Source organism: Gymnodraco acuticeps, unplaced genomic scaffold (assembly GCF_902827175.1).
Source record: "Gymnodraco acuticeps unplaced genomic scaffold, fGymAcu1.1, whole genome shotgun sequence".
Classification (NCBI taxonomy): domain Eukaryota; kingdom Metazoa; phylum Chordata; class Actinopteri; order Perciformes; family Bathydraconidae; genus Gymnodraco; species Gymnodraco acuticeps.
The window spans coordinates 209,771-281,859 of NW_022990028.1; the positions used below are offsets into that span (position 1 = coordinate 209,771).

At 44.8% G+C, this 72,089-nt stretch overlaps 4 protein-coding genes across 4 annotated transcripts; 1 reads left to right on the forward strand and 3 right to left on the reverse strand.

Moving 5' to 3' along the window:
• Nucleotides 1-1,099: 1,099 nt before the first annotated feature.
• LOC117545259 lies at nucleotides 1,100-3,910 on the reverse strand. The gene is made up of 4 exons (XM_034214990.1): nucleotides 3,875-3,910; nucleotides 3,349-3,504; nucleotides 1,693-1,785; nucleotides 1,100-1,417 (listed from the first exon to the last, which is right to left on the reverse strand). The coding sequence occupies exons 1-4, from the start codon at nucleotides 3,908-3,910 to the stop codon at nucleotides 1,100-1,102; spliced, it is 603 nt and encodes a 200-aa protein (XP_034070881.1).
• Nucleotides 3,911-35,855: 31,945 nt separating this feature from the next.
• On the forward strand, nucleotides 35,856-37,628 carry LOC117545260 (protein ANTAGONIST OF LIKE HETEROCHROMATIN PROTEIN 1-like). The gene is made up of 2 exons (XM_034214991.1): nucleotides 35,856-36,205; nucleotides 36,749-37,628. Exons 1-2 carry the CDS (start codon nucleotides 35,880-35,882, stop codon nucleotides 37,626-37,628), a joined length of 1,206 nt encoding a protein of 401 aa, XP_034070882.1. The 5' UTR covers nucleotides 35,856-35,879.
• Nucleotides 37,629-38,041: 413 nt separating this feature from the next.
• LOC117545261 (transcription factor Adf-1-like) lies at nucleotides 38,042-39,655 on the reverse strand. The gene is made up of 2 exons (XM_034214992.1): nucleotides 39,204-39,655; nucleotides 38,042-38,667 (listed from the first exon to the last, which is right to left on the reverse strand). Exons 1-2 carry the CDS (start codon nucleotides 39,331-39,333, stop codon nucleotides 38,042-38,044), a joined length of 756 nt encoding a protein of 251 aa, XP_034070883.1. The 5' UTR covers nucleotides 39,334-39,655.
• Nucleotides 39,656-58,082: 18,427 nt separating this feature from the next.
• On the reverse strand, nucleotides 58,083-60,881 carry LOC117545255. The gene is made up of 2 exons (XM_034214987.1): nucleotides 58,971-60,881; nucleotides 58,083-58,872 (listed from the first exon to the last, which is right to left on the reverse strand). The coding sequence occupies exons 1-2, from the start codon at nucleotides 60,417-60,419 to the stop codon at nucleotides 58,135-58,137; spliced, it is 2,187 nt and encodes a 728-aa protein (XP_034070878.1). The 5' UTR covers nucleotides 60,420-60,881; the 3' UTR covers nucleotides 58,083-58,134.
• Nucleotides 60,882-72,089: the final 11,208 nt, after the last annotated feature.

Here is a 72,089-nt window from a genome sequence, read left to right on the forward strand (position 1 = left end):
TGATACTACTTATTTATAAGGTGTGTTACCAACTTAATTTACTTGGGTTGGGTCAACGTAATCTATTAGGATTAATACTACTTATTTATAAGGTGTGTTTCCAACTTAATTTACCTGGGTTGGGTCAACGTAATCTATTAGGATTGATACTACTTATTTATAAGGTGTGTTACCAATTTAATTTACTTGGGTTGGGTCAACGTAATCTATTAGGATTGATACTACTTATTTATAAGGTGTGTTACCAACTTAATTGACCTGGGTTGGGTCAACGTAATTGCTTAAAGCTGAAAGAAAGCCATTTCATCATGTGGAAATACTGTCCATGATTTAATCAAGTTCATTCAAAGAATAACTTTTGAGTGTTTACATATTTAAAACGTTTAGAGTGAACAGTAACAGAAACAGAATTTCAACAGTCTACAGTCTAGTGAGCTTCAAGGGTGGAAACATAACACAAACGCAAGATGTTGAAATAAAATTGTATTTCACAAAATAGGCAAAGAGAAACAATGCTTCAGATGCTTGAAAAAATTTAATTTCTTCCCAAATATTATATGAAATATAATACGAGGATGCATTCGCGTCTCACGTCATTGCTGTCAGTCTAAGTATGCAGATTAGAGAACATGCAAAAAAAAAGCCCATTAAGAACACCATCTCAGCCAACGAGCAGACTGGCTTTCACTGTTATTAAATATAACAGTGAATATATATTTCACAAAATAGGCAAAGATAAACAATGCTTTACACTGACAGACATTAAATATAACAGTGAATATATATTTCACAAAATAGCTTTACACTGACAGATGCTTGAAAAAACACAGTTTCTTCCCAAATATTAAAATGTTTCAACTTTAGGGTGAACAATATAACAAACTTGAGTTTCAACAGTAGACCAAATAAGGCAACATGGTAACATCTGCCTCCTCGCACAGCCCTCTGCTCAGTGAGGTCCACGTAACCATGCTACAGCCAACTTTGAATGCTTACTTTGATACTTCTTGCATACAATCAACATTTCTGTCAAAGAGGTGAGTCACCGAATCTCTGATGGCTGCGTGTTTGGAAGATGAGGCGATCCCAAACAGTGACATTAGGCACGGGAAAGCAATGTTTTGAGAACTTGTCCTTTTGTGGATAGTCTGTTTCCATCTAGCTCCATCATTATTTTCTGCAGTGCTTCAAATGTAAACTTCAGCTCTGAAGGGTAGCTCAAATTTATAGCATACACGAGAGCAAACATCATCGCCACCGCAAAAGATACGTTTCCCAACTCATCCAACACTTCGAGCCCCTCCAGAATGATCCCAACGTTCTCGGGGTCATCCCCAGGCTCTGCACCTTCGTGTCGAATGACAAATATTCCGAAGACCGTCTCTGCCATTGCCGTTTGACTGCTGTTGTCGATGCTCTGTGAAAAACAAATAAGAAGGAGAGTGATTTTCACTGATGTGCATTACATCCCATTTCTATAATCGGTCATATTGAGCTTTATGTAGTTTGGGTTTTCCAAATTGAAAAAAAAGAAAGAACAAAAAACACTGTTTCCAAAAAGCATTAACACATCCAACATCATCAACATGTAAAGGCAACATTTCCCTAAGGGTTAGTTTTAGAGGAAACACAATCCATTCCAACTATGATCATCCTCCTCTTTGTGAAGATAAAAAAGGTACATCAACATACCATGTATTCCTTCACCAGCTTCTCTGGATCTTCATTGAAGTAGACACAAAGACCTTTGAGGATGCATTCGCGTCTCACGTCAATGCTGTTAGTCTAAGTATGCAGGTCAGAGAACATGCAATAAAAAAGCCCATTAAGAACAACAAGCAGACTAGGTTTCACCGTTTCACAAATGTTTTCTTTAAAACCCTGAATGTAATATTGCACTTTAATTAAATGGGTTTAGTCAGATAATATGCTATGCAATTTAAGCAATACATTTTTCTAAAAAAGGAAAATAATTAGAAGACCTGTCTTATTTTGAATATTTAAAATGGCTTTTTATTGAAGAAATACTTTTGCTTTAAAAATCTGTTTCCAATTACTCGATTAATCAATGGAATAATTGATAGAATACTCGATTACTAAAATAATTGATAGCTGCAGTCATAGGCGGCGCGTGAGGCTCAGGTTTGGGAAGGCTAAATAACTTGTTTTACCTGACGCTGCCCGCCACCGGCGTGTATAGAAAATAGATCAACTCAGTGACCAATCAGAGCTCAGTGTGCGGAGTTTAAATCTATCACGTCATATTACAGGATAAAGGAAATACAGTTTAAACTGCCGTATGCAGAGAAGACGCCGACGTCTCACACTTATCGTTCATATCACATCATCAATCAGATCATCGATCAGATAATATATATTTCCTTATCTGAGTCAGCTGAGCCGTATCCGGCCGTGCAACACTTACAGTGTCACATACTGTATGCAGAAGTATTATTTTAAGCAACACATTGGGTTGACGAAACACTCAACTCAAATGTATTTAAAGTCAGATCCACTCGTGTCTATGGGGCAGCATCATAAAACTGTTGTACGCTTTCAAACGCTCTGTAGTTTATTTATTTTTTAACCAGTTGTTCTATAATCACCTTGCAGGTACAACTATGTGGCTTGTATCCTGGATTATATGTTTAAGTCATCATGGATGTTTAAAGCTCATATTTGTCTAATATTAGTTTACTTTTCATTAATGAAGTATGACGCTGCGCAGTACACTTGTCCCTGTGTGTGATTGGTCAAATGTAGCTAACCCCGCCCCTTTCACATGAATGTGCTCTCAGCTGGAGAGAGAATCCCTGGCTTGATTTACAGAGTTGATAACCAGCGCCGTAGGACCACTTAGCGAGATCTCGTTTGTTAGGGTTAGTTAAGATAACTCAAATATATCCAGGGTATGTTGAACTGGCTTCGTAGTACAGTTTACTGGTGGCTGCATAGCAGCGCTAATGTCAAAGACACAAACATTTTATTTTTATTTTACCAGGATGCAGTGACAAAAATATTTGCGAAGGCTTAGCCTTCCCTAGCCTACAGTACCCGCCGCCCCTGGCTGCAGCCCTACAGTACACTCAGTGACCATTGGGGTAGGAACATCTGCCATTTCCATGAAAGACTGCTGTCAGGGACAGCGTTGTAGTGCGTTATTTTAGGCCTTCATAATAGTATGCCGCTCACTCTGATACAATGACCCCCACTGGGGGAATGGATGTGGTGCTAAGTGTCAAAATAATATCGAAAACATAATGCTCCGGATGCTATGCTATTCCCGGAACATCGTAGACTTTGTACAGCTCCTACAGTTTCTTTGTCACCTTTACATTGTTTTCATACCTGGGTTATGGGAAGCATGATGCTTTTGATCTTCTTCCCTTGAACTCCACCTTTCTTGGTATACACGTCGATCAGGCTTGTAGAGTGAATATCCAGAGAAGAGAAGAACTTGGATTGCAAATTAATTGCTGTGATTCTCTTAAATTCTGCATTCACCTACAACAAAAAAACAAAACCCACAAAACTCAGATTGGCTATTTTGATGTCACTGTTCACAGGTTTGATTTAGCAGTTCAGTCCGTTTAAGACATGCAATTGCATAAATCATGTATTTACATTAGCAGATAAAAAGGCATAAAATACTTGAATGAATGGTAAATAAAGAATGCTGGAAATAACTGCATCTCCATTAGCCTATATGCGCTATGCAGAGACTGCCTTCTTCATGTTGTGAATTGCAGCTGATGTTTTAATATGGCAATTGGCAAAAGTTTGACATTTTACTCATACAATAACCCATCTTCGAGTGATGCTCAGCCTGCATGATCGGCCTGTAGGGAGGTACGGCCCTGCGTGTGTGTCTCACCTGATTGAGGGTCTTCTGCAGGTGTGGTGTGCCCATGCGTTCTGCAATGTGTCTGTACCCCGGGTGGGACTGGAAGAACTTCCTCTCAGCAGCCAAAGCAGCGCGGATGTCTTTCTTTCCATCAATGTCCTTCTGACTGCGGTTCACCACCCCGATGTAACCTAAAGAAAGACAAATATCAGTTGTTCAATGTGAGTTATGGAATAAAGACAAACGTTGATTCCAAAGCACTTGCGACCAAATATTAAATTATTATAACTTCTACAATTGGAGAACTGTTCACATGTGGAACAATACAAATAAAGCTGTTAGTCAATTTAACACCATAGTAATTGTTTAATTTCAAGGTCAGGAATTACAGGGAAAATAATGCAGATTGATGATTTGCTGACCCCTAAAGAAAAGACACCCTGTTTTGGGTAGTATATAAAGTCTGTAAATATTGTAATGTAATAGCTGGATTCCAATCAAGGATTTAATAAAATGTGTGCGTGTGGGGGGGTTCTCACCTCTGTGGAGCGGCAGTAGTTTGTTTTCCAGGATGTCTCGTGCGTCTGTCCCTTCATCCATCAGGTCCAGTTTGGTGATCACACCAATGGTCCGTAGACCTAAAGACAGAAGCATCAATGCTAATACTGAATCTCTCGCTCTTATATATTCACACATGGGATTTTAGGATTCAAACAGATAATTGGAGGTGTGTGTGTGTGCTGCATGTAGCAGTCGCGTGTGTAAACTGCCCCGCCCCCTCGCACAGAGACGCTGGATTGGAAAGATTGTGAAAATACTCAAAATAATCAGATGCATTTTGCAGTCTTTTTGCATATTAAAAACGGAGTTGGCAAAACTAAAACTGCAATATAATGTTTGTGTAGCATAATACATATAACATGTTTTAAATATCTCCAGTACCGATACAAAGACTGATAACATTGGAGCTTAATGGCACCAGAGTCTTTAAATGATGAAATCATGTGAAGAAGTGAAAAAAAAAATGCTAAAATGGAGTGATTCCATTTCAATTTACTTATGCTATTCCAAGATAGTGTATGTTTATTTTATTCATTATTATACTATACTATTCCAAGATAGTGTATTTTCATTTTTTATTATTACATTACACTGGTACAAGATATTTTATTCTTTATTATTCTATACTGTTCTAATATGATGGATCCCATGTTTTATAAATCATTGCTATTCTAAAATGGGTCGTTTCTTTTCACTTTGTAAAAACAAGTGCCTTAACACTGAGCGTGGTATGAGAACGGTTTCTGTGAAAGGAGGGAGGAAGAAATGTTCTAATACCAAGCCATTGCTGCTATTTTGAAGAGCCATATTGAATGTTAACACTAGAAGTTATGCACAAGGGAAAACTTTTATGTTTGAACACAGTCAAAGTATTTTTGTATTTTTGTAAAGTTGAGGCTATTCGAACCATTCCATTTGTATTGTATGTTTTTGATATGAGTTATGTACTATGCAGAGTTCAGATGAAGAACTCATTGATTTACACCTTTTAGGTGTGTAAGGAGGGACTGTTAGAAATTAAAATCAATGTTTTGATGGCATAATGTACCTTAAATGTACCTTCAGTTTAAATGCTGTTTTATACTGAAAAACCAGAAGTTCTTGTGCACAACCAGTTGTTAAGCTTTTATTCTGAAAATCCTTCATCTCTGGTTAGCATTTAGCATGAGGCTAATATACCATTTCCTATAGAGGTGAATTTAGCAGCGATATGATATGATGTTGCACACCGAAACCTACTGATTTCAACACTACAACTATAGACGTCGAGATATTATTATTGTTGGATATTAAATGAAGGTACAGTTTATTTGAGTACGTTATTGTTTACAGATGTGGGTAGCATGTCACAACATTCGGAACGCCGGGAACCAAATTGCTGTGAAGTACTTCCTGTATTTTTTGGAGTATTGATTACAGCGTTTAGAATGTGTTAAATGAAAAGTCATGAAAGAGTTAAGGAGGAGAAAAGGCGTGTTTCGATATATATTGAATGTACAATGTCTGTATCCTCTGATATGGGTAACAACGAACATTAAATACGTGGAGAGCCGGCCCGCAGGGAGGAGCCAGTAGAGGATATATAAACAATGAGACCTGAGGGGTCGGCCTCTTTTCTCTGCTAACGAGAGCCAGATGCACAGCTGTATTTCTGTCGGACCAATCCTGTTTGTGACTTTACCACGCTTTTTATTAATTAAAGTACCAATTTTGAAACAATCTCAGAGACTCCATTTAGTCTCCTTTTTAAGCTTCTCTTTCCTGGACGCGAGAATAAGAACACAGTTAACACAATCAATTTCTCAAATACCTTGGATACTATGGGTAAGATACTGATGGGCCTATAGTTGGATGTCATGAGAGGGTCCCCACCTTTGAATAACGGGACCAGGCTTCCATTGATTGGGAAAACTACCTTGATTGATTCCAATATTAATGATATGCGTTAGTGGCTTAACAATTGAGGAGTTAATGTCTTTCAGCATGAATGTGTCCATACCGTAGATATCCTTAGCCCTTGAGGATTTCAGATTGGCAATTACTTCCGCAACCTCTGTCTCAGACACTGACTTTAGAACAGCTGCTGGTTCGCTAGTGTTGACAGTCGGGAGTGCATTAACTTCCTGAGCTATGAAGCTACTGGATATGGTAGCCACTGACTCAACAAAATAATAATTGAGTGTAGTTGCCACATCAGCTGGGCATTGCAGAGTTGTGCCCTCAACCCTCAATTCAATTGGCTTGGCTGTCGTAGTGTTTTGACCAGTTAAATGTTTTATTTGGCTCCATATAGCTTTTGAGTTGCCCTGAGCATTTTCAATAATTGTGATAAAGAAATCCGCTTTTGCTTTTCTCAGTTCCCTTGTTGCCTTGTTTCTTAGCCCGGCAAATATATGTCTATCATGGGACATCTTTGATTTTATGTCAGTTTTTAAGGCACTGTCCCGTTGCTTCATTACATTTCTGACATGTCCGTTCATCCAGGGGAGAGTCTGTTTCTTATTTTTATGTTTTATCATGATTGAAAATTCATTGATTGTGGCCTGTAGTTTTCCCGTAAAGTTTTGACTGGTTACTTCTAAATCATTTTCAAGTACTAGATCTTCCCAATCTAAGTTTTGTATAGTAGATCTGAAGTCTTCTTGCTTGGTTTTTGGGATGCCAAAGGATTATTTATTACCTGCATACGCAGTGAACCGTTTTCCAGTTAGTTTTCTAGATACCAGCACCATATTGTGGTCTGACAGCCCTGTTACCATATTGTATGATTTTGTAATCCTTTCAGGTCTATTTGTTAAAATTAGGTCAAGCTGGGTACTGGTGCTGTTTGTTATTCGCGTTGGGCCTTTATCGATTTGAGTCAAATTAAAACTATCAGTAATTTGCTTAAGCTTTTTCCTTGATGACTTATCTTCCCAATTCAAATTTAAGTCACCCATTACAATTACCTCTTTCTTAAATCACATTAACATAAAACCTTCTTGAATTGATCATAGAAGCTAACATTTGAGGAAGGTGGTCGATAAATTACTATTAAAATAAAGGACATCTGAGGCGACAGGATCATGTTTAGGCCTACACATTCTAGTTCGATTGGGTCTTGCCATAAAATCTCATTGCAACGGATGGTGTCTCTCACGAAAATTAGAACACCGCCCCCTTTAGTGTGCATTCGGTCCCTCCTGTAGCTATTGTAACCCGGAAGTTGTACGGCAGCCGATGGAGAGTTGTCCGTAAGCCAAGTTTCTGTTAAACCGAGGTAATCTAAATTAGACTCTAGTAACATATTCTTTATCTGGTCAATTTTTAGACAAGATTTTAAGCTTCGTATATTTACACTAAAAAAAAAGGACTTTGGCTGGCTGTTACATCAAATAAAATGTAACATGCATTTTCAACATAATCATTTCATGTTTCCAAGATGAACGTGATGAAAACATGTATGGTTTGCATGAATCGCAACAACTTCACATTTATTAGATTCATTCATGTTGAGATAAACTGACACAAAGGGATTAGGGTACATATGATTCCCACTCCAGAGCAGAAGGTGGCGGTATAACCACCAATAAACTGGATACCAACTAATGTAATCAGAGACAAAAATCAATCTACTTTTAAATGTTCACGGTTGTAAAGATGTGAAACGACAAACAATAAGACATGCTACATTCTTGACTGCTCTTGGACACTTCCATGGATGTATTAAGAGAACTCTGCTAGACTCTGCCATTGTTTTATTTTGTCCGCGATCTGGCGGGAAAGGTTTTTCCCTTCATCCTGTGTGCACTCGCGATATTTGGGCTTAACCGTAAACTTAACCATCATCATCGCGAGAGAGGATCATTCAGACAAGAAAGACCGTTGGCGAAAGTTGGAGGAGGTAAGCAGAAAACATTGTCATCTAACTGTGAAGCTGTTAATAAATGTCATCAACTGCTAGTGCATGAGCGATATTGTGGTAACGTTGATAGTTAATTTGTTATTTAGTGTTATTTTTTATCTCACTTAAAAAGCCGAATGAGCCGACGAACATGCTAAAGCTAACGTCGTTAACTAGCTAGTCTGTGTAACTGCCAGTTAGGGAGATGGTTCAAATATAGAATATCAGGATTGAAAACTAAATGACGGAAGCATTACCCTGAGAAAGTTACACGAAAAGTGTGCTACCCCAGGCGCTTAAATGTCAGTAATATCAGCCCCTTTTACAAAGGAATGTTGCGCCGTTATTCGGCTGCGTCATGTAAATTAGCTGCCAAGTGAAGGATAAAGATAAGGCAAATGTGGCAGTGAATATAAGATATAGTGGGCCTATCATGGAAAAGCTAAGACATTGAGCTGTCTGAGTGGAAAAGTACAGTACTGTGTTAAAGTCCAACTGCTGAGAAGCCTCAGTGGAAATATACTATGTGAATACTGTGTGCAAAAAAAACGTGGGGTCAACCAGATTAAGAACAGAGGCATCCTGTTATGTCCAAACTGATAGGCCACAAGGTTGCAGAACTCATTATTCTCACACTAAATCACCCACCAAGCAGGCGCAACAGTTCACAAGGGCAGTCTTGTGAGTGAAACCAGATAAGGAAGTGAGTGAAAGCAAATAAGGAAGTAACAAAAGCGCGCCGAAGGCTAACCTAAGAGTTGCTAGGGTAGCAACGGCAGATTACACCACAAGAAAGCAGCGAAGGTGGGGGCTCTGCTAGGAACAGTATATAAGCAGGATGTATTCAGTACTCGAGGCTCTCTTCAACTGGGATCTTACACTGACGAGCTTGTCACGGTGAGAACTCAAGAAGGAGTCCAAGGCGCTTTGTGGTATAGTATCAGATTGATGTATCTTTGTTGAACTGTGTAATAAAGTGCTTATTTGAAGAAACAATCCATTGGAGTGCAAAGTCTAGTTTTGTACAGCTAACAGAGAATAGTGTCTAGGACACAATTCCTTTTCCCTCAGAACTAAGAAACGGTCATCGGCAGATCCGGACAGCGACCCCGCTCTAGCCATATCCAAACGATCTGCGCGGAGGACGGACCTGGTCCGGTAGACTCCAACAGCTTGGTGACCCTGACGTGATGGTCTAGAGCAGGTAGTCTGGACACCGATGACCTTCTGAGAGGACACCAAAAAACATTGAGTTTACGGCTTTTACAAGAAACCATCTCACACAATCAAAAACCCGGGTAACTCAGAATCAAGGTAAGCATCTGCATGTTACAACAAATAGATGTGTTTGAAATACCACTACATTTTAGGATTGTGTGAAAATGGCAGAAATAATTGTCTCAGCTAAAAAGTAAATAAAATTGTGTGCACTAAATAGATCAACAAGGGCATAAACAAATCTGTGGTGAGAAGCGGGTGAAACCCGTAATTTATGAGGATCCGCCGCGGTCCAAAGGGAAGGTGTAAAACTGGTCGCCGTACCAGTAGCCATAGCACAGTGTAAAACTAGGCGAGGCCCTAGTATCTAAGGGAAGGTGTAAAACTGGTCGCCGTACCAGTAGCCATAGCACAGTGTAAAACTAGGCAAGGCCCTAGTATCTAAGGAAGGTGTAAACCTGGTCGCCGTACCAGTAGCCATAGTACAGTGTAAAACTAGGCAAGGCCCTAGTATCTAAGGAAGGTGTAAAACTGGTCGCCGTACCAGTAGCCATAGCACAGTGTAAAACTAGGCGAGGCCCTAGTATCTAAGAAAAGGTAGAAGACTAGCAAAAGACGCTAGCAACCAGAGAATCTAATAAAGAAAGATAAGGAAAAGTAGAAAATGGAAGGCGAATTTGCGAGAGAAGAAGCACTAGGCTTCAAAATCCCAGATGTACGTCGCGAGGTTTGGAAAGAATGGGTGGAAGAAGGACAAAAGGAAGTTGAGAAAAAGGATCACAAAAAATGGGAAAAAGGGGTAGCAAAATTGTACCGAAAATTGACAGATAATGGCATACTGACAGCACACAGACAAAGAACTAAGGATAAAAAAGGAGAGTTGTTAGGAGGGAAAGATACGAAAGGAATGTTCAAAAAAGCCACCAAAGGGCTAGAAGAAGAGCTCTGTCGTCACAAGAGCATAGGCCCAGGGCGATGGTCACTCAAAAAGAAAGCACACCAAAACCAACAAGAAAAACTAGAACAACTAATTAGGACCTCATATGCCATGGTCTCAGCCGCTGGCCGCCTGGAAGAAACAAATAAAACCACCCCGGCCACACAAGCCCCCCTAGTAGCCGCGCCAGTAGCAGCACCGGCAGTTCAGGGCGGCTGTCACTATTGTGGAAAACCAGGGCATTACATAGCAGCTTGCCGAGCCCTAACAGCAGATAAGAACGCAGGTACGGTAAAGACCTATGCACATCCCAGACCTCAACAAGCAGGGGGATTCAGAGGAAGGGGAGGACCTGGCCGAGGGGGACAACAGTCAAGAGGGGGCTACCAACCGGAGCAGGTGGCCCAAGGCGTTTATTATCCAGCAGGACCTCCACAAGCACCCCCACCGGCATTTCCTCAAACCCAACCCCCTCCACAACAGTGTCCCGTATTCGGAGATTATGAGTACGACCAGGACCAGTACATGACATAGGGAGTCCTAGGAACCCCCACTATGAGAGGCCTAGCGGAGCCACTCATACCTATCACAGTGTTAGACAAACAACTGCCTTTCTTGGTGGATTCAGGGGCCAGGTATTCTACCCTAAAAGACCCTAAGTACCAGTCACAGGCGTCACACAACACAGTGGCAGTAGTAGGGTTTTCAGGACAAATAGAACAACTTCCGCTTACCCATAAACTCCCATCTAGCATCGCTGGGCAGACATTCCAACACCCATACCTCCTCTCACCCCAGTGCCCAGCTAACCTGTTAGGAAGAGACATCCTCATAAAAGCAAATGCCTCCATCTTGTGCTCCCCAGACGGATTGAAAGTCACATTCCCCAATGGTGCATTCTATAACTGTTCTGCAACCATATCATCGCATTCCCAGATGTTGTTAGCACAATCCTGTAGTCCAGCGGCCTTCCAAGAAACAACCATATATTGGGGTCTGCTGACCCGCCCTCTGGAAGAGGCTAAGGCCAGAGATTCGTTATATGGGAAGTTCTCCCTTTGGAAACCTTGGATACAGGCCATACATCCCTACAGCCCCCCAAAAGACCCTCCCCAATCACCTTCTTCTACTCTCGCTCACCATTTGACGAAACGTTTGCTGAAGAATGGGATGACAAAAAGTATGACCAAACTGATGGGGTATGCACAGGGAGAATTTTCATATCAGAAGTAGGGGTGGCAGCGGAAGTATTCCTCGACCTTGATCAAGACTACTGGTACAGAATGGGACCAGAGTCGGTTCCCCACATAACCCTATTGTTAGGCCCCGCCTCAGAAGCAAGATCATTGGGCCCCTTTGTAAAAAAGGCCCAAACAGCCACAGACTGGATACCTACAGACATCCCACAGGTCGAATACTCACCCTCACTCAAAGCACATGCTATCTCACACTCATCAGAGGAAGGCATTAACTATGAGGAAGTCCCGGTGGTCAGAGACCACCACATGGATAAACAGGACCATCCCGACACACAGAGCATGTTTGATAAACTACCAGGACATCTTTGGTCAAAAGATCCATACGACGTAGGACATTGCATCCTGGCCGAACCAGTGCGATTCCAATACACAGCTGACCCACCAGTTTACGCCCCCCAATACCCTATGGCCCAAGCGGCGAAAGAGGGTATTGATGAAACCATAGACGGACTAATAAGATCAGGGGTATTGGAAGACTCAACAGACTTACAGTGGAACACTCCCATACTCCCAGTAAAGAAGGCAGGGGGTAAGACATACCGAATGGCCCATGACCTAAGACGCATAAACTCTAGAATCACGACACCTCCCATTCCGGTACCAAACCCACATGTGGCAATAGCCCAGATTGGTCCAGGACACCGACATTTCACAGTCATAGATTTAGCTAATGCATTTTTCTGCATTCCCCTGGCAACAGACCTAAGACACATCTTCTCATTCGTTCACAAAGGGCACAGGTTTCAGTACACAAGACTACCACAAGGATTCAACCTGTCCCCAGGAATATTTAACAAAGTGTTAAGGGAACAGCTACAAGACTTAGACCTACCCAAAGACACCATCCTGGTACAGTATGTAGACGACCTACTCTTAGCCAGCCCTGACGCAGACTCCTGCCTAAAAGCCACACAAGCCGTTCTAACACGACTGGCCGAGAGAGGGTTCAAAGCATCCAAAGCAAAGATCCAATGTGCCAGAAAGGAGGTTACCTTTTTAGGGAGAGTGCTGTCTGAAGACGGCACCGCAATGTCCACCACCCACCAGGACTCAATACTGGCCCACCCAAAACCAATACTGGTCAAAGACATGCTCTCTTTTTTGGGCCTGTGTGGGTACTCCAGTATGTATTTAGCGGACTACAAACTACGCACAGCACCACTCAGAGCACTGATAAACGAGAAAGGGCATAGGAACATGACTGCCAAACTAGAATGGGACTCAGACTCAGAACACGCTTTCATAACTCTCAAGCAAGATATGTCTACAGTATGCGCACTGGCCTCAGCAGACTATCAACACCCCTTCTTCTTGGATGTTTCTGAAAAAGAAAACACCGTAAACGGCATACTTTTCCAGAAAAAGGGGGATCAGAGTCCAGGCAGATTTTTTTTGCTGTATGCTAGCGTAGCACTAGATGCAGCAGAGGCAAAAGAACCCCCATGCATCAGACATGCAGCTGGAGTGGCTAGAGTACTAAGGAAAATCCAACACATAGTGATGAGACACCCACTCACAGTGCTCACAAGCCATAGCATTGTAGCCCTAGTCAACTCAGCGGCCTTCACCATGACATCAGCAAGACAGACCAGGTTAGAAAAGTCTCTGACACAGCCACACATAACCTACACACATGAAGGCACCAACATGGCAGACTACTTACCAGGAGAAGGAGTCCCACACAGGTGTGAGGAAAAAGTAGTACAGGATGTAAAAATACGCCCAGACATGCAGGAAACGCCAGTAACAGGGTTCAAGAGACATGTTCACTGACGGATGTTGTTACAGACACCCACAGGACGGCCTAAAAGGGGCCTACGCTGTGGTAGGACGAAGTAATGAGACAGGACTTTTTGAAAACATTGACTGCTCCCCCATCAAAGGAAAAGTGTCAGCTCAACTAGCTGAACTAAAGGGCGTAATCGCCGCTTTGAACCAAGGAATAGATCAAGACATCAATGTGTACACAGACTCAGCATACGTACACGGGGTAGTGCACCACGACCTAAAAAGATGGCTCAGGGCAGGATTCGTAACTAGTACAGGAACACCAGTGAAACACTATCACGAAATCAAGGCGTTAGAGGAGGCTATCATGAAACCCAACAGAGTAGCTGTAATCAAATGCAAAGGACACTCCAAAACCACAGGGTACCTAACCGATGGAAACACTGCCGCCGATCTGGCCGCCAAGCAGGCAGCCGGATACGAAGCCACATTCTCACAAATGGTTGTACGGGCTCCCCAAGAAGGAATACTAGAAGCCAGAACAGATGAGGAGTTGGCTAAAGAACAATCTAAAGCTTCCCCGCAAGAACTAACGGCCTGGAGAAACAAAGGGGCAAGAAAGGGAGCAAATGACATTTGGTACTCCCCAGACGGGAGGCCAGTGATCCCACCAGGGTGGGTAAGAGCTATGATGAAGGAAGCACACTCAATGGCACACGTAGGAAAGAACCAAATGGTTAGGGCCCTGACCCATTGGTGGCACCCTTACCTACCAGATTTAATAGCTAATCATCTTGAAGAATGCAGTATTTGTGGACGCTACAATGTGAGAGCCACCATCAAACCACATGAGGGAACGTTTCCTGCAGTAACAATGGCAGGGGAGGAGATAGTCATAGACTATACAGACATGATAGACAGACACAGGGGAAAGAGGTACATACTCATGGTTGTGGATGCCTACACAGGGTGGCCAGAAGCCATCCCCTGTGCAAAAGAAGACAGCCAGTCTGTAATCAACTTCCTGGTACAAACCTACATTCCAAGACACGGGTTCCCCAAAAAGATTCGCAGTGACAATGGAAGCCACTTCAAAAATCACGATTTAGCGGTGGTGGAAGCCTCTCTTGGGCTAACCCACAGATTTGGAGCAGTGTATCATCCACAATCACAGGGAAAGGTTGAGAGAATTAACTTAAATCTAAAACAGAAACTAGCTAAGGCGATGGAAGAAACAGGAATGACATGGTTGGAGGCACTACCTCTCGCCCTATTGGCTATCAGGAGTTCCATTTGCAGAACCACTGGGTTCACTCCATATGAAATGACTCATGGGCACCAGTTTCCAGGCCCAGGGGCGGGAGCCACGGTTTCAAAGGAACTGTATGACAAAGTGGGGCACCAGGCCTACTATAAACAACTAAAATGCCTCGTTGCAGAGTTCGCGGACGAATCCACAGCAGCCAGAGCCAAAGGACACACAGAGGAAGCTGAGGGCAGCAGGGACGCTGAATACGTCCGCCTGAAGACGATCAAACCCAAGTGGTGTGCTCCAAGGTTCTCTGAACCACTCAAGGTAACCCAGCGAACAGATCATGCAGTCAGAGTAGACGGAAAAGGAGACACGTGGTACCACTGGAGCAGGTGTGTGGAAGCACCAGCACCAGCACCTACCAGGACCCTCGCTGACAACATCCAGGACCTAGGCCAACTGAACATCAGGCAAACAACCGAAGCCCCCCAACCCCCAAGTGTGGACATCGACTCCACTTCCGAGGAGGAGGAGACAACAGGGGAACCAACGGCAGCCCAGGAGATAACAGCCGGCGAGGAGGCACAACAAGGGACCGCTCCCCCAAAGTAGGCGGTACACCACACGCATCACATACACACACCACATAAGAGACACTCACCTACACTGATACACCAAATAACTTTTACAAGAAAAACAAAGATGAAGAAGAACTCAGGACCTAACCAACACCTCTATTGCTTGGCCTTAACACTGTGTTTTTTCATTATTGTTGGAATAATCATTATCATAGTGGGTGAAAGGGGGAGGCAAATCATTGACCAAAGTAATGATCCAAATTCCCCACAAAATAAAACTACACAAGATACCTTTTCTCCTCCAAAAAACAGCCTAACTAGACACGTCCGCAATGTGGCCGGCACAGTAGATACGGCAAATTTCACCCAATGTAACCAGAAAGATGCATTGAGACACATCTCGCTGACACTTTGCCTACCCTCGGACTCAAGCACCACTACCCTCATCCCGTACACCAGTTTGTCAAACGAACTCAACCAAAAAGGAGGGTCTTGGGTTAACAAATACCAATGGTACATGACGCTAGACTTTTGGTTCGGAAAAGGCGATCCCAATGAAAGATATAGCTATGGTCGAGCGTGGACCGACTTGGTGGGAGAGACAGGGGCGGATTGGAGTTCATCGTCAACAGGAACAGCGAAAAAAGTAAGGCAAAGAGTACACCTGGCAAAATCCTCATCTGGCCTCGTAGTACAGTTAGACTTAACGGGGGTACCCCAACCCAAGAAAGATGAACCCCCTTGCGCATCCTTTTATCTATGGCCCAAGACATCGCCAAGCCCCCAATTCTCTATATACGTATGCATGTCCAGTCGCATTAAAAGACCACAATCTGACATAGTATCCGTCCAAAAGGGGGTGGTGATCCACTCCACTAAGGAGTGGACAACTGATCAAGAGTTCCAAGCAGCAACTGGAATCTCGGGACACTCAGCAAACAGCAACAACTGGTTACTGATGGCACAACAAGCCGCGCTAGACACAGGCGATGACTGCCTCGTTTGTATGGGAGCCAGACCCCTGCTCCACATAATTCCTGCCCCGGTAGAACCAAGGTGTATCACTGAAATAATGGGGACAGACAACCCTCAACACAATTGCTCTAAATACGACGTTTACTTCCCTTTAGCCAACGCGGAATTAAAAAAGCCCTTATTCTTTGCAAAAGTTCCGAGGTTGAATTACACCTGTTTCCACACCACAATCAGAAACACCGGGGGGTTCAACAAAACTCTCTGCGACCACATAGTGACACCAACTACACCTGGACGTGGTGTAATCCGAGCAGACATATGGTTCCACTGCGGTGGCAACCAACTCCACGATCGTGTCCCATATAATGCCAGTGGTCTATGTGCACTGGTCACTTTGCTTCTACCAGTGAAAACCTACAAATTAAAAGTTGGGGACATAACAAACCTGGCAGAACAATACCCCTATCATACTACGAACAGAGTCAAACGCGAAGCCATGATTGACCCAGATCCAACATACATAGACGCAATAGGGGTACCACGGGGCGTACCAAGTGACTACAAAATAGCCGATCAAGTAGCGGACGGCTTCACATCCATCATCTGCCCCTGGTGTGTCATCAATAAAAACTCAGACCGCATCAATTACATTCATTATAATATCCAACGCCTAGGAAACCTCACACATGCCGGACTCAAGGCAGTTAGTGAGCAATTGAAAGCCACATCACTCATGGCCTATCAAAACAGAATGGCCCTAGACATGCTCCTAGCAGAAAAAGGCGGAGTATGTGCAATGTTCGGAGAGCAATGCTGCACCTTCATTCCCAACAACACCGCTGCAGATGGCACTCTACAAATAGCACTGGACGGTCTGAAAACCCTCAACTCCCGCATGAAAGATCAATCTGGTATCGACGGTAAATGGGACGAATGGATGTCAGTGTTCGGTAAATACAAAACCCTGGTCACCTCAGTATTGGTATCAATGGCCGTGTTTGCAGCAATTTTGACCTTGTGCGAGTGCTGCTGCATCCCATGTATCCGCTCAATGGTGGACAAAATAATTAGTATCGCCATAGCACCTTCTACTCCCCTGGGCCAACAACTCGCCTTGCTATCCTTAGAAAACAACCCAGACATTGAAGAAGGCGAAGAAGAAGCGGCAGCAATGGACACTTTCCCGACAGCACCACCAGTACCACCGTATGGCAGAATGTGGGAAAGAGAGACAGAAGCCTAAAACAGCTGACATAAATGTACATAAACAATAGCGTTGTTTTGTTGCCCCAATCATTAGAATGGGGCAAAAGGGGGATTGAAGGATAAAGATAAGGCAAATGTGGCAGTGAATATAAGATATAGTGGGCCTATCATGGAAAAGCTAAGACATTGAGCTGTCTGAGTGGAAAAGTACAGTACTGTGTTAAAGTCCAACTGCTGAGAAGCCTCAGTGGAAATATACTATGTGAATACTGTGTGCAACAAAAACGCGGGGTCAACCAGATTAAGAACAGAGGCATCCTGTTATGTCCAAACTGATAAGCCACAAGGTTGCAGAACTCATTATTCTCACACTAAATCACCCACCAAGCAGGCGCAACAGTTCACAAGGGCAGTCTTGTGAGTGAAAGCAAATAAGGAAGTAACAAAAGCGCGCCGAAGGCTAACCTAAGAGTTGCTAGGGTAGCAACGGCAGATTACACCACAAGAAAGCAGCGAAGGTGGGGGCTCCGCTAGGAACAGTATATAAGCAGGATGTATTCAGTACTCGAGGCTCTCTTCAACTGGGATCTTACACTGACGAGCTTGTCACGGTGAGAACTCAAGAAGGAGTCCAAGGCGCTTTGTGGTATAGTATCAGATTGATGTATCTTTGTTGAACTGTGTAATAAAGTGCTTATTTGAAGAAACAATCCATTGGAGTGCAAAGTCTAGTTTTGTACAGCTAACAGAGAATAGTGTCTAGGACACAATTCCTTTTCCCTCAGAACTAAGAAACGGTCATCGGCAGATCCGGACTAGCCATATCCAAACGATCTGCGCGGAGGACGGACCTGGTCCTGTAGACTCCAACACAAGTCTGCAGACAGACGGCAGGCTTTTAGAATGCTTGTTTTCTGAATGGAGCTTGGCTAAGCTAACGTTATATATGCTCCGACCGTCCACACTCACAACAACGGCCTATACAGACATAAATAAACCAGCGACTGTATTCTTCATGACACAGACAGTCTGTGGTTTGTACTTGTTTAACTTTTGTCTAGTTTCTGAACAGATCTGCCTGTCCCCGGCTGTTTGAAGAGCAAGCATGGGAAACAAAAGATAGCATTTACCTGTTTGCATCCAGCTAGCCTCGTTGATACGTTTTGTCTTTTTCACGAGCTTGCTGTGATATATACAAATCGGGTTGGTCCGGTCCAAGGTCTTTAAGTATCAATGTATCTCCCAAACTTCTCCTTTGGAAAGGATTGGAGAGTAGCTCTTGCACGGAATTGGGTGCGGACCGAGGTCCGGCGACTCCACCTGCACACCATTCTAAATACTGCGTCACCTTGGTCACTCACGAGTCTAAAAAACAACTCACGTCACGTAAGCAACGTGGGCGCCAACGTGAGCGCCCTCGTGACCAAAATATTTGACGGCGCTGATTGGCTGAAATTATGTTTCGGCGGCACAATTTACTATTGAGACTTTTGCAACGTGCTGGTTGCTGCTGTTTGTCTCGGGGGCTCCGCCCGGTAATGATAAACTAATGCCATGGGCAAGGCCAGGCAGGAAACATGTGACTTATCAGTACTTTAGACATCGTAACACAATTTTAAACGAGATTTTATTGTAGATTATACATTTTACTGATACCAATTGTATGATATTTACCTTGTTCATTAAAAATAAAAATATAAAATATATATATTTTTTTAATATATATTTTTTTATTTAATATTTTTTTTAATATTTTTTTTTGAATGTGGGAAGAGGTGGGGCGGCGCCCCTATGGGCCGGCCGCCACTGGCATCATGTTTGATGGCGCATTTTTTGATGTTGCACATTCAAAGGTGGTAAACTTAATTAGAACGGGGATACTACCAGAGTTGTTGGGTAAATGGTTTACTGTGCCACGCTTCTCCCCCACTGCAACCTCTGACAAAACATCTGAGGGATATTAAGAAGCTGACAATAAATAAGCTCTTCTTGTCAGACACTTTTTCTTTTGTCTTAATGGTCAGGTTTTTGTGTACCCATTAAGCTTACATATTCATACATGTATTGTGCAATAAATAACTGTATCTAATACTTGCAGATGCATTGTAGTATAAGTAGGAGTATTTAAAAAACCTCAAGGAACAAATACTTGGAAAAAGTTATGTTTATTAGTTAAAAACTGGACATTTTAATGTATTAATTGTAAAGATAATAGAGAGAAGATCCAACATACATAGAAAAGGGAATACACAATAAGCATTTTGTTTCATTTAGCTGACTCTTTTACCAAAAGCGACTTACAAATAGTATCTATCTATTCTGTGGGTACCACAGATGGGCAGACATTACAAAGAGCACAGCAAACTGTGGCTTCATCCACATTTTCACCTAAACTGTTGATATATATGGAGAATAAAAGTGGACCTAAAACAGAAACTTGAGGAACACCATTAGCAATGTTTAACCACTCAGAAGACAACCCATCAAAGTGAACACATTGGGACCTTTCAGAGAGGTAGTTCACAAACTAACCCACTGCATGGCTGGATATGCCGATACTGAGTAGCCTCTGCTTTAAGATGCGATGATCGACGGTATCAAACCCTTTGGAAAGGTCAATAAATAGAGCTGCACAACTCTGCTTATTGTCTAAAATACTCGTAATGTCATTCACCACTTTCATTGTGGCAGTGATGGTGCTATGTTGTTTTCTGAAGCCTGACTGATGTTTAGACAGGATATAATTTTTACATAAAAACTCCTTTACCTGTTCACTAACTAGGCGTTCGAGCACCTTCGCCAGAACTGACAATTTAGAGATTGGCCTATAGTTATTTAAAATAGTTGCCTCCCCTCCTTTTAGTAAAGATAAGACATAAGCTGACTTCCATACTTTTGGAATTGCATTTGTGCTGAGGGAGAGGTTAAAAAGAGTAGTAAGAGGAAGAGCAATACAATCTGCAGCTATCTTTAAAAAGAAAGGTTCTACGTTGTCCGGGCCAGCCGGTTTCTTAGGATCTAGCTTAGATAAGGCTTCATGAACAACATTGACAGTAAAAGGAGTCAAACTGAAAGGGTTTTCCAGACCACATTGTTCAGAGTCACGGATTGGGGTGTTCACAGAAGCAGAGTTAGTCACAGAATCAAACATAGAACCGCAGGACACAAAATGCTCATTAAAGCAATTTAACATAGTGGCCCTGTCCGATATAGTGCCAGATGCTGTGGTAAGGCACGGAGGTAGCTCATTACGGATCTCACCGGTGGATATCGATTTTATTGCTTTCCAAAATTTCCTAGGATTATTTAGGTTTTCTGTGGTAACTGACAAATAGTACTTCGACTTTGCAATTTTGACATTTGAAGTGAAGCTATTCCTTAGCTGCCTAAAACGCAGCCACTCTACCTCTGAGCCTGATTGCCTAGCCTTTGCCCAGGCCTTGTTTCTCTCATGAAGGAGACTAGACAGCTCAGCAGAAAACCAAGGATTGTCTCGTCCCTTTACTCTAAATGTACGCAGGGGTGCATGTCTATCAATGATCTTCATAAAACCAAGATAAAAATAAGACCATGCGGTTTCCACATCAGCAAACAGATCGATTTTACCCCAATCAAAATCAAACAGATCATGCACAAAACCCTGCTCAACAAAATGTTTTTTGTCTCTCTTAATGACAATGCGAGGTTTAACCTTTTGGACCTTAGTGTCCCTAATTGTGGCTACAACACAGTGATCGCTCAGATCATTTGCAAATACTCCCACAGATGAATATTTATGGGGAACATTAGTTCAAATGAGATCAATTAGGGAGGATTTATTAGGGGACTTAATATTTGGGCGAGTAGGACTGTCAACAATCTGAGTAACATTCAAAGAGATACAAAGGTTTTTAAAATCCTCTGACACTGCAGTTAACCAGTCCCAGTTAAAATCTCCAAGTAGCACTATTTCCTTGTAGTCTAGTTGTGATAAAAGATTTGCTAGTGAAGACAAGGAGTCTTTGACAGCTGAGGGTGGTCTGTAACAACTCACTACCATGACCTGTTGACCCTTTGCCACTTCTATATTTATGGCTAAAAATTCAAATTGCTTACTGATCGATTTGGAAACTAATGTGGTTACACTGAACTTATTCTTAACATAAATGGCAACGCCACCACCTTTATTAGGCCGGTCGGTACGATACACATTAAAACCATTTAAGGCAATGTCAGAGGCCAAAATAGATTTGTTTAGCCATGTTTCTGATAAGACAATGACGTCAGCGTCAGTCGATTTTGCCCAGATACGGACAAAATCTAGTTTACCTAACAGACTGCGCACATTCAAGTGGATGAAACCCAACCCAGACCTAGCTTTAAAATCAGCAGGAGTAGCGATCTGACTACTACTACTGGGCGGACCAGGGTTAGGTTGTACATTTCCTGACAGTAATAACAACAAAAAAAACAGGCATCTTTTCCTCTTAAACGACACAAATATATTGTCATCTAATTTAGAAACACCGGGAAAGTCTGCGAGTGTGTGATTAGAGCTTAAGAAGCAGTCCTAAAGAACCATCATCGCAGGAAAATAAAAAAGACAAACATATTTTGTCGAGCAGATTGACTGTGACAAGGCAACCGGTAATTGTTTGAGCAACACATCCGAACCTTTGCAGGGGATGCCCACTGCGGGTGGCAGAACAGACCTGAATCCAGTAGTCTTCTCAGAATGACTAGAGATCTTCTCACAGTCCAAAACAGTTAACAGGCACAGCAGAATCCCGATATGGGCCATTTTCCCAGACCAGCACACAGTATCCGCGATGTTCCTGGAGCAAAATCAGCACAGCAGCAAAGGACAGGCGAAAACAGGAGCGTGGAAGCGCTCCGGTCCCTCCGTGGTATCCCCGGGGTGAAAGCAGGCCTCTGCAACAGCAGAACCAGGACAGGTGGAAAGCAGGCCCCAGCGGTGGTAAAATCCTCCTCCGCACAGCAGCACACGCCCGGTGGAAGCAGGCCAAGCCCGAAGCGTGGATCCACTCCGTCTCTCTGCGACAACTCCGGGGTAAAAACCTCTCCAGTACAGCCGTATTCTACAGGTGGGAGCAGGCCTCCGTAGATCGCAGATCGCAGGCAGCAAACAGGTGGAGCCGCTCCGTCTCTTCGCGACGAGCAGGCCTCCGTAAATCGCAGATCGCATGCAGCAACAGGTGGAGCCGCTCCGTCTCTTCGCGACGTCTCCGGAGGAAAAACACCTCAGTACAGCCGCACTCGACAGGTGGGAGTAGGCCTCCACAGTTCGCAGACAACTAAAACTACTACTTGTATAAGCAGGGATGGCTAAACGTTTGTAAGCAGGAGAGCTAGATGCTGCTAGATGCTAACAGATGCCAGATGCTAACAGGTAAGTGCGAGCCTGTAGAAATTGCGACTGCCTCCAATGACAGCGTAGGTGTCATGCAGACTACAGTATTACCGCATTACCGCCCGCGTTTATTCTCCCGTTAGCTCCGGGTTAGCTCACATGGCAGCGGCCGCTGTAAAGTACTCACTGTCTGACTGTCACACAAGCAGCTGATAAATATTCCCCATCCCCATCAGTGAATGTGTTTCAGTATGAATTGATGCTGTTCGGCATCACAACGCTGTTATGAGAGGTTCTCTGGCATTCTACAGGTGATGTTAGCATAGCAACCGAAGCTAATCAGACTATCTTGACTACTTGTTGCTATCATATTGTGGCATAAGCCGTTTTCTACACGCATATTTTACCGGCGTAGTTTTCGTTATGATTTTACTTGTGATGGCCACATGGAGCTGTTGGGTTCAGAATTCCAGAAAAGACAGACAACTTCTAAGTTTAACTATTTATTGTAAAGAGAGCAAAATATATATATTACTTAGCCAAGGACTCATCACGTCTTTGGGAATCACAGGCAGCAATGCTGTAATCTGTAACCACCAAATCCGTCAAGAGCCTCGAACCTCGTGCGACAATACATTTTATTACACAGGGCGTTGCCCGTAAATGTTTTGATTGGTCAAGACTAGCTGAAGAGATACCATGGTTTAGACTTGGTTCTCTTTGGTTGGTGTGCAGACTCAGATAGAGTCTCTTCGCAACACGATCCTCCAATCAGCATTCGGCCGGCCTGTGGAAGTCCCTCCCTACTCTGGCACTGTCACAGCTGCTGCCTTCTTGGTCCTCTTAACTGTGCTAATCTGTGTTGTATGTAAATGAGCTGTGCGGTTGCCCTGACGTGATTGGCTGCCATCTCCTGGTCCGCCTCCTGAAGATTGTGATTGGAGCACGCCGGGCCCGACGCACTCCAATCGCAGCGCACAGCCGGCACACACCTGCTGGAGATCACTACAAAGCCTGGGGACAATTATTACAAATTCAAAATGGCAGCAAACAAGGGATAATTCAAGTGGCAGCTCCAAATACAAACCTCAACAAGGTAAGAAGTCCCATCATATTTCAAGGTTTTTTCTGATTTAGATATCTTCAAATTTCATATAAACGTCCACTCAGATTCAACTACGTTATGCACCAATACACCTCAGTGAATTGCTTGCATGGGTAAAAATTAGGGCTGTCAGTCGATTAAAATATTTAATCGCGATTAATCGCATGATTGTCCATAGTTAATCGCGATTAATCGCAAATTAATCACACATTTTTTATCTGTTCTAAATGTACCTTAGAGGAATATTTTTCAAGTTTGTAATACTCTTATCAACATATGAGTGGACAAATATGCTTTATGCTAATGTTTATTATCATTTGAACAATGACAAATATACTCATGAATATTAAACACAACAACCTCTGAACTATACAAATATTCGCCTCAATTCAACCTGGAACCTCTCTCATACAATACAAATTGTGTGTGTGTGTGTGTGTGTGTGTGTGTGTGTGTGTGTGTGTGTGTGTGTGTGTGTGTGTGTGTGTGTGTGTGTGTGTGTGTGTGTGTGTGTGTGTATGTGTGTGGGTTTGCCTTCCTATTCTTGTGTGGACCAACCCCTGGACATCCAACCTTACTTGTGAGGACATTTCTTTTTGTGAGGACCTTTTGGCCGGTCCACACAAGCAAAATGCTTGAAAATTCTAGGTTGAGCTTATTTGGTTTAATTGAATGCTCTGTGTGAATTTCAGAAACTGTCCTCATAGACATAGAAAACTCAGAAAAGTGTGTGACGGAAACTGTCCTCATAGACATAGAAAACTCAGAAAAGTGTGTGTCGGCCAGCGCTCTTGGGCTCCCCCTACAGGTGGACTGGCAGGCGGAATTTTCTGATTGGCTAAGGCAGCTGAATTGTATGATTGGCTAATTTCAGTCATGTGAGACCATGACAGTAAGGCTGCAGAGGAACAAACTATAAACTAGACATGCAGTACATTTAAACTAGAACAAAACAGAAAATATATCTTTTAAGAAAATATTAAGTTTATTTTTTCTACAAATTAAATTATAAGGTATTATTAAAATGAAACAGTGAACAAAAAATTCCAGTGCAACTGTATAATTAGAACTACAATAACAATTACTAATACTAAAAACACTGATATAATTGCTTGAATAGTTGGAATATAACTAAGTACATTTAAAAAAAGAAAGAAAGTCTATTAGTTTAAATTTAAATAAAATGACCTACATTCTAAACAATTGATTGGAGTAAGTCATTTGCTGAAATAATTAAAAATTCTCTAGTTGCAGTCCTATACAAAACAGTTAAAATAAGCTTTGCCTCATAATCATTTTTTTGGAACCTGGATACTGATTGCTCCCAATATAACAATATTAGAGTTTTTTTAATTGGATTGGAATAAGAATTAGATTTATTATCAAATTGAGGTATTTAAAAAAAAAAAAAAGAAGTCCCGACCAGGATTTCAACCAGTCATCTACTGTATCAAAGTCAGCTTCTTTATCCACTGTACTAAGCAGTTATTGATGCATATATTTACATTTATATTATTATATACATACATATAGGCTTTATTTGTCATGTGCACATAAACTACTAACTACAATGTAGAAATGAAAATTAAATGATTATGTCCCCGACTCCTCCAACAATGCAACATGAATATATATATATATGATTTTGGTAACACTTTATATTAAGGTACACAAATTAACCATCAACTAGTTGTTAATTAGCATGCATATTAGCAGTATAATGGCTCTCTATTAGTCATTATACAACACTTATTAATGCCGTATTCTACATGACCATATTCTACAAGTAATAAGCCATTAGTTGAGAGTTTTTCCTCAATAACACTCTAATTAGTGCTTATTTATTGCAAGTAAGGAAGTTGTTGTACATGAGTTTTGGTCTTAATATGCGCTGCTTAATATGGGCGTAATAAGGCAGTAGTAGCACAAGAATAGTAATTCTCCCATAATAACACTTAACAAATATGATCTATTCTTATGGAACAAGACATGAAACTATAAGTGTTAATTGTGTCTAAATAACTCAAAATTAGGTATTTATAATATGTTTTGGGGTATTGACAGTTCAGCTACCAATAGCAAGGTGATATTGACCTGTATGTTTCATATTTGCACATTTATATTTTTGTAAAATGTGTACTGAAGGTTAGACCCGGGTACAGGAAGTAGGAGAACGTGAACGGAATATAATGGCAGTAGACATCCATGAGTACACTGCCACTAATTTTCCCTATGCAACCTGAAGAGTAAAAGGGTCAAGTCCGTCAGAAAGCAATGACTGTAAGTGTGGCTGAGGAAGCAGATCGTTTTTTCCTGGCTACACAACAGCCCGGTGCAGAGACGTAAGCCGTGACGCTCAGCGGCCCATCTGCAGTCAAGAAAGCGTGGCGGAGGCAGGACACGGCTGTATCGAGCCGGCGTGGAGACACCGGAGAGTGCTTTTACCACGCACGTTTCGGGACAATGGCGAAGAAATGCATCGCCCCGTGCAGCTACAAACCCCCGGGAAACGGAGGGGCCGGCGGTCAGTAGTGGCCCTGAGCGTCGGCGGCACGTGCAGGCTCCTCTTCGTCAGCGACAGCGTTTCGGGGAGCCTGTTTCTGTGTGACACAGGCACTCAACGGAGCGTAGTTCCAGCGTCGAGTGAAGACGTCACCCGGGGTGGGCACGGACCGCGATTGACGACGGCTAACGGTGGTCCCATTCGCACGTACGGCGTGAGGCCTATGTGTTTGTGCATCGGAGGACAGCGTTTCAGCTGGGATTTTGTGACAGCGGACATTTCTTTTCCCCTCCTCGGAGCGGATTTTTTGTGTGCTCATGGACTCTTAGTGGACGTTAAGAATAGGCGTTTGGTTGATGCCTTAACGTTTTCTTCCCTCGTGTGCACACTTGGCAGCGCAGCGCAGCGCAGCGCAGCTGTCGGGCTCGCTGTCGGGGGCAGACACGTTTCTCAGACTGTTGGCCGAGTTTCCAGACCTGTCGCTGCCCACCTTCTCTGCGCTTACCACTAAGCATGGCGTGGAGCACCACGTCACTACCGAGGGGCCTCCTGTCTACGCCAGGGCCCGGCGGTTGAACCCTTCTAAGCTGGCTGTAGCGAGGGCGGAGTTCGCAACCATGGAGCGCCTGGGCATTGTCCGCCGCTCCGACAGTCCTTGGGCTTCTCCCCTGCACGTCGTCCCCAAACCGAACGGCCGGTTCCGCCCGTGCGGGGATTACCGCCGACTCAACGACGCCACTACGCCTGACCGCTATCCGGTGCCGCACATTCAGGACTTTTCGGCACATCTGGCCGGTACGGGGGTGTTTTCCAAGGTGGACCTGGTGCGTGGATACCACCAGGTGCCCATGCACCCTCTGGACATTCCCAAGACAGCAGTGATAACGCCTTTTGGACTTTTTGAGTTCCTGCGGATGCCTTTTGGACTCAAGAATGCTGCTCAGACGTTCCAGCGCCTGATGGATTCGGTGCTGCGGGACCTGCCGTTTGTGTTTGTCTACCTCGACGACATACTCGTCGCCAGCGCTTCAGTGCAGGAGCACCTGTCCCACCTCCGAGCCCTTTTCACGTGGCTCAACGAACACGGATTAATCATCAATCCTGCAAAGTGCCAGTTCGGGGTGTCTGACATTGATTTTTTGGGGCACCGCGTCACGGCACCTCTGCCGGCGAAGGTGGAGGCTGTTGCGGCTTTTCCTTGCCCGCTCACAGCCCGGTCGCTCCGTGAGTTTCTGGGGATGGTGACCTTCTACCACCGTTTCATCGCCCGAGCCGCACACATCATGCGGCCGCTGTATGAACCATTGAAGGGCAAGACCGCCGTCCAGGCGATCGACTGGACGGCAGAGGCGGACGTTGCTTTTGCTGAGGTCAAGACCGCGTTGGCTCAGGCGGCTTTGCTGGCACACCCATCATCTACGGCTCCCATCTCCATCACCACGGACGCGTCGGACTACGCGGTCGGCGCAGTGCACGAGCAGTGGGTGGAGGGCGCTTGGCAGCCGCTCGCCTTTTTCAGCCGCCAGCTGACGCCCAGAGAACGCAGGTACAGCGCTTTTGACCGTGAGCTCCTGGGTCTTTATTTGGCCGTGCGGCACTTCCGTTTCATGCTGGAAGGCCGGGAGTTTACGGCGTTTGTCGACCACAAGCCACTTTCGCCATGTCTAAAGTGGGGGAGCCTTGGTCGGCACGTCAGCAGCGGCAGCTTTCCTACATCTCTGAGTTCACCACAGACATTAAGCACGTGGCTGGCAAGTCGAACATGGTTGCAGATTGCCTCTCCAGAGTCGTCATCGGAGCCGTCCAGTTGGGCCTGGACTATACCTGCATGGCGGCGGACCAGGTCACAGACCCCGGTGTCCAGGCTCTGAAGGTGGAGGGCGCGGGGCTGCGCTTGGAGGACATGGTGTTCGGCGACGCGGGCGTTACCCTCCTGTGTGACGTCTCCACAGGCCTGTCGCGGCCAGTCGTTCCCGCCAGCTGGAGGCGCTCTGTGTTCGAGGCAGTGCACGGACTGTCACACCCCGGCGTTAAGCCTTCGGTGCGCTTGGTGGCCGCGAAGTTCGTCTGGCATGGGCTGAAAAAGGACGTGAGGACTTGGGCTGGTGAGTGCGTGGCTTGTCAGCGCGCTAAGGTGCACCGCCACACGAAGGCCCCTTTGGAGCGTTTTCTGGTGCCTGAGAGGAGGTTTGACCACGTCAACATCGACCTGGTTGGTCCATTGCCCTCCTCTCAGGGCTTTTCCTACCTCCTCACCATGGTGGACAGGACGTCCCGTTGGCCGGAGGCGGTCCCGCTCGTTTCGACGTCGGCCGTGGACGTTGCCCGGGCCTTCATTGCAACGTGGGTGTGTCGTTTTGGCACCCCGTCGGACATTTCCTCAGACAGGGGCTCTCAGTTCACGTCCGAACTCTGGAACGCCGTGGCAGGCGGTTTGGGGGTTAAGCTGCACAGGACTACCGCTTACCAACCTCAGGCTAACGGCCTCTGCGAGCGCTTCCATCGCTCCATGAAGGCGGCCCTCAAAGCCGGCCTTAAGGACGGGAATTGGGAGTGCCCTGGGTGATGCTGGGCCTGAGGACTGCGCCTAAAGAAGACCTGCAGTGCTCTACGGCTGAGATGGTCTACGGGCAGCCGTTGAGAGTTCCAGGGGATTTCCTCCCTAACGCATCGGCTCCCTGGTCGGCGTCGGCCGAGCGGGCTTTCCTGCAGGACGCCGCTGAGGCCTTTGCTCCGATCCCTACTACTCAGCACGGTACTCAGGTGTCCCAGGTTCCCGCAGAGCTCCGCTCGGCGGAGCACGTGTTAATCTGGCACGATGCGCACAGAGGCCCCCTGCAGCCCCCTTATGATGGGCCTTTCCGGGTCTTGGAGCACGGGGACAAGCACCTGGTGGTCGACCTTGGTGGCAAGGCCGAGCACGTCTCGGTGGACCGGGTGAAGGCTGCTCACATGGACTTGGACCAGCCTGTGGTGCTGGCTCGACCTCCTCGACGGGGCCGCCCCCCGGCCTCGTCCCCTGTCACGGATTTAAGACCTGTTGTTCCGGTCCCTCCCCTTCCGGGGGCCGCACAGGCGGAAGTCACTTTTCCGACTCCCGTGCTCAGGAGTCGTGGGAGTCGGCGTGTCGTTCCTCCCCGCCATGCTGATTTTGTTTATGTGTGAATTCTGGGGGGGCTTGTGTGGTGACACGTTATTGGACATAATTCACCTCGCTTATTGTGTTGCCACACGGACCCTTTAGTGGGGAACACCTGTAGCTTTAGCTGCCATTCCTGCTAGCTCATCAGGCAGAGCAGTGCATGTGTTAACCTCTCTGATAGTAATGGATAATAAAGATTGGAACTCCCTTCTTAATACACCGCCTCCGACTCTCTTTTCACGGCACTACAATACACAAAATAACCATTTCTCTCAAATATTGTTCACAAATCTGAAAAGATCTGTGATAGTGAGCACTTCTCCTTTGCAGAGATAATCCATCCCACCTCACAGGTGTGGCATATCAAGATGCTGATTAGACAGCATGGTTATTGCACAGGTGTGCCTTAGGCTGGCCACAATAAAAGGCCACTCTGAAAACCAGTCAGTATTTGGTGTGACCACCATTTGCCTCACGCAGTGCAACACATCTCCTTCGCATAGAGTTGATCAGGTTCTTGATTGTGGCCTGTTAACCCTAACATGTCAGTGGGTGACATGTTAGGGTTAAGCAGGCGGTAACTGCGGCGCTGTGCATGTAACTCTGAATTTAACAATGGGGTCTAACGATCACATATGATCTTCGGGTGGTATATCCTTACAATATTATAACAAGAAAAACAGTTTTAACAACTTATTTTGGTACTTACAAGTTAAACCATGTGTGGAATCCCTTCGCTTGCAAGAGCCGCCATGTTGGATGGATTTTTCTCGATTCGTCGCAACATCATGAAGTAATGACGTCAGACGCTGCGTGACTGTTCATTCAGAAGCATAGCTCAGAAGTTATAATTCAAATTTGAATATTCACTCATAAACTATGATCCACATCAAATTAAACAGCACTTTTCGTTAAAAGTTTATTGTTCGGTTGACTTGATATTTGGTTTTGATTGCAGTACCCATAATACTTATGAGTTAGTAGCAGCGATGTGCAGTCAGGGGAGGCAGAGCCTCACCTATCATACTCCAATGTAACGGAAAAACAACTAAAGAAAAACTAAATAATAATAAAATGTCTCCACTGATCTGTGTTGTAAATGTGATTTATGTATGATTCCAATCGCTTTTTATAGTCAAAATTAGCAAATTTGCCGAGCTCCGCTACAACTACGGGGCGCGATGAGAAGAGAGGCAGGGACGAGCTCTGCCTCTCGTAAGCCCAAAGTAACTGGCTGGAGCGCGGGCACTAATTTAGCGCGGGCACTTATTTTGTGAGCGCGCTCAAGCCAGTTACTGTGTGGTGAGGTGAGGCACAGATGAGATCTGCCTCACCTCAGAATGCGTCACCCCACAGAAACTGGCTGGAAAGCGGGCCCTAAGCGCATGCCTGCACCATCTCACTGTATGTCACCAATGTAATGTTTGTAGATCCCTTTATTACATTTATCCTCGCCATCCATAGTCTCTAAATAACTTATTTCACGTATATATGATATTTAGGCTCGCTGGTCTCATCATACAACGGCAATGAAAAAAGCACCAGGGGAGGCAGCCATAACCTCTGCCGCACTGAAGGGGGCGCAAGTGAGCCCAAAGGTTCTTGTTGCTACTGTTATTCAACGCAGAGACGGAACGCAAACAACAAACTAGACTTTTGAAACTAGAGGAAGATAAGGAGGACTTTTACAAAAAAGTAATAGAGATTGTTGTCCAGAAGGATAGCATGGGCTTCATCTTCAAGTCAAGGTAAGACCACAATTGTAATGCAAATGGAATCTTACTAAGAAAGAACAATCCAATATTTAAATTGTGGGTAGGCCTATCCTTTTTTTGAACGGTCTGTTTAAAATGAATTGAAGCATCAGACTAAAAAAGCTTTTGAAAATAACCGAATATTTCGATTAAGGTCAAAATATAATATTTGTAAATCTGACTCTGAAAGAGTCAGTGCCTCACCATCCATGAACCTCACCGCACGTCACTGGTTAGTAGTACTGTTGGGGTTTACAGTGTGGACGTAGAGTCTGGGCCGCTTCAAGTATTCTACAAAAAATGTATTAAAAAATACAACATTAATAGTTCTTCAACATCTTCTTAACAAGAACGGTTCTTCACAACATAACTATTTACAGTTGCTCTTGCCTACTCCTTGCTGGTAGACCTGGGTTGCTGTCGGATAATCCAAAAATCAGCTCCTAACGTCTAACCCTATCGTCTATTCCTTGACCTCTGAGTGAAACGTCACGGGGTTAAGGGATAGTGGATAGGAGAATTCAAAAGGACTTAGGAGAAGAGACTGCGGTACTTTAGAGAATCGACTGCACTTTCACTATCCGACGTGTTTATGATGCGCCAGCGGATGTCATGAATGTGCGTCTGCTGCTGTGGGGAAACTATGGAAACTACAGTTTTCTATACAGCAGACTACAACATGGATGTTCAATAAGGAGGGACTACTGTAAACTCATCTAGAGACTCTGCACCGTGCTCTGATGCTGTTGCTTTATGCTTTATGAACGTGGACAACAGAGAAACATATTCTTCATGACCAAAGTTGGAATTGAAATAAAAAAGGAAAGTGAAACTTCTGCTCGTCACCCTCTCCCTCCGGTCTACATTAATACAAATGATCCCAATACGTATGATTGATGAAAAGATAAATCAATACAGATGTATTTATTATAAACGTTAGTCCTTAACATCTATCACTGTGTATATCACCATTCAAACATCTTTTAAAAGTTGAACAAACCCCACACAGCTCAGTAAACACTGTGAGATGTTGACTTTATTTGATAATTTCAGTAAAAACTAACGTTCATATTTCTCTTTTTGATTATAATACTGATGAACGTTCAGAACAAAGCACTTTGGCAACTTACCACATACGTTTTAAAAAGCTTAATAAGCACCGTAACGTTCATGATATCATTTCTCCGTCATAATCGGTTGTTTCCGTGAACGGCCGACTGTTGAGTGACGGCAAATGCTGCGGCTGCAATGCATTGTGGGGCAGCATTTTCTCCTCTCCTTTCAGTGAGGGAGGTCCAGTGGTTCCTAAGCTAAAGGAGGTTATAAAGGAAGCTTTAAACCTCCATTCCTTTCATTTAGAGAATTGGAACGGAACTTATCATGGCTGCCACTGAGGGACTTCCGGGTCATTTCACTCCGTTAGGAAGGTTCCTAAGCTAAATGGACTATTGGAACGCAACCCTGCTGTTAGTCAGGACAAAGAAATCACTCTGATTGGCTGTTCAGCTTAGCGAGTCAGTGCATGAGAAGCGAAGCGGAAGTGAGCGACCAAAACAAACGACAGACGGTTAATCTTTTTCATTTTCATCTCACCTGGACGCAAGAGTTTATTTTTTATGTTTACATGTTTTCGATCAACGAGAGAGAGTGAAAATGGAACCCAGACGCTATTTGCTGTTTGTTTATATCACGCAGCCTGTTCTTCTTCTCTCGGTGTATAGTCTGTCTTCCGGTTGTTGCCTCTTTTGAATGACGAATACACACTAGCGCTGCCTGCTGGTAAGGACAGTTATTGCCACTCGTCAACTGAAGTCTTTGCGGAGCGTTCGTAGGCGGGCGGCGTAGCCGACGTAAAAGTCGGGACGCCTTCGGTAGCTCCTAAGTTCTAACCCTATCTCCTATTCCTTGACCTCTGAGTGAAAGGTCACGGGGTTAAGGGATAGTGGATAGGAGAATTAAAAAGGACTTAGGAGAAGAGACTGCGGTACTTTAGAGAATCGACTGCACTTTCACTATCCGACGTGTTTATGATAATAATAATAATTCCTTACATTTATTATAGCCCTTTTCAATGACTCAAAGCGCTTTACATATACACACATTACACATATATCATACATGCAATGGTCAGATACTGTGGACAATACCCACAGGAGCAAGTTCAGGTGAAGTGTCTTGCCCAAGGACACACCGGCTTTACAGACGCAGCAGCGGCGGGTTTCATTGCACAGCGCACTGCGCCACACCGTCCATCTTCACGCCTCGAGGTCATCGAGGCGCTTTTACAAGTACACATTGGTATTATATGTACTGTGGACAATACCCACAGGAGCAAATCCGGGTGAAGTGTCTTGCCCAAGGACACAACGGCCTGACGCAGTGGCGGCAGGAGTGGGTTTCGAACTGGAGTTCCCCAGCACCCCCCTTGATCTGAAGATCGGATGCACAGACCACTGTGCCACCCGTCCCAAATGCGCCAGTGGACGTCATGAATGTGCGTCTGCTGCTGTGGGGAAACTATGGAAACTACAGTTTTCTATACAGCGGACTACAACATGGATGTTCAATAAGAACGAGGGACTACTGTAAACTCATCTAGAGACTTTGCACCGTGCTCTGATGCTGTTGCCCTAGGGTAACCCTAACCCTATTTAGAGAGAATGGACGTCCATTCTCGGGAGACGTCTGACAGTGGTGCGGTTACCCAAAGTGACAGACCTAATTGTACCTCTATTTAGAGGCAATGGACTTCCACTCTCGGGAGAGCCCCAAACGACGGACTGTAAGCAGGGTGCCACACTCAAAGGCAAGCAGAGATCCAGGGTGATGCACATGGCTTTCTTACCCAGGAATGAGTGTGTGAAACCTGGGGAACATGTACAGGAATCTGTCCATTTCATCCACATTTGACTCATGAAATGTACAGGAACATAGGTACGGCAGAGTCACTGCTCACAGGCAGAGATCCAGGGTGATGCACATGGCTTTCTTACCCGGGAATGAGTGTGTGAAAGCTGGGGAAAAGTTATGTGAATACAAGGGCGGAGAGAGCAGCAGCAGCAGGCTGTGACCCAGACAGCTCCTTCCAGCACCTCGCTCTCTCCCACCCAGAGGACAGGCTGCTTCGCAGCACTATGTAACCCAGGTATGTAACAGCTTGAAACCTGTCCATTTCATCCACATTTGACTCATGTAATGTACGGCGGAGTCACTGCTGTAAGCAGGGTCCCACACTCACAGGCAGAGATCCAGGGTGATGCACATGGCTTTCTTACCCGGGAATGAGTGTGTGAAAGCTGGGGAAAAGTTATGTGAATACAGGGGCGGAGAGAGCAGCAGCAGCAGGCTGTGACCCAGACAGCTCCTTCCAGCACCTCGCTCTCTCCCACCCAGAGGACAGGCTGCTTACAGAGTCACTGGTCCCACACTCACAGGCAGAGATCCAGGGTGATGTACATGGGTCAGAAAAAGTCTAAGTTAACTTTTGGAAGAACCATAAAAAAGGGTGAAAATGGATAAAATGTACCCCAAAATAGTGTCTCTTAAGGCGGATATAGTCCCCTGACAACTCCCGTTACATTCCTCCAGAGTCAGAAAAAGTCTAAGTTAACTTTTGGAAGAACCAGAAAAAAGGGGTGAAAATGGATAAATTGTACCCCAAAATAGTGTCTCTTAAGGCGGGTAAAAGTGATGTGAATATGGGGTGACGTATATGGACACTTGAGCACCAGCAAGACCCCCACCTCCATAACCTTGTGCACCAGGCGAACCTGTGTACCCACACTTAAGCACTCCCCCACGGACTAAACCAAGAGGGAACACCGGTCAGAAGTTGGTAACACTGAATAACAAAAATGCCATTAAAACTGCTATGCACGAAGGATTTTAGTCCGAGATGAGTGCTTATCTGTGGGTATCTTGTGTCAGCTTCGTGGACCCCAATTTAAAAGGAAATGTCCATGATATTGACAAACATATTAATATACAGAATGATGATTATTTTACCCTCAGACACATGCATAGAGCACCCCCAAGTGTTGGTTTACAGTTGGTAAAATGTGTCCTGCCGGTGACAGGGACTTTGCATTGGAAGTTGACATCACATTTCCATTGTGCGGACATGTGTACATTTGAAGGACAAGTCCCATGTTAACTCTGTCCATAAGGCAGACCTTTTCCTTACATGAGCAAACAGGCTATGTCAGACTTCCATGAAATACACCGGGAAAATCACCTCTCTGTGGCCGCTCCAAGACCCCCAAATCACGGACTAAGCAGCTCCAGCATCTGTCCCTGACATGCGTACTTCCATAACATCGCGCACCTTGGGTCCCCGGGCTCCCGAACTTAAGCACTCCCCCACGGATTAAACCCAGATGATCACACCCTCAAGAACCTCGTGCCCCTGGGAACCTTACGGGCCGGCCACACTACAAGCGTAAAATTCGCTTCCAACGCCCCAAGATTTACGCTTGGGGCGTTTCTTCGAGCCCCGCGACCAACAACCAATCAGAATCTCCATGTGAATCTCCCGCCCCGGAAATACAAAGTGAAAAACCCCGGTTCTTCTCCACTATTGCTAAAATGGATGCCGGTGTTGTAGCAAGGGTAAGCAGGGTAACTCGTGTGTGTGCAAGGTTGCATTTAGTGTATACATTGTCTCGCATGAGGCCGTGTAGTGTGCGTCGCTTCTGGGTACACCCGATACTCCGAAAGCGTCTACAAAGGGGGGAATACCACCTTCTCGTCCAGGAGCTCCGTCTCGATGACCGCCTTTTTCAGAGGTACTTCAGGATGAGCAAGGAGGTGTTCGACGAGTTGCTCGGAAAGGTGGGCCCACTGATTACAAAGGTGGACACCCATCTGCGTATGTCAATCGGCCCCGCCGAGCGACTCGCCATCTGCCTACGGTACGTTTTGTGTATTTCTACTTCTTTAATCTGACTCTGTATAGAAGGAGAGAGAATGCACGAATGATGACTGAAGTCTGTGATTTAGTTCAGATGGGTAACATTAATTAAGATATCTAGGTAAACACAGTATTGCTCCCCTGTGTACATGGCGTGTGTGTCTGTGTCTGTGATCAATGTGTGTGTGGGGATCTGTGTGTCTGTCTGTGTTCAATGTGTGTGTCTGTGTGTCTGTGTTCAATGTGTGTGTCTGTGTTCAATGTGTGTGTCTGTTCAATGTGTGTGTGTTCAATGTGTGTGTCTGTGTTCAATGTGTGTGTGTCTGTGTTCAATGTGTGTGTCTGTTCAATGTGTGTGTGTCTGTGTTCAATGTGTGTGTCTGTTCAATGTGTGTGTGTCTGTGTTCAATGTGTGTTCAATCTGTGTCTGTGTTCAATGTGTGTGTCTGTGTTCAATGTGTGGAGGGGGGGGATCTGTGGTCTGTGTGTGTGTGGGGTCTGAATAAATATATTTTGTAATCATGTATATATCTTTTTTTCTCAGGTACCTGGCAACTGGTGACTCGTACGCGACGATAGCCTTCAGCTATCGGGTCGGGCGTTCTACAGTGGCAGTCATTGTCAAGGAGGTTGCGGGGGCCATCTGGACCGCCCTGGTCGAGGAGTGCATGCCGGTACCACAGGTGGAGGATTGGAGAGCCATCGCTGCTGGGTTCCAGGAGCGCTGGGAGTTTCCCAACTGTGTTGGTGCCATAGATGGGAAGCACGTCGTTATCCAGGCTCCAGCAAATGCAGGTTCCCTCTACTTTAATTATAAGTCCACCCACTCCTTGGTACTGCTGGCTGTGGTGGATGTTGGAGGCTTTGGGAGGAGCAGCGACATTGGGAGCCTGCGGAATTCTGCATTTGGAGAGAGCCTCCGAGACGGCAGTCTGCAGCTACCACCTGACACCGTCATCGCAGGATCAGAGCGGCGGGGCCCTCTCCCCCATGTCTTCGTTGGAGATGAGGCATTTCCGCTGCTGGACAACCTTCTGCGTCCATTCCCTGGACGTCACCTCAACCGTGAAAGGAGGTTATTTAACTACCGCCTCAGCCGTGCCAGGTTGGTGGTTGAATGTGCGTTTGGCATCCTCTCAACCCAGTGGAGAATGCTCAGGCGTGTCATCACCACCAGCCCCGAGGTGACGGAGTTGTGTGTGAAGGCTGCCTGTGTGTTGCATAACTTCCTCCTCAGGAAGACCATTGATATGCCATCACGCACACCTATCGCAAGGTCCACGGATGAAGTTACTCCAACCCTGTGTGATGCACCGAGGATGGGCTCCAACAATGCCACACGGCGATCCATCCAACAGCGGGAGACCTTCTGCTCCTACTTCAACGAGGAGGGGGCAGTGCGATGGCAGGCAAATGTGGTGTAGGCCCATATTTGTCTCCAAACCAAAAAGCTCTTTTAAGAGCTACCCATTTTCTTTAAAAAGCAAATATTCCAAATGAGCCATTTTAAAATCAACCATTCCTAATAAACATGTTTCTTGAATTGATATGATATAACTAACAACCTTTTTCCTTCAGCCCTGTTTTTAGTGATAAACCACTCATAATTTTCATCAGGGTTTCACCTGAATAATTACAGAAGACAGCACATTATATATCGACATACAAGAAGCTCCTGGTATGTTGTAACTGACAAACCACATGAACAAGTCAAGACACAGTATAGCCATAACATACTTTTAAATAACTTTTATTTATGTGATGTTGTGTGTGATGAGTGATGAGTGTAAAAAGATGTAATGTGGATCAGTATCAGTATCAGTATCTAATTAATTAATTAATTATTAATGTCCATTTCTGTGGCCTCCAGGACCGCCTCTTGTAGCTTCATTTTCAGTCTCATGCTGCTCGTCCTGCTCAGCTTTTGCATTGCAGGCCAGAGACTCCTTAAAAAAAGGAGGTCCTCGTCTTCCACTTCCACCACTGGTGGTGGGGGTGGTGGTGGTGGTGGCATGGCCAGCATCGGGCCTACGGCCGACAGCAGGTTCTCCTCAAAAGGGGACATCTCCCTTCCCCTGCTCTTCTTCCCCCGGAATGCTGGCACACTGGCCGGCACACCGTCTGGCACACCGTCTGGCACACTGGCCGGCACACTGGCCGGCTGACTGGCCGGCTGACTGCTACCTGGCTCTGGCTGGCTTTCCAGACTGTCATCCAGGCTGTCACCCATAGAGTCTTCCTCTTCTTCTGCTCCGGTGGGTGGAGGCAGGGGTTGCCGGGGGAAATTGCTGGACGTCTCACGGTCCAGCATGAAGGGCTTTAAAAAGCTCATTACTGCCGCGAGACGCCAGGGCTTAGATCCCCCGGAAGCCCCTGCCCCGCTACTTTTCCCTTCCTTCTCCAGGATCCTCTCCCTGCGGTATCGGTCCCTGAGGGACTTCCAACGCTTTTTGCACACTTCGTCTAATAAAATGAAAATGAAAATGAAAGAATACAGTTAATTTCTTGAATTTCAGAAAATGATTGCTCCATTAATGAAAACCAAATCCCTTTCAATTGCATACAAGGTTTTACATGTCACACTTTATCAGAATCAAAAACAGGTTTATTGCCAGGTAGCTTTGCACATACTAGGAATTTGACTTGATGTCATGGTGCATATATACAAAACAAGAAATCTAATATAAAACACAACATGTATTGTACAGTTAAATTGCAAAAAGATAAAAATTAAATAAAGCAGTAATTTACATGGAAATAGAATGCTAGGAATGAATTTTTGCATATATATATATATATAACTAAGAAATGTTAAAGGAGTATGACATTGTGTGCATTAATGTAATGCAATATAGTCTATGATGTGGCAGCGGATGATTAACATGTATGTGATTAATGTCTATGGCGCTATTTTATGCTAAATATACCGGCTATGTTTCATTAGCTATGTTAACATGAAGTAAACTGGATATAAAATCCCCAAACAGGCGAAAACCTACCAGTTTCCCCCACTGTCTCTGCCACCTCCTTCCATGCCTGGTTCCTCTGGTTTCTATCCCGGTAGGTGAACAGGGTCACATCAAATAATACAGGGTGATTCGCTACCGCTACGATTATAACCTCGTCCATTTTATTTCAAATATAGACATGAACGGCGGGATATCTCAGGATATCTCTCCCAGCGTATGCGCGGTTTTTGATTGGCTACGGCTTGAGCTGTCAGATTTTCTGAAACGGGATTTGATTGGCTTACGCTCACTTGTCAGGAACCGAGAGAGCGTTTCGTGCGTAAAAAGTTCAACATTGTTCAACTTTTTACGCGCGAGACGCTCTCAAAGTTACGCTTGCCTTCCCGTGATGCAGTTCGGCGAAAACGTGAGCGGACGTGACGTCACCCCATTCAAAGTGAATGGGCAGACGCGCTAGAGGCGTAATTTTACGCCTGAAACGCTTGTAGTGTGGAGGGCCCGTTAAAGGGGGGGTGGAGTTTGCAGTGCTTTATCATCCGCCCATCGGCATCCATATTCGTCCTTATTCACAGCAGCACCACCCACCCTCCTGTGGAGGATGTTCTCATGGCCCTGGTAACCCTTTAAATAGTCTGATACTACCACTGCACTTTACAAGCCAGAAATAATGTTTAAATTGTCGGGGGAAGTGTTTTTAAACGTTTGGAAGAGATTTTGAGCCTGTCATTTTGCAAGATATCATTTAACATTGAAGCTCTCCTGGAGATGGACAGAATATGTCAATTTCCAGGAGAGCTTCAATGTTAAATAATATCTTGCAAAATGACAGGCTAAAACCCAGTAATAAGTGTTTCAAAGGCGGGGAAAAGTTGTTTAAAATAGTATGATACCTCCAGGGTGCATCACCACATTTTACAAGCCAGGGAAGGTGTCTGAATCATGGATAAACTTTGTTTAAATAGTATGATACCTCCAGGGTGCATCACCGCATTTTACAAGCCAGGGAAGGTGTCTGAATCCTGGGAAAACGTTGTGTAAATAGTCTGATACTACCAGGGCTCATCACTGCACTTTACAAGCAGGAAATATTGTTTAAATTGTCGGGGGAAGTGTTTTTAAACGTTTGGAAGAGATTTTTAGCCTGTCGTTTTGCAAGATATCATTTAACATTGAAGCTCTCCTGGAGATGGACAGAATATGTCAATTTCCAGGAGAGCTTCAATGTTAAATAATATCTTGCAAAATGACAGGCTAAAACCCAGTAATAAGTGTTTCAAAGGCGGGGAAAAGTTGTTTAAAATAGTATGATACTTCCAGGGCGCATCACCACATTTTACAAGCCAGGGAAGGTGTCTGAATCATGGGTAAACTTTGTTTAAATAGTCTGATACCTCCAGGGCGCATCACCGCATTTTACAAGCCAGGGAAGGTGTCTGAATCCTGGGTAAACTTTGTTTAAATAGTCTGATACCTGGCACTGTATCAACCCCTGGGAACCTTAAACGTTATTAAAATGTTTTTTTATTTATTTAATTATCACATTATTTTTACAAAAACAGTATACACAATATGCATAATAAACATCATAATAACATGATAAAAACATGATTAGCGGGGGCCCGGGGGCCATATTAGCCGTCTAACTTGTACGGTGCACCGAGGGAAACAGGCTGAGTCCACGGCCTCTACCCCCACATCAGGAGTATCAACCGGCCCTGAAGAAGAGGTATCGCTGCTATCCGCCTCTGAGTCCTCTTCGGAGGTATCTGACGGCGGTAGAACTCCTTCCGATGATGCTGCTGCTGCTGCTGCCACCCTGAACATGGAGCGGATCTTCAATCCCTCCTTTATTCCAGGCGTATTCGCGTAGAACCGGTCTGCAGTGCTTACGTCGTGACACATAAACCTGGCGAGAATCGACCTGCTTTCTGGATCTTGGTGATGCTTGATATTGTCTGCCAGGGCAGTGCGCAGGATTGTGAAGGTGACGGCTGTTTCTAGCCCAGCATCAGCCCAAGCCCTCTTCAAGTGAGCGTTCAGGTTCCTGGAGGCATGCTTCCCCGTTGTGAAAAGGAAGAATTCATTCTGAGGACCCGACAAGCCCTCTTTTATCCCCATCCACCGCATGACCCAGCTAAACTCCTTTACTGTAAGCACCAGCTGTGCTTTGCCAAATGTCTTGGCAGTCTTGTGATCCTGCACATGGATGATGTAGCCCTCAGCAGTGCCCCTTATGTCCGCCTCTAACACCTCAGTGTTGGTCATGTTTGCGTACACACCCGGTGGCCATACAGTAGGCTCCAATGGAGGGTTAGATAGCCATATAGCAGGTACTGGGTGATTGAGGTTGGGTTGCAAGCCATCAGGTCAAGTAAATCAGGGATGCGCTTCTCAGCGGCCGCCATGGCGGCGAGAAGCTCCGCCTGGCTCGGCAGACGATCCAGCTTGTTCCTCTTCATCTTGAACTGGTGGACAGTGACAGACTTTTTCGAGTCTTTCATGTTGGCTTTCACCTCTCTGATGATGTGGGTCATATCAGACTGGGTGAGCCTGCACCCCCGGAGCTTTGACTCAGACAAGTACCTCAGGAAATGGTTCACATTCTTCAGGAACAACAGCGATGTTGTGACTGCCCGGCCCGACTTTACAATATACTCGCTCCAGCCACGGACCCTCTCCGTGTCTTTTAGGAACAGCCAATCTGACAGCCGGTTAACACCATGGGACATGAATACGAGGAAGTTCTTTATCCGGCTGACATTGGACAGACAATTTTCTTTCCGTTTTACTGTCGGTGTGACACCCTCACAATGATGCCTGTATGTCTGAATGTACGTCTCCATGCTTTGAGGCAACGTGATTTCAGGCATGGTATTCCCCCGTCCCTTCCCAGTGGACCAGTGAGGAGAGGGCCAGTCCTCATTACAGGAGGCTGCTGGGGACCGCATGACAGTCTTGACCGGGGTCTTGAGAGGGGTCTGACTACCGGAGGCTGCTGGAGACCGCATGACAGTCTTGACAGGGGTCTTGAGAGGGGTCTGACTACCGGAGGCTACTGGAGACCGCATGACAGTCTTGACTGGGGTCTTGAGAGGGGTCTGACTACCGGAGGCTGCTGGAGACCGCATGACAGTCTTGACCGGGGTCTGACTACCGGAGGCTGCTGGTGACCGCATGACAGTCTTGACCGGGGTCTTGAGAGGGGTCTGACTACCGGAGGCTGCTGTGTTTATGCCGGAGGTACTTGAGATTGCCAGGCCCTTAAATCGTATACTTTCTTCCTCTTCCTCAAGCACAGCAGCAGTGGCACACTGCTGCCTGGGTTTTAGCCCCTTTTTCAGCCTGGAGCGCAGGGTCTTCACCTCCTCAATGAGGGCATCCTTCTGAGCCCTCAATGCCACATTTTCCAGCATCACCTGCCTGCAGTCGTCTTTGTCACACTCAGTATGTGGAGAGAAGGGTAGAGGGTGCACCGGGTATTCCTCCTCATTGTCTATATCCAATTATGTAGCCATTCCAATGATGGGATTAGTCTGTCTGAGGTCATGGAGCAATTGCAGGGCCACACTATGCTTCAGCTTTGCCAGGACCTGATGTGCTTCATCTCGGGATAACTCAGGGTGGCCATGAGTCATATGACGGTCCAGTTTCTTCCCAGCATACGAACACCCTGTGATGGGACAGGGTTTGGTCCGAACATTTATTCTGCCACTAGCCATTTTAAGAATGATGCCTCTTTCCTCCAAGTTCCGCACTGCATGTTTGTGCTTAAGGTGCTTGTTCAAAGCCAGATGGGTGATTCTCACGAAACCACCTTTGGTCATGTCTGTGAGGAATTGACAGACAAAATTACAAAAATAATCAAAATAATCAATTCTATATCAAACTGCATTGTGTATTGTATGTGGTACTATTGCTATTTTTGTAGTTGAGGTAGTAATTCATATTTTTTTCACCATTTTTCCATGTAGAAATTCATTACCGTAATGCGTCCGGAGTTTATTTTTTTACATTTAACCCCAAAATATCACAATAAATCTGCACAATTTAATACATACATAAATACAAAAAATTGTTGAAATGGTACATTCTTACTGGTAATATAATTATTTTGGGTCTAAGATTTATGAATTAAAATATTTTTGGATTAATATGTGTGTCCGGAGCATGTGAAGTTCATTACCGATGCACTGCCTATTTGGCCCCATTACAATTCCTGTTTGTTTAAATTAGTTTTAGTTTTACCCATGATGCATTGCATGGAAGAGAATATGCAAGACAAGGTAAGATGTCCTTTCAAGGTCAAGCTATAGATATGTTAAAGATTCAATTTACTGACACCCCAGTGTACACTACTAACTGTCATTACCATAATGGGGTATTATATAATGTTTTTTTTAAAGTTATTGATTCCAAAATCAATAGAAAAGTTGCTTTTATAGAGCCAGAATGATAGTGCAAATATTTCTTTTGTAGCATCATGGCTATGCTAACTATTATGCTAGCTAGTGTTATGGTCATTCATTACCGTAATGCTCTGCATTCATTACCATGTCATATAGGAGGCTGTTACGGTAATGAACAAAATTGTTGCGGTAATGAAAGAAATGTGTGCAGCTATGTATGGTGAGCTTTAACTATAAAGAAATCATTTATATATATTATTTTAATCTAATTTATTTAATGAATACTGAATCCCTCTTGAAATTAAGTTCAGAAAAGGTGGAAAGGAAAAGGGCAGCTTCCAAGGTGAGGGTGGTGAAGCACAGAGAGAAAGGGTACAGCAACCCAGATACATAAGGAAGGAAAGAGAGAGGTTAGAACAGGACATCTTCACATTGTGTGTGAGAGAGAGAGTGAGTGAGAAAGAGGGAGAGACAGAGAAAGAGAGAGACTGAGAAAGAGAGAGACAGAGAGAGAGAGACTGAGCCAGTGTTTCCACCAGGGGGCCGTCTTGCCGTCATTGGATGCACTTTTTCAGCTCGGAGCGCCCTCAACTCGAGCCGAGGCGGCCCAAAAAAAAGATTTATCCGAGAGAAGATCGACAATTTTTATCGTTTAAATCAGGGGTTCCCAAAGTGTGAGGCGCGCCTCCCCTGGGGGGCTCCAGAGAGCTTCAAGGGAGGCGCAGCCGCCAGAAAAAAATAAAGAGAAACAGTGAAATCTAGCTAGTTAACTTCAGCTAACTTTATGCGAGCTGCAAAATATGGATAGATTTTTAGTGAAGTTACCTAAAGTGAGAGAGGAGACAGCGTCTGTCAGAAAACAAAGGAAGTATGACAATGATTATTTGAAGCTAGGATGTTCATGGACCGGTCCTGATGACACTCCACTGCCACAGTGTGTTATCTGCAACGAGGTGCGAGCTAATGACAGTATGAGACCATGTAAACTCCGGCGTCATATTGAGACGAAACACCCATGTTTGGTGACCAAGCCACAGGAGTTTTTTGACCAGAAGCTCAAGGAATTGCAGTCACAGAAAAATGTCATTGACACATTTAGCACTGTGAATACAAAGGCAACCGAAGCATCATACCGAGTGGCGTTACGGATAGCTAAGACAGGTAAACCTCACAACATTGGTGAAACGTTACTCCTCCCTGCTGCTAAAGACATCTCCGTCTCAACTATTTCTCTCCGAGTGCAACGTATGAGGAAGCTGCCATCCTTAACCTCAACATGTTTAAAAGATAAAGAGGTTTAAAAAAGCTATTGTTTAATGTTTTAAGGAGGTGACGCTCAGCCAATCAAAAAATAGGAAGGTAGCGAAAACAGAGCATTTTATGACATTTTCTCACCTTACATTTTCTCTTTGCAATGCAATTGAATACCCCTGCATTATAGCAACAATAATAATAGCAATAATAATTGGGAGGGGGGGCGCGGCTGTGATTATGTTCTCTGAGGGGAGGCTCACCTTCCCACACTTTGGGAACCCCTGGTTTAAATGACAAAAAGGAAAATGACATCCCTCTGTTGGAGGGGCAAAGGAGGCTGGTGGGATTTTTTTCGCCGCCAACAAAGCCGGTTCCTGTGACGGAAAAAAGTGTACTGCCAGCGAGCCTTGCCGTTGGCTCTCAGCCCGAGCCTGAGTTGCCGCCATCCTAGTCTCCGCCAGCATCCCCCGCCCGTGCAGGTGCCCCGGGGCCGGAGTTGTCGTCATCTAGCCTTCCACCCCATCCAGAGCCTACGCCATCTGACAATGTCACTTCTACACCCGTAAGCCACGAAGAGAAACCGGTCAGCCACAACAAAAGGAAGTTTGTCGGAACCTGGAAAATGAAGTTCCCGTGGTTGTGCTATAATAAACAAAGTCATAAAATGTATTGCACACTATGTGTAAGGGAAAAAAAGCACAACGTGTTCACCTCGGGGACGTCCAACTTCAGGGTGAAGACTATAGAGATGCACATAAAGGGGGTGGATCACAAAGCAGTGCTAGATGCACAGCATTTACGGAGAAACAACATTCAAGTTGCCGTTAATCGATTGGTCTGTGCCAGATCAAAGGCGGTAATTGCGGCCAAGAGGAACGTGTATTACCTGGCAAAAGAACTGTTGCTGACACACAAAAACAAAAGCTTGAATGAACTGTGCATTCTGCAGGGATGTGAAACCTTGGCAGAACTGCAAGTTTCAGAGAACGCCCTCACAACGACATAGTGCAAGACATGCAGTGCGCCGTAATGTGCTGAAGGAGGATTTCATTGCAAAGTTAAATAACTCAACATTCAAGGGGCTCATGACTGACGAGTCCACGGACATTTCGGTGGAAAAGCTTCTTTGCACATATGTTAACCTAATAAATGACGGTGACTTAGAAACCCACTACTTGTGCAACACAAAGATACTGCATGCGACGCTGCTACCGTAACGCAAACCATTAAGGAGCAGTTGCAAAATTACAACATCGACCTGAACGACATAACTGGCGTCCATACAGATGGGGCAGCGGTTATGACTGGAAGAGAAAATGGGTTCGGGGCGCGTTTTAAAAAGGGAAAACCCAGCCATCGGTGGCACACACTGCGCTGCACATAAGCTAAACTTCTGTGCCCAGCAGGCTGCTGTGGCGATTCCATCCCTCCAGCGCTACCAGAGGACGGTGGGCAGCATCTATGGATACTTCTCCAACAGCAGCTCTCGGCAAGCACGGCTTAAAGAAATGCATGTCATCCTGGACACTGATGACGTTCAGCCTGCTGTAACCTCAACGAGCAATGCGCTGTGAGCCATGCAGATTGGAGATGAAGGCGGCCTAAAATTCCAAGAATTCTTGGCCAACATTGTGGAGAAAAACGGCGAGATGTATTTTAAGGGAGAAAAGATAAAGGCCACCAGGGCGATGCGGCAGGCCGTGGATGGTGTAAGGCAGCGCTTCCTCGACACCCTCATCCAGAATATTGAAGATCGTTTCCCCGACATCGGCCTCTTTTCCGCTTTTCGCATATTTGACCCATGGTGTCTGCCACGGGACAACACTGAACGTGCGCGATTTGGACGCGATGAGATGCAGACCATCCTGGATCACTTGTGCCCAGCGGGACGGGAACCTAACGTTGACACGGACACCTGCAGCGCAGAGTGGTCAACTTTTAAGGAGCTGGGCCATGCAAACTACAGCAACAATTCCTTCCAGGAGTTGGTGAAGATCATGGCTACACAACATGCTGGCTTCCTACCTGAAACCACAAAGCTCCTGGCTGCAATCTCGGTCATTCCAATGAGCACGGTGCGGTGCGGACGTGGATTCAGCATTCAAAATCGCATAAAGACCAAGGGCAGGGCAAGAATAAAAGCAGAAAATCTCGACTGAATCTGCATTGAAGGACCACCCATTGAACAGTTTGACTTCTACAGAGCCCTGGAAAAGTTTAGAGTGGAAAAACACTACCGCATTTTCCAAGGACCATGCAAGGAGCGATGTCCCTGCCGGCAGCGGTGATTGTATACAGGTACATTATGTATCATGTAACAAACGTTACGTTACTATTGTCTATTGTGTGTGTAAAGAGACAGTATATAAAAGTAACGGTGCAATTCAAAATTGTGTGTGTGTGAATATATACGTAAAGCGAAAGTATTTATAAAGCAATAGTATATCTCTTCTCCATGTAAGGTCATTACCATAACAAAAGCTTTTCATTACCGACATGCTCTGTTCATTACCATAACACTTCCTTAATAAGTTAATATTTTGATAGGAATATGGAAAACCTTCAAATTTTCATTTTGTACAGGAAATGTTTGGTATGTCTGTTCATATTTTAAAATTGTCTTTTTTCAATCAATTGTACAATTTACACCACAGTAAAAGTCAATGTGTGGAACATAAAATTGTGTTACGGTAATGAAGTTAATAACTAAAATTATTATATTATTATATATTTACCTGAATTATTACACTATGTGACTACTTGTGACTATTGACAGCAGCATACGTTAAAAAATAAAATGCCAAACATTTACTCAAATATTTAGTTATCATCAATTGAAAATGTGTTACGGTAATGAATTTATTTGGTCAATGACTCGTTAAAACTCTCTAAAAATGTGTTTTAAAACATATACAGAACTTTTCTTTTACTAGGGCTAGTTCATTTAGAATCTGGTTGATACTAATGAGAACAATTATTTTCAAAAATCTGCATCGAACTGTTTTGGCTCATGTTACACCAAGTTCGTGAGAATCACCCAGATAGAAGAGTCTGCACACCCGGCATTCGGACGACATCCTTACTGAAACAGACACAGTTAATTGTATTTAAATTATGTTGTGTTTCTCCGTTTATATGCGTTAGCGTAACCGGTAATTGCAACAAAAGTTTGATGCTTCAATGCCTGGTACACGGACCAAAGGAGGACTTGGGTTACCACCTGGCAAAATGGTCCTAGCTCCGCACCAACGCGGGGCTGGTGATGGCAACATTGGGTCCGATGCATCAATCCATGGTGGCCCGACCATGAGAGGGTTTGTGGTGCCCCGGAACCAGGCAGTACCCCAGCAGGAAACACGTTTTATGGTCAAAGGAGGAAAGAGTGATAGAACCGGGGTAAAGCAAAGAAAGTGTCCGAAAATAGTGACTTGTAACCCGGGTAGAGAGTATGTCATCTCTCGGTCCTCTCCTCCAGACAACATGGTAACGTGGGGACAACAGTACCGCCGGGCGCTCCATCCCGCTCCGGCATTCACCGCAGCGGGGGGAGGAGGCATTGAACCCCTCACACCTGCCCCCGGAGGAGGCAGGGGAGTCAGGTACCCGGAGGGCGCACGGTGGACGGCCAGGGCGAGGCAGCCACACCGCGCTGGAGTCAGAGTTCCGAGTGTTGGAGCCGGGTCCCGGTGAAACGCAGGACGGAGCACCCGGCAGGAGCCTCCAGCAGACCCCCCCGCGCGGTTCCCTCGTCCCTCGGAAGAGGCGGAGAGGTGGGTGTTTTTCATCTGCTGGCGGACTGCCGGGGAGAACGCGCTGCTCGGGAGCCAGGCTCAGAGTGAGTGGCAGTGGGTGCCCGCGCACCTGCCTTTTACAGCGGGAGCACGAGCTGGTCTCGGGGAGGGAGAGAAGAGAGGAGCGGAGGCTGCCGAAACAGCCAGGGCCCTCCCCTCAAACACACCCCTCAATTTTGACAAGACAAAACGCAAGAAGAGTCCCCTTTCGACTCCCCTTGCATTCCTCCAGAGACCAGTTTGGACTTAAAGTTAAGAACCAGGCTGGGGGGGTCTCCAGGCACCAGAGAAAAGGGGTGAAAATGGAGAAATTGTATCCCAAAATAGTGTCTCTTAATGCAGGTACAGTCCCCTGACAACTGCCCTTACATTCATCCAGAGTCAGGAAATACTCTGTTATATTTTGGGAGAACCAGAGAAAAGGGGTGAAAATGGAGAAATTGTATCCGTAAATAGTGTCTCTTAAGGCGGATAGAGCTACCTGACAACTCCCATCACATTCCTCCAGAGTCAGAAAAAGTCTAAGTTAACTTTTGGAAGAACCAGAGAAAGGGGTGAAAATGGATAAAATGTATCCGAAAATAGTGTCTCGTTATTCCGTGGCAACTCCCCTTGAATTCCTCCAGAGGCCAGTTCAAAAACTTAAAGTTTGGTAAGAACCATGATTGGGGGTCCTCCAGGCAACAATTGTATCCGATCCAAAGTGCTCATGCAGCGGATGCATTCCTCCATGATGTCCCCATCATGAGAAATAGGCCGTTTTTTTCTAAGTGCTCTCAAAAACCGGGTTTCCGATTTCGTGCAGATGGTAGCTTGGAAAAGATGAATGAATTTTTTCGACGGAGGAAGGGAGGTCAGTATTCCCCTCTCCGTTGAAAAATGCAACGGGGTAGTGCAAATGTCTCCGGGGCTTCCGCCGGAAGCGCCGAAGACTTGAGCTTTTTGTAGCCCCTCCTCCGTTAGCACTTAGCCGTTTTTTCGAGAATTTCAAAAATCATGCATAATTCCATAACCTCGCACACCGTGATACCCCGGACCCCCGGACTTAAGCACTCCCCAACGGACTAAACCCAGATGTTCACACCCTCCAGAACCTCATGCCCCTAGTGACACTTAAAGGTGGTGGATTTTGCGGTGCTTTACTGTCCGCCCACCAGCATCCATATTCGGCCTTATTCACAGCAGCACCACCACCCACCCTCCTGTGGAGGATGTTCTCATGGCCCTGGTAACACTTAAAGGAGGTGGATTTTGTGGTGCTTTATCGTCCGCACACCAGCATCAATATTCGGCCTTATTCACAGCAGCACCACCCACCCCCCTGTGGAGGATGTTCTCATGGCCCTGGTAACACTTAAAGGAGGTGGATTTTGTGGTGCTTTATCGTCCGCACTACAGCATCAATATTCGGCCTTATTCACAGCAGCACCACCCACCCTCCTGTGGAGGATGTTCTCATGGCCCTGGTGACACTTAAAGGAGGTGGATTTTGTGGTGCTTTACTGTCCGCACACCAGCATCAATATTCGGCCTTATTCACAGCAGCACCACCCACCCTCCTGTGAAGGATGTTCTCATGGCCCTGGTAACACTTAAAGGAGGTGGATTTTGTGGTGCTTTATCGTCCGCACACCAGCATCAATATTCGGCCTTATTCACAGCAGCACCACCCACCCTCCTGTGGAGGATGTTCTCATGGCCCTGGTAACACTTAAAGGAGGTGGATTATGTCCGCACACCAGCATCAATATTCGGCCTTATTCACAGCAGCACCACCCACCCTCCTGTGGAGGATGTTCTCATGGCCCTGGTAACACTTAAAGGTAATGGCTTTTGTGGTGCTTTACTGTCCGCACACCAGCATCAATATGCGGCCTTATTCACAGCACTACCTGCCCTGCTGGAGGTTCACACTTTTTTACCCTCCTCTGCCTTACACATCCTCCCACACTTGAGCACTCCTCACTCGGACTAAACCCCTCCATGCACACCCAGACTGCACCCAGAGAACAGGCTGCTTCACAGCACTTTGCAAACCAGGAAAAGTGATTGAATCCTGGGTATACATGTTTTAAATAGTCTGATACCTCCAGGGCGCATCACCACATTTTACAAGCCAGGGAAGGTGCCTGAATCCTGGGTGAACATTGTTTAATTGTTTAAGTGTTTTTAAATGTGTGAAAACAGTGTTTTGTCACTTTCAAAACTCTCCCGTCATTGCCCGGAGAAATTGGGTCGATGTTGTATTCAATCTGACCGTTAATATTCCAGTGAGACGAAGTACGTACAATGACCGGAGTGATCCCATGTTAATTTTGTCCCAATACCGGAGCATTCCCTAACCCTATACATGGATCACAATGCTAGTTTTGACACAGAAGAGGTTGAAAATATATCTTGAATGCATATGATTATAATTATGAGCCTGCTATGCGTCCAAGAGACCAGGAGCAGCCAAGGATGAGAAAAAATAACGGCCATCGGAGAGAAATGGAGCTTTGGTGTGTGGAGAACCAGTGGAGAACCACTGAGCCAGGAGCCAGGAGTGACAGCCACCACGCCCACACACACAACACAGACAGGGGGAAACAAACAAACACAAAGGAGACGGCTGGAGCAGTACAGCCACCACAGCGTTACCTAATGCAACTCCACACTACGTCTTACGGTGCCGTGTACCGGAGGGGAGAGAGAGAGCAGCGAAGCGTAGGAGAGAGATGTAATACGGTTTCCTGATAAAGCTGTGGAGAGTATGTGCTGCAGGGAGGTGGATGCACAACGCACCCAGGAACGAACGCTAGCTCCGGTACTTTTCCCGTGAGGGAAACTGTGGACTCGATGTCCTGACAGGCTGGAGTTTGTGCAACCTGCACAAACACAAGCTCACCATGATTACAAATGGTGAAATGCAATGTAAAATTAGCGAAAAAATACCAGCTCACTAAATCACAACCGCTCAAACCAACTACCGCGGATTGGGCAGAGAACGAGTCCGAGAAAGTTGCTCCCCCTTGCTTACTAGAGTCTAATTTAGATTACCTCGGTTTAACAGAAACTTGGCTTACGGACAACTCTCCATCGGCTGCCGTACAACTTCCGGCTTACAATAGCTACAGGAGGTGACCGAATGCACACTAAAGGGGGCGGTGTTCTAATTTTCGTGAGAGACACCATCCGTTGCAATGAGATTTTATGGCAAGACCCAATCGAACTAGAATGTGTAGGCCTAAACATGATCCTGTCACCTCAGATGTCCTTTATTTTAATAGTAATTTATCGACCACCTTCCTCAAATGTTAGCTTCTATGATCAATTCAAGAAGGTTTTATATCAATGTGATTTTAAGAAAAAGGTAATTGTAATGGGTGACTTAAATTTGAATTGGGAAGATAAGTCATCAAGGAAGAAGCTTAAGCAAATTACTGATAGTTTTAATTTGACTCAAATCGTTAAAGGCCCAACGCGAATAACAAACATCACCAGTACCCAGCTTGACCTAATTTTAACAAATAGACCTGAAAGGATTACAAAATCATACAATATGGTAACAGGGCTGTCAGACCACAATATGGTGCTGGTATCTAGAAAACTAACTGGAAAACGGTTCACTGCGTATGCAGGTAATAAAGAATCCTTTGGCATCCCAAAAACCAGGCAAGACTTCAGATCTACTATACAAAACTTAGATTGGGAAGATCTAGTACTTGAAAATGATTTAGAAGTAACCAGTCAAAACTTTACGGGAAAACTACAGGCCACAATCAATGAATTTTCAATCATGATAAAACATAAAAATAAGAAACAGACTCTCCCCTGGATGAACGGACATGTCAGAAATGTAATGAAGCAACGGGACAGTGCCTTAAAAACTGCCATAAAATCAAAGATGTCCCATGATAGACATATATTTGCAGGGCTAAGAAACAAGGCAACAAGGGAACTGAGAAAAGCAAAAGCGGATTTCTTTATCACAATTATTGAAAATGCTCAGGGCAACTCAAAATCTATATGGAGCCAAATAAAACATTTAACTGGTCAAAACAGCCAAGCCAATTGAATTGAGGGTTGAGGGCACAACTCTGCAATGCCCAGCTGATGTGGCAACTACACTCAATTATTATTTTGTTGAGTCAGTGGCTACCATATCCAGTAGCTTCATAGCTCAGGAAGTTAATGCACTCCCGACTGTCAACACTAGCGAACCAGCAGCTGTTCTAAAGTCAGTGTCTGAGACAAAGGTTGCGGAAGTAATTGCCAATCTGAAATCCTCAAGGGCTAAGGATATCTACGGTATGGACACATTCATGCTGAAAGACATTACTCCTCAATTGTTAAGCCACTAACGCATATCATTAATATTGGAATCAATCAAGGGAGTTTTCCCAATCAATGGAAGCCTGCTGTTGTGGTCCCGTTATTCAAAGGTGGGGACCCTCTCATGACATCCAACGACAGGCCCATCAGTATCTTACCCATAGTATCCAAGGTATTTGAGAAATTGATTGCCAAACAAATCATCAATCATCTCAACAACAGCTCCTTTCCACTGCATCCAATGCAATTTGGATTCAGCGCTAATCACTCAACAGAAACAGCGACATGCTTCTTCGTGGAGAAAGTTAAGGCATCAATGGACAGGGGTGGGGTTGTAGGGGCCGTGTTCCTTGACTTACGGAAAGCTTTTGACACTGTTAATCACAACATCTTATTGCAAAAAATACTCAACTTAAATGTTTCTATAGAATTCACCAACCTCTTTCATTCGTATCTTTCATCCCGCTCCCAATGTGTTCAAATTGAGAACCATAAGTCTAGTTCACTATGTTTGTCAACTGGAGTACCGTAGGGCTCTATATTGGGCCCAATCCTGTTTAGTATGTACATAAATGATCTGCCTTATGTGTGTGGAGATTGTGATGTATTAATGTATGCTGATGATACAGTTGTTTTTACTCATGGCAAAACCGCAGAAGAGGCTGCTACCAAGGTCACTGATGTGTTGGAGAATATTACATCCTGGCTTAACAATAATTGTTTGCAACCAAATGTCTCAAAGACAAGTGTGTATGTTCTTCTCCAAGGGCCACAGCATTATAACAGAACAAGATGTTTTATTTTCTGGAAGGAGACTTCAGGTTGTCTCGGAGTACAAGTACTTAGGAGTACATATTGACACAAACCTCAATTTCAAAACCCATATCAAAAAGGTCTGCAATAAAGTAAAGTTCAATCTGTCAAATTACAGATACATTAGAAACTTCCTATTATCTGCAGCAGCTAAGCTATACCTTCACTCAATGGTCCTCTCCCACATCAACTACTGTCTGATCAGCTGGTCTAATGCACACTAGTAGTAGTAATGATGCCCCTTTCGTCTCATCAGTATGCATAAAAAGTGACAGGTGGACACGCCCCCAATTATGCAAATGAGCTAAGTCCCGCCTCCCATTGATCGACATCCTTTGATGTGGGGGTGAGGGGTCATCACCCCTAGGGGTGAAATGCCCCCCTGTGTAGCGCCTTTTGTTCGAGATCCTTTTGATGTGTGTTATGTGAAAAGCCCCCGGGCTAGCGCCTTTGTTGTCTAATTCTTTGATGTGTTGATTAAGTCTCTTTGAAGTTCTATTGTATGGCCCCCCTCAGAGCCCTTTTGTTGTCTAATCTAATTATGACATCTAATCTAATTATGATGTCTAATCTAATTAGCTTTTGGTGTTTCCCCTTTGATGTGAAGTGTTATAACAGGCCGGTGTGACTTCACACTGATGTGCTATAAACCTCTGATGTTAATCTAGGTGTCTCTTTGAAGTTATGTGAGACTGTCTACCCAGCCCCCCCTCCCAGCCTCCCCCCCTTTTCTACCCCTTCAGGGGCTATGACACAACAAATAGTGGGGGGTGGAATTAGGTAGAAATACGCTCAAACGAAATAACAAGACAGCAATTCCATTTACCCAGTCACCTTTTAAAAAAAGAAAAATGGCAAGAGACGCCACGAATGGGGGTTAATCAGCCTGTGACAATTTACAGCCATCCGTCCGTAGCGTCAGTCAAGAAACGAATGCAGCAGCAGTGCGGGGGTCAGACGCCTACAGTCTCGTGCCTTCTTTTGGTCATGCGCGCGTTCGTGTGTGTTGGAGGAGGGGCTCTGTGAGGAAGTGGCAGATTTCCCCCCGGTTTGACTGCAAAAGACTCACTTTTTACAGAGGGCTCCGCCTCCCCCTCAACATAACAAGTCCCGCCCTCCTCACCAGATCATTTAAAAGTAAGGGGATGGAAATAGATGAAAAAATAAATACGCTCAAACTAAATACAAGCCAGTCATTTCCACTCATCAAGTCACCTTTCAAAAAAGAAAAATGGCCAAGAGAACCCTAGATATGGGTTTAATCAGTGAGACGCCTGTGACAACTTACCGCCACCCGTCCGGAGCGCCAATCAAGAAACAAATGCAGTATCTGGGCCGGGTTCAGACGCCTCTAGCCGAAGAACTTCATGAAGAATGGACTCTGAAAAATGGCGATGTTTGGGGTTATGTATTCAACTATATGGCGAATGAACTGCATTTTTACAATCTGAAGAATGGAGAAACGTATGGACCACGTAGTGTTAAAGCGACACTGACCTCAACAGATTGGGCTGTGTTAACTCTGGTGTCCTCCAGAGATCTCAACGCAACCACTGTATCGGAAGAAGTAGTGCATCAAGAAACAGGCGTGGAACCCGCGGTGTACAAGATATTTGCAAAGAAAAGCAAAGAAACGCAGACAGCATGCGAGATCAAAGAAGAGTTTGCACCGCTGCCCCTCAAGGTGGAGGAAGAAGAGGGAGATATTTCCTCGCCGCCAGAAGTGAGAAGAGTCCTGACAAGCACCGTCTGGGAAACTAAACGCGGACCATCGGGGCGATGATATTACCGCGCAAGCCGTATGGTGACGCTGGGGAAGGACCCCTCTGATGATTTTGTTTTGGAGTATTTCAACTCTACATGCTGGGGTTTTCAGACATCCTTGCGGGTGCCTCTGACTGCTTGGCTGAAAATGATTGATGGAAAAGCTACAAAGCTTAAAGAACTTTTTAAACAGAGTCAGACATCGATCGACATTATACTGGTGAAAAAGACTCTCACTTTTGCAGAGGCCTCTGCCTCCCAATCAACATAACAAGTCACACCCTCCTCACCAGATCATTTAAAACTATGGACCCCCTCAAAGAAAAGCAGTGTGTTACCAATGTAAAAAGAGCGTCAGGGGTTGTCTTACGAAAATGTGTTATCTCTGTATCAAGATGATGTGTTTAAAAATGAATTTTGTGAAAAATACCAACTGGGTGAGAGATGTCATAAAGACACTTATTTTAACCACAGTGTTTGTTCTCTACAAATGTTTAAAGATTGTTACAAAATGTAAAAAATAAAAGGTCTGGAGACTAAATTAATTCAGGTGACTCTGTCTTTATTAGGAAAACAAAAATATAATACAAATGGTTTAAGGGGTAAATGTGGATAAATCTTGGACTTAGAATCTTGGACTTAATAGTCTAACAAAATACTTTATCTGAATACATTTTTTCTTTTTTAAACGCACTTTTTGAAATTATTTATTTGTTATTTCAGTGGAACAGTCCAGTTTTTGTTAACATCAATGCTTGCGCTATGACTGACATTGATATGGCTGACATTGATATGTATCAACCTCCATCTACTCCATCCGAGTCTCCAGGGGAATCAACAACTTGGCGTTCATTCGGTTCAATACGGCCATTCGGGACGCTCTACAACCGGGGCCTCATACGTCACATATGGCGACATAAGATATTTGCAGTAAAAAGCAAAGAAAACGCAGACAGCATGCGAGATCAAATAATTAGACAACAAAGGCTATACATTGTGTTACTAAGATACTTTTAGATACACTTTGGCTTATGCAACACTTGTTCAGTTAAACAAGGTTTTTTCTTTTCTGATAACCTTACATACCTTAGGGATATACGCGTCCCCCGTAGCGACATTAACTACCAGTCGCGGTAAGCCAAATGTACAGAATGGATCAAATGGATAAAATGTACCCGGGAATAGTGCCTCATAATGCAGGTAGACTCCCCTGATAACTACCCTTGCATTCATCCACAGGCTAAATAAGTTAAAGTTAACTTTTGGAAGAACCAGATAAAGGGGTTAAAATGGATAAAATGTATCCCAAAATAGTGCATCATAATGCAGGTAGACTCCCCTGATAACTACCCTTGCATTCATCCACAGGCTAAATAAGTATAAGTTAACTTTTGGAAGAACCAGAAAAAGGGGTTAAAATGGTGAAAATGGATCCCAAAATAGTGCCTCATAATGCAGGTAGACTCCCCTGATAACTACCCTTGCATTCATCCACAGGCTAAATAAGTTAAAGTTAACTTTTGGAAGAACCAGATAAAGGGGTTAAAATGGATAAAATGTATCCCAAAATAGTGCATCATAATGCAGGTAGACTCCCCTGATAACTACCCTTGCATTCCTCCACAGGCTAAATAAGTATAAGTTAACTTTTGGAAGAACCAGAAAAAGGGGTTAAAATGGTGAAAATGGATCCCAAAATAGTGCCTCATAATAAGATTTGACATGGGCAAACAGGCTATCTCAGACTTCCATGACATACACCGGGAAAACCACCTCACTTTGGCCGCTCACAGAGACCCAAAACACGGATTACAGACCTCCAGCATATCTACCTGACATGCGTACTTCCATAACCTCGCGCACCTTGGGACCCCGGGCCCCCGAACTTAAGCACTCCCCCACGGACTAAACCCAGATGATTTCACCCTCAAGAAACTCGTGCCCCTGGTAACCTATAAGGGGGTCTATTTTGCGGTGCTTTACAGTCCGCCCATCAGACTCCATAGTCGGACTTATTCACAGCAGCACCACCCACCCTCCTGTGGAGGATGTTCTCATGGCCCTGGTAATCTATAAGGGGGTCTATTTTGCGGTGCTTTACAGTCCGCCCATCGGACACCATAGTCGGACTTATTCACAGCAGCACCACCCACCCTCCTGTGGAGGATGTTCTCATGGCCCTGGTAATCTATAAGGGGGTCTATTTTGCGGTGCTTTACAGTCCGCCCATCGGACACCATAGTCGGACTTATTCACAGCAGCACCACCCACCCTCCTGTGGAGGATGTTCTCATGGCCCTGGTAATCTATAAGGGGGTCTATTTTGCGGTGCTTTACAGTCCGCCCATCGGACTCCATAGTCGGACTTATTCACAGCAGCACCACCTGCCCTGCTGGAGGTTCACACTTTAACTTATTTTACCCTCCGCTGCCTTACACATCCTCCCACATTTGAGCACTCCTCACGTGGACTAAACCCCTTCATGCACACCACCAGAACCTCGTGCCCCTGGGGACCTTAATGGGGAATCACCCATATTGGGTTATAAAAAAGAGGACAAATTAAGTAATTTTAACAAACTTTATTTACAGAAATATATACATTGACACTTTATAACATTATAACATTGTTAACTCATCCAGCACAAGCGGACTGAGTACAACAAAACATTGCCTATTTACAAGTTGATCACTGGCAACATTGTCCGTATCGGGTGAAGTTGGTGCAGAGGCTGGCACCCTATCTTCATCCGTGTCTGAGGGACTGTGTTCGGCCATTGACTGTTCCCTCTTCACCGCTCTCCAGGCGTTGAAGTCTTTGTATAATTCATCTGACGTCTCGGTATCGGTGGAGTCTTGGTAGGGAGTAGGGCTATGCTCATCTCCAGAGCTGTCACTGTGGATGTCAATGTCCCCCAAATTGTCTTCACTCACCCCTGATGCTGCTGCGGCCGCTGCTTGCAGTGACTCTGTGAAGAGCATTCGTATGTCCGCAGCCTCCTTCAAAGAAGGATTCTTGGCATAAAATTTGTCTGCAGTTGCAGTGTTGTGACACATGAAATCACTCACTCTTTGGCGGTTGCTTTTGTCCTGAAACCTCTTCGCATTATCGGCGTGGACTGTGCGGAGGTCGGTGAAGTTAATGGGACCTTTTAGTCCAACATCAGCCCATGCTAACCTCAGGAAGGTGGCAAGGTTCCTCGATGGGTTCTTCCCCGCTATGCAGAGGAAGTAGCGGTTGTTGGTGCCGGTCAGCGTCCCCTTGATTTCCAGCCACCTTTTCATCCATCCAAATTCTTCTATGGTGAGATACATCTGCGCTTCCCCGAACGCGTTGGCCGTCTTGTGGTTGCTTACCTGTTATGACAGAGTTAGAGAGCGTCAATACAAGTATCAATCATCCACAACATGTGTATCACTGCCAGAATAAACACATGTTTTAATAGCTCACTCACGTGGATGAGGTGGCCAAAGGCAGTGCCAGTTATCTCCGCCTTTAGGACCTCCGTGTTGGTCATGTTGGAGTAGACCCCCGGACGGTGCCCATAAATGCAGCTCCAATTGAGGGTCATGTACCCATAGAGCAGGCTCCGGGTTGCGTGAGTCGGGTTGCTGGTCATCACGTCCAGGAGCTGAGGGATGCGAGTTTTGGCCGCAGTCAAACATGCCATGATGTCTTTATGGCTTGGCAGACCTTCCATCTTGTCCCGCTTCACCTGCATCTGGTGGATAAACACCTTCTTTCTCATGGACTTCAGGATGGCAGAAACTTCCCGTGTGATTAAAATCATGTCATTCTGGTTGAGCCTGCTCCCCTTGCATGGTGTTTCATTCATGTACTTGAGAAAGTGTGATATATTTTTGATATAGAAGTCAGATGTCGTGACCTGTAGGCTTGACTTTATCAGGCTCCGGGACCACCCACGTATCCTCTTCAGATCCCTCAAAAAGAGCCAGTCAGACAGGCGATTGAAACCGTGTGCCATGAAGCTTAGGAATGATTTGACTCTGCTTATTTTGGAGACTGCGTTTTCTTGGAGCCTCACTGTTGGATCGATGCCCTCATAATGGTCCCGGTAGCCTTGCAGATACTTCTCCATGATGCGTGGGAATGTAATGTCCCGCATTCGATTCCCCCGGCCCCTGCCGCTGAACCAGGGGGAATGTATGGGAGGGGAGGATGACGAGGCCTCGGTATCTATGGATGCAGGTTCTGAGGAGCTGGATACAGGTGTGTGAGAGGCAATGGGGGACTTCCTGCAGGAGGGACCTTTGGACTTGGACAGCCTCTTTGGTGTTGACTCTGTTCGGGATCGTTTCCTTAGAAACACCCGCTCTTGGTCCTCGGCCCTCTGGTTCATCCTCTTTCGGTTACGTTGAATCCTCTGCTGCAGCATGCAGCGCAGGGATTTCACCTCAGCAGCATATATGTCCCTCTGAGCCTTCATTATGTTTGCATCCATCCTCCATTCCTTACAGTCCGGGTTGTCACATGTAATCACTGGGGACAAGGGTGGAGGTTGTGCCAGGACATCATCACCCACAGTGTCAACATCCCAAGAGGTAATCATTGCTACTCTGGGGTTTGTCAAACTGAGTTCACGAAGCTTCTTTGTGGCCACTTTCATTTTTAGTTTAGTTAAAACCACATGTAATTCCTGCCGGGACAGCTCAACATGGTTTCTGTACAAGTGGCGGTCCAGCCTTGTCCCGTTGTACTCGCATCCTGCAATAATGCAGGGATGGAGCCTAATGTTTATACGTCCTTTCGCCAACAACAGCAGAATTCTTCTTTCCACTAAATTACGCACATTATGGTTCCTCAGCAGGTGCTTGCTCAGGGCACGGTAGGGACTATTACAGATAGGACAACCGATCGCCATCATTTTTGTATGCCTGAGCATTTCGGTACCGGGAAGTGTCACCAGTATAATGTATAGAACCAGGGGGGACAAAGAAGGATAGGTGAAAATAAGAAAGTTGCACTCAGCGAACTAGAAAGACCCCATGTCAAATCTCTCCGGTTTATTTTCAATAAATAACTCATTTGCATCATCGTGCGAAAGGTGTCCCATTTAGGCACTCGTTAGGCGGGCAGATATCCCTGTCATCTATCGGTCCTATCATCCAGGCAAGGCGGGAGCCAAAACTGGGTGAAATAGTGCCTCCTAAGGCGGGTCGAGTTCCCTGACAACTCCCCTTACTTTCTTCCGGAGACCAGTTCAAAACGTTAAGTTTGGTAAGAACCATGATTGGGGGTCATCCAGGCAACAAGTGTATCCGATCCAAAGTACTCATGCAGCGGATGCATTCTTCCATGATCCAGAGACGGGTGCAACCAGAGAACCAGAGAAAGAGGTTAAAATGGATAAAATGTATCCGGGAATAGTGCCTCCTAAGGCGGGTAGAGTCCCCTGACAACTCACCCTACCTTCCTCCAGAGTCAGAAAAAGTTCAAGTTAACTTTTGGAAGAACCGCAGAAAAGGGGTTAAAATGGATAAAATGTATCCGGGAATAGTGCCTCCTAAGGCGGGTAGAGTCCCCTGACAACTCACCCTACCTTCCTCCAGAGTCAGAAAAAGTTCAAGTTAACTTTTGGAAGAACCGCAGAAAAGGGGTTAAAATGGATAAAATGTATCCGGGAATAGTGCCTCCTAAGGCGGGTAGAGTCCCCTGACAACTCACCCTACCTTCCTCCAGAGTCAGAAAAAGTTCAAGTTAACTTTTGGAAGAACCGCAGAAAAGGGGTTAAAATGGATAAAATGTATCCGGGAATAGTGCCTCCTAAGGCGGGTAGAGTCCCCTGACAACTCACCCTACCTTCCTCCAGAGTCAGAAAAAGTTCAAGTTAACTTTTGGAAGAACCGCAGAAAAGGGGTTAAAATGGATAAAATGTATCCGGGAATAGTGCCTCCTAAGGCGGGTAGAGTCCCCTGACAACTCACCCTACCTTCCTCCAGAGTCAGAAAAAGTTCAAGTTAACTTTTGGAAGAACCGCAGAAAAGGGGTGAAATTGGTGAAAAGGTGTCCGGAAATAGTGCCTCATAATGCAGGTAGAGTCCCCTGGCAACTCCCCTTGCATTCATCCAGAGGCCAGTTCAAATACTTAAAGTTGTGTAAGAACCGTGATTGGGGGTCCTCCAGGCAACAATGTGTCCGAAAATAGTGTCTCGTTATTCCGTCGAAACTCCCCTTGCATTCATCCAGAGGCCAGTTCAAATACTTAAAGTTTTGTAAGAACCGTGATTGGGGGTCCTCCAGGCAACAATGTGTCCGAAAATAGTGTCTCGTTATTCCGTCGAAACTCCCCTTGCATTCCTCCAGAGGCCAGTTCAAATACTTAAAGTTTTGTAAGAACCGTGATTGGGGGTCCTCCAGGCAACAATGTGTCCGAAAATAGTGTCTCGTTATTCTGTCGAAACTCCCCTTGCATTCCTCCAGAGGCCAGTTCAAATACTTAAAGTTTTGTAAGAACCGTGATTGGGGGTCCTCCAGGCAACAATGTGTCCGAAAATAGTGTCTCGTTATTCCGTCGAAACTCCCCTTGCATTCCTCCAGAGGCCAGTTCAAAAACTTAAAGTTTTGTAAGAACCGTGATTGGGGGTCCTCCGGGCAACAATTGTGTCCGAAAATAGTGTCTCGTTGTATCCGATCCAAAGTGCTCACTCATCGGACGCATTCCTCCATGATTTCCCCATCATGAGAAATAGGCCGTTTTTTTCTAAGTGCTCTCAAAAACCGGGTTTCCGATTTCGTGCAGAAGGTAGCTTGGAAAAGATGAATGAAAATTGTTAACGGAGGAGGGGAGGTCTCAATTCCCCTCTCCGTTGAAAAGTGCAACGGGTCAGTGGAAATGTCTCCGGGGCTTCCGCCCGAAGCGCCGAAGGGTTGGTCCCCTCACCCGTTGGCACTTAGCCGTTTTTCGAGAATTTTTAAAAACGTAGTTTTTGATGAATTTAAGATATAATTGACCGTTTTATTTACTTTTTTTTGCTTTCCACGGGTGGGGGTGCACGGCAGGCCGCATATGAGCTCCTAAATTCGGCCCGGAACCTCCGGGAATTGGGTCAATTTCATCCACATGTGACTCCCCCATCAAATGTACATGAAATGGACACGAGGAAATGTACATGAAATGGACACGAGGAAATGTACATGAAATGGACACGAGGAAATGTACATGAAATGGACACGAGGAAATGTACATGAAATGGACAGGAACTTCATTGTTGATTATTTTAACATGTAATTGACCGTTTTATTTACTTTTTTTTGCTTTCCACGGCTGGGAGTGCTTGGCAAGCCGCCGATGAGCTCCCAAATTCGGCCCAGAACCTCCGGGAATTGGGTCACTTTCATCCACATGTGACTCCCCCATCAAATGTACATGAAATGGACACGAGGAAATGTACATGAAATGGACACGAGGAAATGTACATGAAATGGACACCAGGAGAGAAGAACCAGGGGTCAACATGGATACATTTTACCCCGAAATAGTGTCTCTTAAGGCGGGTACCAGTCATGGCAACATGTCCAGACCCTGACAGGACTTAAGCCAATTTGCATTGGAACTCCTCATTGCATTCTTCCAGGGACACCAACATGCATCCAGTGTACAAGGATGAAGAACCAGGGGTCAACATGGATACATTTTACCCCGAAATAGTGTCTCTTAAGGCGGGTACCAGTCATGGCAACATGTCCAGACCCTGACAGGACTTAAGCCAATTTGCATTGGAACTCCTCATTGCATTCTTCCAGGGACACCAACATGCATCCAGTGTACAAGGATGAAGAACCAGGGGTCAACATGGATACATTTTACCCCGAAATAGTGTCTCTTAAGGCGGGTACCAGTCATGGCAACATGTCCAGACCCTGACAGGACTTAAGCCAATTTGCATTGGAACTCCTCATTGCATTCTTCCAGGGACACCAACATGCATCCAGTGTACAAGGATGAAGAACCAGGGGTCAACATGGATACATTTTACCCCGAAATAGTGTCTCTTAAGGCGGGTACCAGTCATGGCAACATGTCCAGACCCTGACAGGACTTAAGCCAATTTGCATTGGAACTCCTCATTGCATTCTTCCAGGGACACCAACATGCATCCAGTGTACAAGGATGAAGAACCAGGGGTCAACATGGATACATTTTACCCCGAAATAGTGTCTCTTAAGGCGGGTACCAGTCATGGCAACATGTCCAGACCCTAACAGGACTTAAGCCAATTTGCATTGGAACTCCTCATTGCATTCTTCCAGGGACACCAACATGCATCCAGTGTACAAGGATGAAGAACCAGGGGTCAACATGGATACATTTTACCCCGAAATAGTGTCTCTTAAGGCGGGTACCAGTCATGGCAACATGTCCAGACCCTGACAGGACTTAAGCCAATTTGCATTGGAACTCCTCATTGCATTCTTCCAGGGACACCAACATGCATCCAGTGTACAAGGATGAAGAACCAGGGGTCAACATGGATACATTTTACCCCGAAATAGTGTCTCTTAAGGCGGGTACCAGTCATGGCAACATGTCCAGACCCTGACAGGACTTAAGCCAATTTGCATTGGAACTCCTCATTGCATTCTTCCAGGGACACCAACATGCATCCAGTGTACAAGGATGAAGAACCAGGGGTCAACATGGATACATTTTACCCCGAAATAGTGTCTCTTAAGGCGGGTACCAGTCATGGCAACATGTCCAGACCCTGACAGGACTTAAGCCAATTTGCATTGGAACTCCTCATTGCATTCTTCCAGGGACACCAACATGCATCCAGTGTACAAGGATGAAGAACCAGGGGTCAACATGGATACATTTTACCCCGAAATAGTGTCTCTTAAGGCGGGTACCAGTCATGGCAACATGTCCAGACCCTGACAGGACTTAAGCCAATTTGCATTGGAACTCCTCATTGCATTCTTCCAGGGACACCAACATGCATCCAGTGTACAAGGATGAAGAACCAGGGGTCAACATGGATACATTTTACCCCGAAATAGTGTCTCTTAAGGCGGGTACCAGTCATGGCAACATGTCCAGACCCTGACAGGACTTAAGCCAATTTGCATTGGAACTCCTCATTGCATTCTTCCAGGGACACCAACATGCATCCAGTGTACAAGGATGAAGAACCAGGGGTCAACATGGATACATTTTACCCCGAAATAGTGTCTCTTAAGGCGGGTACCAGTCATGGCAACATGTCCAGACCCTGACAGGACTTAAGCCAATTTGCATTGGAACTCCTCATTGCATTCTTCCAGGGACACCAACATGCATCCAGTGTACAAGGATGAAGAACCAGGGGTCAACATGGATACATTTTACCCCGAAATAGTGTCTCTTAAGGCGGGTACCAGTCATGGCAACATGTCCAGACCCTGACAGGACTTAAGCCAATTTGCATTGGAACTTCTCATTGCATTCTTCCAGGGACACCAACATGCATCCAGTGTACAAGGATGAAGAACCAGGGGTCAACATGGATACATTTTACCCCGAAATAGTGTCTCTTAAGGCGGGTACCAGTCATGGCAACATGGGGTGATGTATATGGGCACTTGAGCACCAGCAAGACCCCCACCTCCATAACCTTGTGCACCAGGTGAACATGTGTACCCACACTTAAGCACTCCCCCACGGACTAAACCAAGAGGGAACACCGGTCAGAAGTTCGTTTCCCTGGTAACACTGAATAACAACAAAATAGAACCCCCAAGGGTTGCATGTGTGTAGGCATAGTTGGTAACATTTGTCTTGCCCTTGGCAGGGAATTTGCATTGGTAGTTGACATCACATTTACATTGTGCGGACTTCAGTACATTTTAAGGACAAGTCCCATGTTAACTATGTCCATAAGACAGACATATTCCTTACATATTTTAGTTATTTTCTGCTACCAAGATACCTTGATGTACGCAACACTTAACAAAAGGGTATAATATGAAGTACTTGGTAAGGAAGGGTTTTTTTCTTTAAGGGGTGCAAACACTTTTAGAACAGGGTAAAATATTCATTAATTTGTAATGAATTGAGTTTTCTTTCTTTTGATTTTCAACATACTATTTGTACACACTCTGTCGTCTGACAGTCCAATCACAGGATTGGAAACACGTGTGCGCTGCTCGGTTGCGCACCGCGTCTCAGTATGCTCCGTCCGTCTTGTGTTTTGCCCTTTTTTTGCGTTTGTTTTGGGCTAATTATTGTCTAAACGTTTGTTTGTCTGTATACAACATCATTTTTGAGAGACCATGCTTTTGATCCTGTGGATTATTTTTGCCTTCTGCGGACCTTGTCTGGCCATACAACTTTTTAAAACACACCTGAGCCACAACACGAACAGGTATGGCGAGGAGCCCCGGCCTATACGCTGCTACAGCCGCGAGGCTATGCTGGAGCTACAATGCAATCGGCCTGCTACGAACACACCAAGCCACCCGTGTTCTTCGTTACTGGATGACATCCCGCGGGAGCTTCTTAGAAACATCAGGAAAAAGAGACGAGGAAGGAGGGGAGGCGTTCGGAATCGCCTACGGCGGAGATTCAGCCGACCACCACTTCCATCCATCATTCTGACAAATCTGCGCTCATTGAGCAACAAAGTGGACACACTAAGGATATACACAAGGTACTGTCATGAATTTCGTGAGGCCTCTTTACTATGTTTCACGGAAAGTTGGCTACAATCTACGATGCCTGAATCTCTCTTTGAAGTACCTGGATTCACCCTTGTTCGAGCAGACAGGGATGCGAACTCGGGGAAAACCAGAGGAGGCGGTATTTGTGTGTATATTAATGATCTGTGGTGCCGATCATACTCAGTAAAATGTAAAACCTGTGATCCCAACGTAGAAATTCTCGGTATGACGTTAAGACCCTTTTATCTGCCTAGAGAATTCGGGTGTATTTTACTGTTTGTTGTTTACGTGCCTCCCAGTGGCAGAGCGTCACTGGCGGCAGGCTCCATCGCTGACTGTGTCCATGAGCTGCAACTCAGCCACCCCGATGCACCGGCAATAGTGCTCGGGGACATGAACCAATGTCGCCTGGAGACTGTGTTACCTGGGTTCGAACAGTATGTTAAGGATCACAACAGAAAAGACAATATCCTGGACAAATGCTTTGTTAATGTTAAAGGAGCCTATGTGACTAAATGTAGACCACCAATACTGAACTCTGATCATAATGTTGTGAATAAAACCAAACTGAAGAGAAGTAAACCGGAAAAGAAAGTAATAAGGACATGGACAAATGAAAGTAGGGAACAGTTGAAAGCCTGTTTTGATTTGACAGATTGGGACATTTTTCAGGAAGGTTCACTAGATGAAATAACTACTGTTACCAATGACTATATCAACTTCTGTGTAGAACTAGTTGTTCCCACTAAAGAAATACAAATCTATCCAAATAATAAATCTTATGTGACCAAGGACATTAAAACCGTTATAAATACCAGGAAAATAGCTTTCAAAAACAAAGACTATGGAGCACTTAAACAGACAGAGCAAGAACTGAAAGTCAAATTGAGGGAATCAAAACTGGCACACAGAGAGCTTTTGGAAAATGCTTTTAAAGCCAAAAACCCCAAAAAAGTATGGGACACCATGAAAACCATGACAGGAATGTCACCCTCAGCTAAACCCATTGTGACAGAAAATGAATTTTGTTTTGCTAACGAACTAAACACGTTCTTTACCCGTTTCGAGTCACTGGATAATTCTGCAAAGTGCACTGAAATGCTCGAAACCATAATACCTTCTTCCTCTGACACAATTACCATCAGTGTCGAAGAGGTCAGAAAAACATTTCAGTGCACTAACACCAAGAAAGCGGCTGGGCCAGATGGGTGCAGCGGTTTTCTGCTGAAAAACTTTGCTACTGAGCTGGCTCCAGTGTGGCAACCCATCTTTCAGGCTTCCATTGACACGCACACCATCCCTCTGTCATGGAAAACTTCCCACATCAAACCGCTGCCCAAAATTCCATGCCCAAAAGAACATAAGGACTACAGACCAATAGCCCTCACATCAGTGATTATGAAATCACTAGAAATAATTCTGCTCCGATTCCTTATCAGTACAACACAAGACAAATTTGATCCATACCAATTTGCCTATAAACAAGGGTGCGGTACGGAAGATGCTGTGGCCACTTTGGTTCACATCATCACTAAACATTTAGACAAACGTAACACTTATGCAAGAGCCCTCTTCCTAGACTTCTCATCAGCATTCAACACAATACAAGCAGACATCTTGGTGTCAAAAATGGCCAAAATGGAAGTAAATCCATACCTGATTTACTGGTATGCTGCTTTCCTCACCAGTAGAGAGCAACTTGTGAAGGTTAACAAAACCCTGTCATCTGCCATCACAACCAATGTAGGGGCCCCCCAGGGCTGCCTGAGTTCAGCTGTGCTCTTTACTCTCTACACTGATGATTGTCGTACCAACACACCAAATCAATTCATCTTTAAGTACTCTGATGATACTGCAATAATATCTCTGCTCAGTAACACAGACGACCCTGAGCTGCACCAACAGGCTGTAAATCAGGTGGTCGAGTGGACTGATAACAATGCTCTTGAGATCAACACCAAGAAAACTGAGGAAATCATTTTTGGCTCACCATCTGACTCCCATAAAGTCCCCATTGTCATCCATACAGATGAGATCAAGCAGGGAGTTTCATACAAATACCTGGGTGTAATTATTGACCATCTGCTGTCATGGAAGGATCACATTGATTATCTGAGCAAAAGGACAAAACAAAGAATTTATTTTCTCCGCCGTCTTAGGTCTTTTGGCGCGAGCAGAGAAATTCTTCTGTTGTTCTTTACTGTACATCTGTGATCATGTCCATTCTACAGTACTGCAATACTACCTGGTACAAATGTCTGTCAGCAGCATTAAAATCAAAACTACTCCACCTGTTAAAGATCTGCTCAAAGATTGTTGGTCAACCCTGTCAGAGACTCTATGACTCAGCCTATCATAACAACCTAGTGAGGCTGTCCAACAACATCATCTCCGACCCAAACCATGTTCTGAACAGTGAATATGAACTGCTACCATCTAATCGGAGATACAGGGTCCCACGATTCAATAAAGTCAGACTGAAGCACTCCTTTGTGCATCAGTCAGTCCTCACAGTAAATACAGAGCTAAATCCCAGACCAAATGCCCGCTGAAGGCTCTTTGAGCATGTTTTTCTCTCACTGATTGTGCTGTTATGTTAAATGTTTGTGTTTCATGTATTTGTGTATGCATATTTGTCTGTTGATGTTGGACATGGAGCTGCTGTGACGCATGTCAAATTTCAGACTTGATCTGACAATAAAGTAATATTGTATCGTATCGTATTGTATCGTACACAATGACTTTTCCATATTTCTGACAAACTATACTTTTTTGACTTTTTCTGTAAAATCTTGACAAACTATTACTTATTAAATGTTGACCTATTGCTGCTTGGTTGGAGATGATTGATGAAAAAGCTACAACGCTTAAAGAACTTTTTTTTTTTAAAACTCTCAATTCTATAAATGACTCCCCCCATTCAACGCAATAAACCCCACCCTCCACTCAGCAAATCATCTAAAACGAAGGACCCCACTAAGACGACCGCTGTAAACTAGACATGGAGCTGAGAAAAACCAAGACTCCCCCCGGGAGTTGCAGCCAGGAACAGACTCCTGGACTACCACCATCATCACCACCATTCTGGACACCCGAATCTTGCAATACTACTGCTGCTGATTTTGCTCCTTGGGCCAAAACGTCTCTGTTTATGGACACAGTGAAATCGGTGTTGGTTGATATTGTGGAGAGGGTGATACATCGGTACAGAGAAGAAATATGCAATGGATGCCGAGTCAGTCACCCCGGCCAGAGGCAACCCGATTTCCTGAATGACATGTCCGATTTTTACTTCAGAAACAATTACAACACGTTAATGAAAAGACTCTGGCTCACCGACTTCATTACTGAGATCGACCAGACTCTTATTGATAAAGACATTTTCACGGATGATTGGAGGATCCAAGGCGCTTCGGAGGCTTTTCTTCACAATCTCAAAAACTTCAGACGCCTCAAGGAGAGACTTGAAAAGATCCATGCCGAGTTGGATGGAGAAGAAGAAGACTAATAACCAGCAGTTGACTGAAGCCAGGGACTTGTTCGATACATTGACTTTTTTCTATAAAATAAAATAAAAATGGGAAACTACTATGCAAAACGCTCTGTATATATTGATCAGAATGTAATCAATACCCTTTTAATAAGTGTGGTGATGAGGACGATTGAAAACAGAACGAGTAGTGACCCGGTGTAAAAAGAATGGCTGAAGTTTGTAAACTGGAAGACATTTTGGATATCGTTCGTTCTGGCAGTACTATTCCGGGTCATTGGGAAACGATTGTAAACGAAACATTTAAAGTGGTCCTGGAATCTTCATTTTCCGAAACATTCTGTAACATTATCTCAGAAATTAAACAAACATCAAAAGTGTATCATGTGCTCTCAGTGTATGCTCTGTTTGTAGATGTAATGCATCTTTGTGTAGAAAGCAGCATAGACATGAATATTCTGACTGAAGTGAAAAAACTCCATCACGATATCTCCAGTAATATGGGGAATTCTAAGCTGGAGACGGTCCTGCGGATGTTGCAATCAGTATAACTATTTGATTTTTGTGTGTGAAAAAATAAAAAAGTGTTTTTTTACATTTAAAAACTGTTGTCTTCATTATAGCAAGGGGGAGCGTGTCTGATACATGTGTATTACAGTCCTTCTTTTTGTGTTTTTCAGTGTTTTTCTGTGTGTCTGTACACACAAAGCACAAATCATTTAAAAACAAACCCTGAATCAAATTTAGAGAGGACCATTAAGAGTCAGAATCTTAACGAAATCTACTAATACAAAGTACTTCATTATCTACTTTTCAGCTTTTATACACAAAAGTGTATCTTGCAGTAACTTTATCAGAGAATTTAAGCATACATCTGTCAAATGTTCAAAACAGCCTTGATTCACTGAAATAGCCTCAAAATCACAAACTGCCATTAAGAGTCAGATGCTTTACGGAATCTAATAAAACAGAGTGCTTTCATGGTAGTGGTCAGCTTTTAAACATAAAAGTGTATCTTTCAGTATCTTTTTGAGAGAATTAAGCGTAAATCTGTCAAATGTTCAAAACTGCCTTGTTTCACTGAAATAGCCTCAAAATCACAAACTGCCATTAAGAGTCAGATGCTTTTACGAAATCTAATAAAACAGAGTACTTTCTACAGATGACTCCTCCCACTCAACGCAATAAGTCCCATCCCACTCAGCAAATCATATAAAACTAAGGACCCCCACTAAGACGACCGTTGAAAACTAGCCATGAATCTGAGAAAAACCAAGTCTGATGTAGCCTCCCCTTATTATCACCAGGATAACGGATACGGGCTTAATGACTGGATGTTACAAAGTAGGGGAGAGGATGTTCCCGAAGAAGAGCTCTCCTCTATATCATATCCATGTAAGGTCTTTAGGACAAAAGAGGACCATGATAACATGACATATGAAGAATATATTTCTTTAAAAGATGGTATTATAGATAACCTTTATAGAAACAGTATATCTCATACCACTCACCAAGATCGCAAACGACAATTAGCAGAAAAGAAAAGAAAAAGTAAAGAAAAACGAAGAAAAATGAAAAGCAAACGCAGAATGCGAATGAAAAGAAAAGGGACCATAGGACGGAAAAACAAAAAGACAAAACGAAGGAAGGTGAAAAGAAAAAGGAACAAAGTGAAGAAATTTAAACTAGAGGATGCTGATGGTGTTGAAGAGCCATTACCGGATCATAATAATCTTAAAGATCATCTACCGCTAACCGACTGCTGCGAATGTGTTGAACAAATACCAAAAGCAATGGCAGAGCTTTGCTTCAATATAATGAGAGAAAAAGCACGATACTATGGAATTGCCCAAATTGGCGACAGTGCCAGAACATGCATTAAAAGACTGTTGGAGGATCTCTATTCTAGTATTGGTTGTCATTACATCGAAGGATATGCCAAAACGTGTGACGACATAGACAAAGCTTTTGAAGACAATTATATGGTACCTGTCCTTACAGCTAAACAAATCCTACGCCAGGTATTCAACAGACCACAAGAAGACCCAGAAAGGATTACATTCAGAGCTAATAATGGTGAAACCGAAGAAGAAGCAAAGCAGATGATAATCGTTGCGGGTGAAAGGATAGAGAATTTGCATGTGATGTTAATGAATTTATCTGATATAAAAAATGCATTTGTATACTTCCAAGAGACCCCTAAACATCTACTTGGGCAATGTGAATTGAACGATAAACCGATCACTGTCAATGAAACGCGGAGAGAAGCAGCAGTGCAAATCGTTAAGTCTATTACCTTGTATGCACTACGACATTAACTTGGTAAAATGTAATGTGTTTTTTATGAAAATGTGTTGAATGTCCAGCCAAACCAAACACGAGTAAAAGGAGAACAAGACTTTCACAGGCTGTGGAGAATGCTGC

Bases quoted from the DNA above. Each gene is read 5' to 3' on its own strand.
- LOC117545259 (XM_034214990.1), bottom strand. From the start codon at position 3,910: ATGGGCACACCACACCTGCAGAAGACCCTCAATCAG. The intron at 3,505-3,874 runs GTGAGACACACA...TTTTTGTTGTAG, and splicing joins TGCAGAAGACCCTCAATCAG to GTGAATGCAGAATTTAAGAG. The intron at 1,418-1,692 runs GTATGTTGATGT...TGTTTTTCACAG, and splicing joins AGCTGGTGAAGGAATACATG to AGCATCGACAACAGCAGTCA.
- LOC117545260 (XM_034214991.1), top strand. From the start codon at position 35,880: ATGGATGCCGGTGTTGTAGCAAGGGTAAGCAGGGTAACTCGTGTGTGT. The intron at 36,206-36,748 runs GTACGTTTTGTG...TTTTTTTCTCAG, and splicing joins CGACTCGCCATCTGCCTACG to GTACCTGGCAACTGGTGACT.
- LOC117545261 (XM_034214992.1), bottom strand. From the start codon at position 39,333: ATGGACGAGGTTATAATCGTAGCGGTAGCGAATCACCCTGTATTATTT. The intron at 38,668-39,203 runs GTAGGTTTTCGC...TCATTTTATTAG, and splicing joins AGAGACAGTGGGGGAAACTG to ACGAAGTGTGCAAAAAGCGT.
- LOC117545255 (XM_034214987.1), bottom strand. From the start codon at position 60,419: ATGCTCAGGCATACAAAAATGATGGCGATCGGTTGTCCTATCTGTAAT. The intron at 58,873-58,970 runs GTGAGTGAGCTA...CTGTCATAACAG, and splicing joins CCTTTGGCCACCTCATCCAC to GTAAGCAACCACAAGACGGC.